This window comes from Crinia signifera, chromosome 6 (genome assembly GCF_055691185.1).
Source record: "Crinia signifera chromosome 6, ASM5569118v1, whole genome shotgun sequence".
In the NCBI taxonomy this organism is placed as follows: domain Eukaryota; kingdom Metazoa; phylum Chordata; class Amphibia; order Anura; family Myobatrachidae; genus Crinia; species Crinia signifera.
In genome coordinates this window covers 104,725,645-104,797,733 of record NC_139222.1, presented here as the reverse complement: position 1 = coordinate 104,797,733, position 72,089 = coordinate 104,725,645, and the positions used below count along the sequence as shown (strand labels likewise).

General features: G+C 43.9%; 1 protein-coding gene and 1 pseudogene across 1 annotated transcript; one reads left to right on the top strand and one right to left on the bottom strand.

The window, feature by feature from the left end:
- The first annotated feature begins 8,773 nt into the window (after positions 1-8,773).
- Positions 8,774-10,850, top strand: LOC146007029 (ammonium transporter Rh type A pseudogene; annotated as a pseudogene).
- A 26,238-nt stretch (positions 10,851-37,088) lies between these two features.
- PRPF6 (pre-mRNA processing factor 6) lies at positions 37,089-54,161 on the bottom strand. The gene is made up of 21 exons (XM_083146717.1): positions 53,912-54,161; positions 51,404-51,569; positions 50,218-50,336; positions 49,431-49,509; positions 48,349-48,525; positions 48,080-48,235; positions 46,732-46,826; positions 46,469-46,625; positions 46,214-46,376; positions 46,012-46,130; positions 44,942-45,160; positions 44,603-44,725; positions 44,397-44,518; positions 43,179-43,317; positions 42,339-42,458; positions 42,055-42,231; positions 40,399-40,532; positions 39,941-40,032; positions 38,767-38,881; positions 38,529-38,655; positions 37,089-37,836 (listed from the first exon to the last, which is right to left on the bottom strand). Exons 1-21 carry the CDS (start codon positions 54,076-54,078, stop codon positions 37,684-37,686), a joined length of 2,919 nt encoding a protein of 972 aa, XP_083002843.1. The 5' UTR covers positions 54,079-54,161; the 3' UTR covers positions 37,089-37,683.
- Between the last annotated feature and the right edge of the window lie 17,928 nt (positions 54,162-72,089).

The window sequence follows — 72,089 nt, the reverse complement described above, 5'->3', positions numbered from 1 at the left end:
CCCCCCACAAGTCACCCCATTTTGCAAACTACACCCCTCAGGGAATTCATCTAGGGGTATAGTGTACATTTCAAACCCCCAGGGGTTTCACCAATTTTGGTACAACTGGGCAGTGAAAATGAAAAATTACATTTTTTTACACAAAAATGCAGTTCTGGCTCAAAATTTTTCATTTTCACAAGGAATGAAGGAGACAAAGCACCCCAAAATCTGTGCCCCAATTTCTCCCGAGTACGGCAATGCCTCACATGTGACCAAAAAAATACCAGTTGGGCGCATGGCAGGACTCAGAAGGGAAGGAGTGATTTTTGGATTTTGCAGCACAGATTTTGGTGGAATAAATGGTGGGTGCTATGTTGCACCAATACAGTGGAACCCCCCCACAAGTCACCCCATTTTGCAAAGTACACCCCTCAGGGAATTCATCTAGGGGTATAGTGTACATTTCAAACCCCCAGGGGTTTCACCAATTTTGATACAACTGGGCAGTGAAAATGAAAAATTACATTTTTTTACACAAAAATGCAGTTCTGGCTCAAAATTTTTCATTTTCACAAGGAATGAAGGAGACAAAGCACCCCAAAATCTGTGCCCCAATTTCTCCCGAGTACGGCAATGCCTCACATGTGACCAAAAAATACCAGTTGGGCGCATGGCAGGACTCAGAAGGGAAGGAGTGATTTTTGGATTTGGCAGCACAGATTTTGGTGGAATGAATGGTGGGTGCCATGTTGCATTAGCAAGACTCCCAAAGCACCAATACAGTGGAACCCCCCCACAAGTCACCCCATTTTGCAAAGTACACCCCTCAGGGAATTCATCTAGGGGTATAGTGTACATTTCAAACCCCCAGGGGTTTCACCAATTTTGATACAACTGGGCAGTGAAAATGAAAAATTACATTTTTTTACACAAAAATGCAGTTCTGGCTCAAAATTTTTCATTTTTACAAGGAATGAAGGAGACAAAGCACCCCAAAATCTGTGCCCCAATTTCTCCCGAGTACGGCAATGCCTCACATGTGACCAAAAAATACCAGTTGGGCGCATGGCAGGACTCAGAAGGGAAGGAGTGATTTTTGGATTTGGCAGCACAGATTTTGGTGGAATGAATGGTGGGTGCCATGTTGCATTAGCAAGACTCCCAAAGCACCAATACAGTGGAACCCCCCCACAAGTCACCCCATTTTGCAAAGTACACCCCTCAGGGAATTCATCTAGGGGTATAGTGTACATTTCAAACCCCCAGGGGTTTCACCAATTTTGATACAACTGGGCAGTGAAAATGAAAAATTACATTTTTTTACACAAAAATGCAGTTCTGGCTCAAAATTTTTCATTTTCACAAGGAATGAAGGAGACAAAGCACCCCAAAATCTGTGCCCCAATTTCTCCCGAGTACGGCAATGCCTCACATGTGACCAAAAAATACCAGTTGGGCGCATGGCAGGACTCAGAAGGGAAGGAGTGATTTTTGGATTTTGCAGCACAGATTTTGGTGGAATAAATGGTGGGTGCTATGTTGCACCAATACAGTGGAACCCCCCCACAAGTCACCCCATTTTGCAAAGTACACCCCTCAGGGAATTCATCTAGGGGTATAGTGTACATTTCAAACCCCCAGGGGTTTCACCAATTTTGGTACAACTGGGCTGTGAAAATGAAAAATTACATTTTTTTACACAAAAATGTACTTCTGGCTCAAAATTTTTCATTTTCACAAGGAATGAAGGAGACAAAGCACCCCAAAATCTGTGCCCCCATTTCTCCAGAGTACGGCAATGCCTCACATGTGACCAAAAAATACCAGTTGGGTGCATGGCAGGACTCAGAAGGGAAGGAGTGATTTTTGGATTTTGGAGCACAGATTTTGGTGGAATGAATGGTGGGTGCTATGTTGCATTACCAATACAGTGGAACCCCCCCACAAGTGACCCCATTTTGCAAACTACACTCCTCAGGGAATTCATCTAGGGGTATAGTGTACATTTCAAACCCCCAGGGGTTTCACCAATTTTGGTACAACTGGGCTGTGAAAATGAAAAAATACATTTTTTTACACAAAAATGTACTTCTGGCTCAAAATTTTTCATTTTCACAAGGAATGAAGGAGACAAAGCACCCCAAAATCTGTGCCCCCATTTCTCCAGAGTACGGCAATGCCTCACATGTGACCAAAAAATACCAGTTGGGTGCATGGCAGGACTCAGAAGGGAAGGAGTGATTTTTGGATTTTGGAGCACAGATTTTGGTGGAATGAATGGTGGGTGCTATGTTGCATTACCAATACAGTGGAACCCCCCCACAAGTGACCCCATTTTGCAAACTACACTCCTCAGGGAATTCATCTAGGGGTATAGTGTACATTTCAAACCCCCAGGGGTTTCACCAATTTTGGTACAACTGGGCTGTGAAAATGAAAAAATACATTTTTTTACACAAAAATGTACTTCTGGCTCAAAATTTTTCATTTTCACAAGGAATGAAGGAGACAAAGCACCCCAAAATCTGTGCCCCCATTTCTCCAGAGTACGGCAATGCCTCACATGTGACCAAAAAATACCAGTTGGGTGCATGGCAGGACTCAGAAGGGAAGGAGTGATTTTTGGATTTTGCAGCTCAGATTCTGGTGGAATGAATGGTGGGTGCTATGTGGCATTAGCAAGACCCCCGAAGCACGGTGAAATGATGAACCTAATAATCCATAGATGTGTGGTATATTTTGAAACACTCCTTTATACATAGGCCGGGTTTGTCGGGGCAAGTTTCACAGTGGAAAATAGTTTCCTTTCTTATTCCCTTTTTATAGCAAACTTTGCACCTTTTTTGTGTCCTGCCCTTTCTTGCAGTGGAGGGGATTTCGTTGGGAAAATGCTGCCCTGGTACAATACGGGGGCCAGTACTAGAAGTACTGGGGCCCTCTGCCTGCTGGTTCCCAAATATTAGGCCCTTTATGACTTCCTCTTGAAAGTGCATAAATGTCCCCCTCTGGCCGGTAGAACGGAATAGCACGTAAGCGTTATACAGTGCCATCTGGATGATATACACGGCCAGCTTCTTGTACCAGATATTTGTTTTCCGCAGGGCACTGTACGGCTTCAGTACCTGATCTGAAAGATCCACTCCGCCCATGTACTTATTGTAATCTAGGATACAATTTGGTTTTGAGGTGTGGGTACTGGTACCTCGTACAGGGATGGAGGTGGTACTGTCTCCATGAATTGTTGTCAGTATAAGGACATCCCTCTTGTCCTTATATTTGACCAACAACATATTTTCGGTGCATATTCCCCTGCTTTCACCCCTTCTCATTACTTGGGCAATGTGCGTTTTTGGGAGGCCTCTTTGGTTCTTACGCACAGTACCGCAAGCTGCTGTACCTCTTGAACCAAGGGCCTTAAACAGGGGGATGCTGGTGTAAAAGTTATCCACATAGAGGTGATAACCCTTATCCAGGAAGGGGTGCATTAAATCCCAGACAATTTTTCCACTAACACCTACGAGGGAGGGGGGGCATTCTGGCGGTTCAATTCTTGAATCCTTCCCTTCATATACCCTAAACTTGTGGGTGTACCCTGTGGTGCTTTCACACAGCTTATACATTTTTATGCCATACCTTGCCCTCTTACTGGGAAGGTACTGGCGGAATTTAACCCTTCCTTTAAAATGTATAAGGGACTCGTCGATGCTAATACATTTATCAGGGATGTATAGCTCTGCAAATTTGGCACTGAAATGATCAATGACCGGCCTGACTTTGAATAGCCTGTCAAAGGTGGGATCATCTCTGGGTGGGCACTGTGCATTATCGGTGTAATGTATAAATTTATGGATTGCCTCAAAACGAGTCCGAGTCATGGCCATACGGTAAAATGGGGTGCTGTACAGAACATCTGTACTCCAATATTGCCTAATTTGTGGCTTTTTTACTATGCCCATATGAAACACCAGACCCCAAAACGTCATCATCTCTACTGCATCTACAGGGGTCCACCTAGCAAATGATGACGTGGGGTTTTGAGCAATAAACTGCTGGGCATATAAATAAGTTTGGTCCACCATTAAATTTATAAAATCATCAGAGAAAAATAATTTGAAAAAGTCAATTTCTCTGAGACCTGTGGAATCAAATTGGATTCCTGGCATGGCCAAAAACTCAGGAACCTGGGGCTCAAAATTGTCTGGTGGTGGGGTCCATATGAGATCAATTATTGGGGGGGGTCTCAGCTGCTCTACGGGGGCGTCTTTGAGGGGGTCCCTCATCACCAGAGGAGGAAGAGGAGCTTAAGACGAATCCTTCAAATTCCCCGCTTGCCTCACTGGCTGTGTCAGAATCAGAAGCAAGCATGGCATATGCCTCCTCCACTGAATACATTCTTCTGGATGACTGGGATGACATTTGGGATGACATTTGGGATGACATTTTTATTTTTGTGTTACTGGTAGTGAAATGTTTCAACACGTGTATAGTGTAGGGGGGGGTACAAACTTTATTTCAACCCGGGGGGTATGTAGTGTGTAGTGTGTATGTAGTGCAGAACAAAAAAAATACTTTATACAAAAAAAAAAAAATTGAAGGGGTTAAAAAAAAAAAAATTGAAGGGGTTAAAAAAAAAAAATTGAAGGGGTTAAAAAAACAAAAAAAAAGGTCCTGCGCCAAAAATTGAGCACAGATGTTGGTCAGTAACGTCCGTCACTGAACAGCGCTCAAAGGCAACAGGAATTTGATCAAAAAAAAAAAAAAAAATAGATCAACCCTGTGCCGAAAAAGCTGATCAGTGATGTACGTCACTGATCAGCGCACAGTGGCCACAGGACACCCACAAAATCACAATGTGTGTAAAAAAAAAATTAAAAAAAGACCACACAGCACCCACAAAAAAAAAAAAAAGGTGATCAGTGATGCGACACTGATTACCAGTGAGGGGCAGCAGGTGCACAACCTTTGTTGCAACTGGCAGCAACTGACAGGTATATATAAAAAAAAAAAACCTCTGCGCCCCCAAAAAGTTGCTGATCACCTCAGATATAGTGATCAGCACAAAAGGCGGGGGTAGCAGACACAAAATATACACTCTCTATCACTCTCTGTCACTATCTCTCTCTATCTCTCACTATCTATCACTATCTATCACTATCTATCACTATCTATCACACTGCAGCAGCAGCACTGACAGTTATATGTATAAAAAAAAACCTGCACCCCCAAAAAGGGGGGGTAGCAGACACAAAATATACACTCTCTATCACTCTCTGTCACTATCTCTCTCTATCTCTCTATCTCTCACTATCTATCACTATCTATCACTATGACACTGCAGCAGCAGCACTGACAGTTATATATATAAAAAAAAAACCTGCACCCCCAAAAAGGGGGGGTAGCAGACACAAATCTCTCTATCTCTCACTATCTATCACTATCTATCACTATCTCTCACTATCTATCACTATGACACTGCAGCAGCAGCGACAGTTATTTATATATAAAAAACCCCTGCACCCCCAAAAAGGGGGGGTAGCAGACACAAAATATAGCTCTCTCTGTCACTATCTCTCTATCTCTCTCTATCTCTCTCTCTCTATCTCTCTATCACACTGCAGCAGCAGCAGGAAGTCTCAGGAAGTCAGATCCAGGAAGCGTCCAGCACGCTACAAGCAGTGATCAGGTAAGATATTTGCAAGGATCAGGTAAGTATTAGCAAGGATCAGGTCAGTATCACGGCAGATAGGCACGGTGACCGCTCTGCACGCTACTCCAGACCGGAATGGCGTCTGCAGCGCAGTCACCGTTAGTTTAAATGTCGCGCCTTGGCTGTGATTGGTCCGTGGGTCCCACGGACCAATCACAGCCTTGGGGGCAGGTGGGGTGAGGGTGGGGTGAGGTGTCATCGTCACCGATGACCCCCTCATGCCCCCTGACGCCCGGCGGTGATTGACACCTGTGTTACCAAGCGTCTGATTCGCTGGTAACACAGGAAAACGCTGTGAATGGCTGTTCACACTGAACAGCCAATCACAGCGATCGCCGACGGGGGGGCGACATCGCAGCCCCCCCTGGGCATGCAGGGACATGTCTGCTGTCAGGGACAGCAGACATCGTCCCTCTGTCACTGCGTCTCGAGACGCAGTGACAGTTTAAAGTCATGACGTATATATACGTCATGTGTCGGGAAGTACTTCCCGGCCATGACGTATATATACGTCAAATGTCGTGAAGGGGTTAAAAATTGATCAAAATAGCATTTTTTTTAAATCGCACTATTGGGCTGATTTTCGCAAATTTAATGAGATGCGAATTCGTGGCAAAATAGCGCTATAAATTGCGGTCAATCAGGAGCCGACTTTCTCGGCTCCTGATTGGCCGCTAGGCGGCCAATAGAATCATTTGGATGAGAGGCGCTGAAGATGAAACATCTCTGAGCCTTTCATTCCAAGCATGTACCGGCGGCGGAGACGGAGAAGAAGAAGAAGATGGAGAAGATGTCGGGATGTTCTCCAGAGGACCTGGGTGAGTAGGATTTCCCTCCACAGGTCCCCCATGGATTTCTTCGGATCCAGGACCCCGGACTCTTCAGCCCTGGAGCCCCGGACCCCGGACCCAAGCCCCCGGACCGGACCCAGGGACCTACCGACGGGCTCAAGATAGGTAAGTATCAGCATGTGTGGGCTTTGTATGTATTAAAGTTTTATTTTTACTGGGTGTCAGTGTGTTTAATTAACAATTTCTTTTACTGTGGAACTACAAGTGCCAGCATGCTGGGACTCGTGGTTCTCCAAGTCCCAGCATGTGGGGGAGGCTTGCTGGGACTCATAGTTCCACGGTATAAGACAATAGTTTTTAATCTATTTTTTACACAAAATATCAGCTCGATGCCCACCGCCCAGGGGCATCGAGGACAGCCCCGTGCTTCAACATGGGCAGGTAAGTTCTAAAGGGGAGGGGACCCCTTCTTTGGGCGGTCCCCACTTCCCCAGGACCCCTGCCCATGCTGACCGGTCAGGGGGATGAATGCTTTGGCCGGGGGGACTTGTATAAAAAGTCTCTCCCGGATGTGGCATTGCCCTGCTGGCTGGTTGGGTCCGGTGTTGGTTCTTAAAATACGGGGGAACCCCTACTCATTTTGTCCCCACGCCGTTTTTTTTTTCACTTTTTTGTTTTATCTCTTTTTTTACACTAGAACCATGCACAGATCTCAATGATCTGTGCATGTTTCTGACAAATTCGCCAGTCAGAACCTGGTCTATTTATTTTGCGAGTTTTAGTAACCTTTACTAAAACTCGCATCCCATTAAATAGACGATTTGTATACTTTTTAAGGGGAAAACATCTGGATGCGATTTTTAGTTTACCTAAAAATCGCACCTTTATAATGTGCGAAATAGCGGGGAAAAAATTTGATTTTTTTTTTTGCGAAAACCGTACCCTATAAAATATGCGATTTTCGGAAAATGTCCGAAAACGGCCGTTTTTGCGAAAAAAAACCGCAAAAAATAAATAAATCGACCCCTATTAAATTTCGCCCTCTATCTTATCTTCTAGAGCAGTGGTTCCCAACCCTGGTCCTCAAGTACCCCCAACAGTGCACGTTTTCCAGGTCACCCGGCAGGTGCACTCATTATTCAGGCACATTTGAAAAGATCACAGGTGGAGCTAATTATCTCACCTGTGATTCTGTGTGGAGACCTGCAAAACGTGCACTGTTGGGGGTACTTGAGGACCAGGGTTGGGAACCACTGTTCTAGAGGATGCTAAATAAATAAAAAGTAAAATCCAATTGTTTGCTATAAGCAACATCCCATCTTCAATAGAATTCCCATCTTAGTAATTGTACCCATTTAAAGGGCAAACATTTGAAGAGGTTAATTTACCATAGCAAAAAATTAGATTCCGTCTATGATTTCTCTGTTGCATATTAGAAAATGATAGACAGAATCTTATCTGGTTGCTATGGGCAAAATCACCTCTGTTCATTTTTACTGATGTCAAGACAAGGAATTTTCAACAGTGACAGGGCAATTATCTTTTCTCTCTTCATTCTACACATGAATGGTGTTGCTATTGGTGATAGCATAAAAGCTTACTCTAACAAACAGATTCCTTAGTCCTTTCCATGGAATTACATAGTTATAAGCAACCTCAATGACACTTTAATTATGTGTCTGTCTTACTATCTATCTATCTATCTATCTATCTATCTATCTATCTATCTATCTATCTATCTATCTATCTATCTATCTATCTATCTACAGGTATCTATCTATCCATCTATCTATCTATCTATCTATCTATCTCTAGCACTGGATGCTTACATGCCACTGTGATAATATATTAGCACAATAAATGTCAAGCTGTGTACACATGGGCAAAAATCGCTGGCAATATGGTAGCTGAGCGACCATATTGCCAGTTATTTGAGTGTGCACCGGCGATAAATCGTTTTAGCCCCCTTATGATCCCAGCTGATTCCATCTGCAGCTCCACGGCAGAGGTTCCCTTTCATCAGCGACTATCTCTGGTCACTAATGAAAACGGGAGCGATATATCGCTCATCGATATATAGCCGAGTGATATATCGCTCAGCGATATATCACCCCGTGTGTACGCACCTTTAGGTTAATAAATAGCCCCCAATCTCTGCACATAAAGAGTTTTGTATATCTCTGTAAACATGAAGAAATATGTGAAGGTTGAAGAAATATGTGAAGGTTGTATCCTTTTGCACAAAAGAGATGTGCCGATTACATATCTTTATAGAAAACAAGCAAACCAGGTCTTGAAAAACCTGTAAAGTAGAACTGTGTTGCAACAAAACAAATAAAATCAAACATCAAGTATTTTCCAAGAACAGAAAATTAAACTTTTGGACCTATAAATTAGGTAATTTTTGACCATGTTGAAAGCAAAATGTTATAACAAAACAGTCCCACCAACCCCTGCCAGGTTCTAAACTGCTCCAGAAATGGTTTCATGTTCAGGCGCTAGTTTCTGTGCCCACACACGGATACAGCCCGGGGCTCTTCTGCTCAGCAGTGCATGAAATGACAAGTTCTGGATGCAAACACAGCCTGTAACATGCTAATAAAAGGTAATATTTAAGCAATGTATATTACTACTGAGCGAAGGTCGTTGCACACAATATAGCAGGCTCTTTATTGGTTGAGGGACCCAGCCAACTGGCAAGACGAGTCTTCTGGCTGTTCTGCACAAGAAATAAATGCTCCAGAAGCCACAGATGACGGAGGTGTCCTTTAGGTTCTGTCGTCTGCATAATGTCAATTATTTTCTCTCCCAGTCTACGATGCCAACTGCCCATTCTCCTGATCATTCTTCAAGGGGCGTTCGTAGCAATCTTCCTCCTGTTTGTGAGCTATGAAGACCACTCAAAAAACTCTGTATTCAATGCAACAAGGCCAAGAGAAGATCCTCAGAGCACTATCTTCCCTTTTTTTAAAGATGTTAACTTCATGCTGTTTGTGGGGCTGGGACTCATGCTGTCATTCCTTAAGTTTTATGGCTTCGGTGGAATTGCCTTGAACTTTTTGATAGCCAATGTCTCAATCCAGTGGTCCATGGTTGTGCAAGGCTTCTTCTACCACTACAGCCATGGGAAGATCCACTTAAGACTAGAACATTTGCTTGATGCAGAGTTTGCAGCAGTCACGGCTCTCATCTCAGCTGGAGCTGTTCTGGGGAGGACCAGTCCTGTTCAGCTTATCCTGCTTTCTGTGGTGGAGATCCCTCTGTTTGTGGTCAACGACTGGCTCATCAAAGAATATTTCCATATTATTGATGTAGGAGGTACCGTTGCCATCCACATCTTTTCATGCTACTTTGGACTAGGTGTATCACAAATTCTGTACAAAGCTGATCTGCAAAGGCGTCACATAAAAGAGGTCACAACACCAAACTCTGATCTACTTTCCCTTCTTGGTACCATCTGTCTGTGGATTTTATGGCCAAGCTTCAATTCCGTACTGGCTAAAACTGCAAATGCTCAAAATCAAGCCATCATCAATACATTCCTTGCCCTGAGCTCTAGCACAATCACAACATTTGCTCTGTCAAGCCTGATGGATAAAAGAGGTCGGATAAGTCTAGTGCATCTTCAGAATGCATCCTTGGCAGGCGGAGTGGCTATTGGAATTTCAGCAGATCTGATCAGCCCAGGTGGGGCATTTGCTGTAGGATGCTTGGCCTCAATAGCCTGCACTCTAGGCTTTCAGTTCCTAAGCCCTTTCTTGGCCAAGAAGGTGAAGGTACAAGACCAATGTGGAATCCATAACCTACATGGTCTGCCAGGGATAATTGGCACTCTAGGAAGCATCGTGGTTATATTGCTTGGACCTCTTGATACATATGGCTCCAGTCTACATGAGATTTTCTACAACAACGATCCAGAGGGACAACCTATTTTGGGTGTTCTAGAAAATGGGGATACCTGGTTGGCAAGGAACCAAGCTCTGCAGCAGGCTGCAGCTTTTGGAGTTACTTTTGGGATATCACTAATTGGGGGTTATCTGACTGGATTCCTGCTAAAACTACCCTGTTTTTTTCATCCTTCTAAAGACTTCTTCTTTGAGGATGCACTATACTTCCAAGTTTCAGAAGACACAGGAAACAAATGGATTTTAAATGACAACTCCAAACTGCAGAAGGACTTGCTGATGCCACTGAAACATATATAACAGCGATCTATAATTTCAGGAATGCACAGCTGCCAATTGTGACCTGGATCATCCCCAGATCATGTAATACCTGATAAATGTCTACACAAATGCAGACTCTTTTTTGCTAACCTGAATTATAATTGTAGCATTAACAATAACAGCAGATTGAAAACAAAACGAAAGCATGAGATACACCTGGAGGGCACTTGTTATGTTTCCAATGGCTGTGATACCTTTAGGAGGCCATTATGGGTAATACAAATGACAAACCAAACTCTGAAAACTGAATGAATGTAAACTGCTTACGGCAAGTTCTCAGATGTTACAATCTCCATTAACCAATAACATTGTCTGTGTGTTAAGCTAAAAGGTAAATGTTATTTTGGAAATATATTACACAACAGTGCTTGTGTTTCTATTTTCTGTGCCAAATAAATGTGACAAGAAAAAAACACACATTTCTTATACAGTATAAAGAAAGCAAATGTCTCATTGGTTGCTATGGTTTTACCTCATATTTGCTTTCTTTAAACTGTACAGGAGATTGAAAAGACAATGGGCCTTATTTTGGTTCATTCTTTCTGACAAAATCCTTCTTAGTTGGGCAAAACCATGTGCACTGCAGGTGGGGCAGATGTAACTTGTGCAGAGAGAATTAGATTTGGGTGGGGTTTTACTTCAAAGTGAGATCTATATTGCAGTGTAAAAATAAAGCAGTCAGTATTTTACCTGCACAGAAACAAAATTACTCACCCAAATCTAATTATCTCTGCACATTTTACATCTGCCCCCCTGCAGTGCACATGGTTTTGTCCATCTAAGAAGGATTTTGTCAGAAAGAATGAACCAAATTAAGGCCCAATATGCTGTAACCCATAGCAACCAATGAGGCATATGCTTTCTTTAAGCTTTACAAGAAATCTGGTTTTCTACAGATTACTAGTAACCCTGTATGTTTTAAAAAACCATAGTTTGACACTAGAGAAAACCCACAAGCGTCTGTTTTTCTTTTAATCTTAAGGGGCCAGATGCACTAAGCTTCAAAAGTGATAAAATGGAGAGTGATAAAAAGCCAACCAATCAGCTCCTACCTGCCATGTCACAGACTGTGTTTGAAAAATGTCAGGCAGGAGCTGATTTTTTGGTTGTTTATCACTCTCAACTTTATCACTTTTTGAAGCTTAGTGCATCTGGCCCAAGATGTGTAAACGCTATGCAATATTTTTAAACGGTATGCACAATAACTACTCCTGCAGGTAGTACATGATGCCCCCCCACCCCCACCCCCCTTGTCATCGGAATATGCAGTGAAATTTTTACTTATGATTAATGACTGCATGTTCAGCGGGAGGCCAGGAGATGTCACTGAATGATATCCTTAACTTGTGGAGCGAATCGTACAGTGTGCACGCACTTTCATTATATTTTAAATTACCAAAAGTGTTAACATATGGGGGGGACTATTTAGCCCAGATAAAACATTCAGTAAAAACTTCCATTTTTCTAAATTTCTTCCTTGTTTTGCCAAAGGTTTTTATTTTGTTATCCAATTAAATCACCCGATAAAAAGCACCTTCTCCCGAAAACACACAGGTTCAGTGAAACCTACATGTATTCAGCAGTCGCAGCCCCATTTTTGCTGAAAAATTGGTCTGATTTCTGAGATTTTTATTCATCTGCCTAAATGGTTAGCACCCAGTGAAACAATCACCTGCGGTCAGAGAACACAAGAATTTGACAACATATAAGAACCATTAGACCCATCTAGTCTGACCCTTTTTTAACCATATGGTCGTATTTGATCCTTATTTCTTTGTAAGGATATCCTTAGTCTATCCCATACATGTTTACTTTGGATATCGCCCATAGTATTTGAACACAGATTTACTTTACATTATTCAGTCACATAATCATAAGTGTATCTATAATGGGTGCAGGGTGTGTGATGCACAGGGGCCCCTGGATCCAGGGGTAACCACACAGCACCCCTGCACCAATGTTTATTACTTACATCTCCAGAGTCTCACATTGGCATAGCAGTAGCAGGACAAATCACAAGAAAAACGATGTGACGGACATTTTCCCTGAGATATGTGTGTGCACAAATACAGGTGTATAGTCATACTGTATATTTCTTAACATATCAAAGCATTTTGTCAAATAACATAGTGTTAAAATGCCAAGGTGCAAATCATACTTGTCTCCAGGAGAAGCCTGGAGAGATGTTTGCTGCCACTGTGGGAGGCGGGACCAGGCTCCACATCTTGGATGGCCATCAGTAATTCATAATCATCAAAGGTTTATGGCCAATGTCGAAATACTTTTACTATTGATGGGGGAGAAAAAGATGGGTTCCCTCAATCAATGGCACAGCACAATTGAATATATATATTTTTTTACAAGTGCCAGGACACGAAGCATTTATTTATGGCAGCCACACCAATAGCCATCCCTCCACATAACTAGACCCTGTCCTCAAAATGCAGTGATTCATAGATCTGGGAGTAGGTGGCGGGGCTAAATGATGCAAATTTGCATCTTTTAGTCCAGGGCCCAAAATCACCTCTTAGATTCCCCTGTTAATCTGCTTATCCTACACACCTCACTCGAAAGTGGGTGGGATGCGAGAGATGTGGGTGCAGGGGAATGCACCAAAAAAATTGTGAATCTCTCAGCACTTGCCGGAGACACCATGAAAGCTAATGAAGACAGAACAGCAATTGGTCCGTTCTTCATTCTCATGGCTGAATGTGTGCCCAGGTTCCAATATTTCAGCCTGTCAGGCCAATATATCGGTTGGGTAAACATCGCTTCACATAAGTCCACATGAGTACGGGGAGAATATACCAACTCTGCACAGTTAGGGCCATGGTGGGAATCAAACCCATGACCTCAGTGCTGTGAGGCAGTAATTCTAACCATTACACCGTCCCTGCTGCCCACAACATGCCTAATATGAAGTAGATTCTTAGGTGTTTATTTACTAGAATAAACGTAATTCATCTAGGGGTCCAGGTTTTAGCCATGCGGCTCCGACTCTATGGAACGCATGGAAGTATTGTTTATGAAAAGTTTTTATGTGCTTCATTGTTCCTGTACTGTATTACATTTAGTCTATCTGTTAAGCACCTTGAGTCCCATTGGAGAAAGAGTGCTGTATAAATAAAATTATTATTACTATTACGAAGATGGGAGTTCTAATTCACATGGGATGTCGCTATGGGTAACTAATCAGAATCTACTTTTAATTTATTTAGTACCTTCCAGAAGATAATAGATAGTATCTGATTGGTTGCTCATAGCAACATCCCATCTGAAACAGAACTCCCATCTTATACCCCTTTCACACCGCAGCTATAACACGGTATATTAATGTTTTATAAATGTTTCAAAACAGTTTTAGCTGCAGTGTGAAAGTGCCAGAGTGAATATACCGGTTACATGAACCCAGTATTTGAAACTGTGTTAAAAGAAGGAGCCTACATGTTTCAAAGCCAATCCATTTGCAGTGTGAAAGCTTCATAATAAATAAACCCCTTAGAGGTGAATTTGTTAAAGCTTCTAAAAATGAGGGGATGTTACCCATAGCAATCAATAAAATTATATCTATAATACTTCTATTGCATCATAGAACATGAAAGACAGAATCTGATTGGTTGCTTTTCATTTTTAAAACCTTTAGTAAATTTACCCCCTAAATACTGCCATGGCACTGTACCCCAGCCAGGGGCGGGCTGGGCCGGGGGGCAGGGTGCCATGTGCCCCCCGGGGCGCTTAGCCAGTCACTGGCTGCGGGCCGTGCTGGATCACCATCCACCTCCTCCAGGCAGCCCTCCTGCGCTGGCCGTGGCTTCCAAAACACGGCCGCGGCTACAGGAAAATGGCAGCCGACCTCCTGCACTATGTCCTCAGTGCAGGAGGCCGGCGGCCATTTTCCTGTAGCTGCAGCCGTGTTCTGGAACCACGGCCAGCGCAGGAGGGCTGCCTGGAGGAGGTGGATGGTGATTCAGTGCGGATCGCAGCCAGTGACTGGCTAAGCAGGAGGACCCTTCCCCCCGCCCAACAGCAGCAGCAGAGGGAGAGACAGCAATGGTGAGTTGCTGGTGGGAAATTCTGGCACTGTGGGGCATATGTGTTTCTGGCACTGTGGGGGCATTTCTGGCACTGTGGGGGCATATGTGTATTTGGCAGTGTGGGGGAATATCTGGCACTGTGGGGGCATATCTGGCACTGTGGGGGCATATGTGTATTTGGCGCTGTGGGGGAATATCTGGCACTGTGGGGGCATATGTGTATTTAGCACTGTGGGGGCATATCTGGCACTGTGGGGGCATATGTGTATCTGTCACTGTGGGGGCATATCTGGCACTGTGGGGGCATATGTGTATCTGGCACTGTGGGGGAATATCTGGCACTGTGGGGGCATATGTGTCTCTGGCACTGTGGGGGCATATGTGTCTCTGGCACTGTGGGGGGCATATTTTGCACTGTGGGGGCATATGTGTATTTGGCACTGTGGGGGCATATCTGGCACTGTGGGGGCATATGTGTATCTGTCACTGTGGGGGCATATCTGGCACTGTGGGGGCATATGTGTATCTGGCACTGTGGGGGAATATCTGGCACTGTGGGGGCATATGTGTCTCTGGCACTGTGGGGGCATATGTGTCTCTGGCACTGTGGGGGGCATATTTTGCACTGTGGGGGCATATGTGTATTTGGCACTGTGGGGGAAAATCTGGCACTTTGGACATCACATTGTGCGCTGTAATGGGCATCATGGTATGGGGTGTAATGGGCATTACGGTGTGGGGAGCATTGGGTAATTGCCATCACAGTATGGGGTGCAATGGGCATCAAGGTGTGCGGCATAATGTGTAATTAGCATCACAATGTGCAATCTGCAGGTACACAATACAATCAAGGTACAGGCCACGCCCCCTTATGCTAGGCCACACCCCTAATTTTTCAGCACGCCTCCGGCGCGCACAATCATTCATTCTACCAGAGAGATGGGGATATGGGCCAGTGCTCTGGACTTGCCCCCTAAGCTAGAAGTTGCCAGCCAGCCTCTGACCCCAGCCAAGGAAACGAATCCTGCACCAGTGGTGGGATGTAATAGGTTATGATAGAAGACATACTGGCTCATGATAGACAGTCATATGGTCGACCACTAATGGTTGACAGTCATAAGGTCGAAAGGGTCAAAATGTCACCAGGGTCTAAAGGTCACCAGGGTCTAAAGGTCGACATGGTTAAAAGGTCAACATGAAAAAGGTCGACATGGTCGAAAGGTCGAGAGACAAAAGGTCGACATGGAAAAATGTCGACAGAGTTTTAAATGTTTTCATGGTGTCTATGTCGACATAGGTCGACATGGACTAAGTGTACCGCATCCCCTCGCATAGCTCGCTACGCTCGGCACACTATTTTATTCTCCCTCCACGCCCTAGTGGATGGTAGGGCATAAAATACTGCCTGTCGGCACATGTCAGCTGGAAATTTTGTAAAAAAATGCATGTCTACCTTTTCATGACGACCTTTTCCATGTCGACCTTTAGAGCCTATCAACCTATTGTGTGTAGACCTTTAAAACCTGTCGACCTTTTGACTGTCTACCTTATGACCCTGTCAACCTTTTGACTGTCGACCATTAGTGGTCGACCATATGACTGTCTATCATGAGTCAGTCTATGATCAGTCCGGACACCGATGTAATACAGTCCGAGTTCGCTGGAGGTGTGGAATGCTGGATGAACTTGAACATTTAAGAGTCATGGAAGCAAATGTAAATGAAAACAAAGTCATCTGAATGTGCAGCTTGGATACATGGTTACATGTGCAGGCTAGGCTCATGTAAATAATCTTACCATTATTGTAAACTGTTCATAATACCCTATTTGTGTTTTTCCATTATTGTTTGCAGTCAAACATTAACTTTAAGTACAGCTGGCAATCTAAACATATATCTTTCACTTTTGCAACTTTATGATACTACAGATAACTTGGAATTACATTTACATAAACACAAGATAGAGAAAGTGCCCAGAGAGCATTACCTCGGTGTAAAGTTGAATGAGCACTGCTTACGAAGCAGAGATTCTCCTTGATATGGCACTGGGCCTGTTGCCTACACTTGTAAACAAAAGTGTTAAGATTGATGCAAGTCTAATCATCTGAATGATTGAAATTCATATTGATTTCATGTTATGTTAAACAAACACCACACACATTAACAATTTATATATTTTCCACTAGCAACCTGGGTTGGACCCGGTAATTTGTACCCGGATCGATACCGGGTTGGACCTGGGTTTAAGACACATTTCCACCACAGTGCTACCCGGTAAATTGCTGGATCAGCCCCGTTTACACTTAACCCAGGTAAAGCCTGTTTTTTCCTACAGATTACATAAGAAAAGGCCTTTTTAAAGGACATTACCAAAGGGGAGGTCATAAAACAGGGCCACCATTACCCAAAAGGGCCACCATTAAACACAACATTTTCTGATTAAAGAATAAACCAGAAATATTTATTTGAAAAAGTTTTGCCTTTATTTTAGTCCCAAATATTCAATATGAAACCTTTTCAAAAGTGTCTTCACACACGACACGTAAAACCAAAGGCGTAACTACCATTGGTGCAGGAGGTGCAGCTGCTATGGGGCCCTGAACTAAGAGGGGCCCACTTTGCCTGTAAAAGTTACATGTGCTGTATAAATTTTTCAGCATTAGGTGATAAATAGGGGCCCTTACAAACTTTTGCTATGGGGCCCACATATATCTAGTTACGCCACTGCGTAAAACTATTGTGAAAACTGTTGTTTGCAGTATACCTGAGCCATTTGTGTACCTAGACATGTAAAAAGTGCACATAAACATATACAAAATGCACATAACAATGCCCCAGAAGCTCCAATCAGCTCTGTTTTTTCAAATATACCGGGTTGGGAGCATTTCCACTAACCCTGAACCCAGGTGCAAACCGGGTGCTACCCTAATCATTACCTGGGTAGGATTGCAGGGGAATCCAAACCGGGTTATTTGACAGGGAGCATTTCCACTAGCAGAAAAACCCGGGTAGATGCGCGTCCCCGTGGAGATTACCGGGTTATTTCTGCTAGTGGAAAAGGGGTATTATTGTACAGCTCCTAAGCAAACAATGCTGAAGCGGAACTAAATCAAATTTTTATATATATTTATAATGATAGGCTGTCTTGTACTGCCACTCCCTGAAAGGTGGAACACCAAGGGGACCATTTACTAATGCATATTTGTGGCTAATTCCCCTGAAAAATCCGTTTTTCAGATGTATGTAGGAGGGACCGCAGCAGGAATCTCCAATCCCTGCTGCGATCCCTCCTGCTCCGCTCGCGGCTGCATCCCCCATAGGTTTCTATGGGGAATGTGATGCTGCCCGATGTATCAACATCATGCAGCATCGCATCGGGTCCCGGGGCATCGGCCATTCTAGGATGGTGATAGCCCATTGTAGCCAATGGGCTACAGACCGCAGTGGGGTGAGTCAGCACTAACTGTGCATGCTCAGACAACCGGCAAAGCAGATCTCAGGGACGGGCTCCTTTCTGACATCATGCCGATATAGGATTGCGTATTGCAAATGCCATCCTATGGTAAAAGGGCCCCCAAGTATATATCTCTTACCAAGTCATTGGCAAGAGAAGAAGAGTCAAGACATTCAACTAGGGATGTAGTTTGCTGGACAGTCCACACTGTATTTTATATTGCTTGCACATTATTGTGATAGCTGTGCTACAAGGAATCACATCCTGCTTTAGCAGTAATGGTGGAGCCACACACTACAGTGTGCCTACAAGTGACATGAGAACTGGGAATGGGATGTGGTTAGCACACCTGCACCCAGATTAATGATGCCAGCATGCAGCATACTAACTAGCAGCCAGAAGGCAGAATGCCGACATTAATGAGGATGTCAATGTCGGAATCCTGACTGCTGGCATCCAAAATGTACGCATGTGGGGCAGGGGGAGTAGGCTGCAGGTCATGAGGACTAGGCAGGGGCGTAGCGAGGGTGGAGCCGGCGGAGTGCGAGCTCAGGTGCCGAAGATTAGCAGGGCGCACGGCACCACACTCCCTGCCAGACGGTCCACCCTCCAGATGCCGCCTGTGGATGGCAGAGGGGAAGAGTGGGCGGGGGTGGCTCAAGCTACAGGTGCTGCTGTGCTGTCATACAGATACACTGACAGGTGCAGCACAGCACAGCCAGCAGCAACCACGGACATTTAGAGTCTGCTGCATGTGCATGGTTGCTGCTGGCTGCACTGCGCCTGTCAGTGTATCTGTATGACAGTACAGCAGCACTGGCAGCTTAAAAAGCATCTCCTTCTCTCTCTTCCACTGCCGCGCCACCCCCGCCCACTCTTCCCCTCTGCCATCCACTCACTGTCCAGCAGCCCATCTCCTTTCCACTCCCTACACCTCCTGCCACTGCCTGCCTTTAGTCTGTGTGGACACAGGTAGGCAGCCTTGTCCCTTTTTAATCTGTATATATACATATTTAGTCACACAGGCACAGTAACAGCACAGCAGTCACCCAGGCACTGGGTGTAATTAATGAGCCAATGAGCCGTTCAAAAGAACCCCTGGCAACGAGCATGTAATTCCCCTTAGCAACAAGCATATAATCCCCCTGGAAATGAGCAAGGAACACCTAGCAACGAGCATGGAACCCCTAGCAACCATCATGTAGGTAAGTAGAACTATAGGGGCCATTATGTGTTTGGTCATTAGGGTGTGTGGCATAAAATTATTAAAGCATTACAGTGTTGTGCATAATGTCCACTAGGCATTATGGTGTGGGGCATAATGTGTAATGGGTATTACACAGTTTGTGGGGCATAATGTGTAAGGAGCATTCCGATAAGAAGGAAAAATGATGGGGGGGGGGGGGGGGGGAAACACACCAGGACGATTTGGCACAAAATGAGCATACCGTTGCTCCCGGCGCCATGTCACCTAGCTACTTCTCTGGGATTAGGATTGGGCTAGGTGGAATATGGTAAGACATATTGTCTGGGAGGGTTAGAGTAATGTGGGGTACACACCAGGACGATTTGGCACAAAATGAGCCAATTTACAATCTCGACCGATTGTATGTAAATTGGCCATGTTTTGGACCATTTCACTGCTGTTCTGATGCGATCCCGATCCGATGCGCGGCCCTGCGGGGTAGCAGGTAGGATCTGAGAAATGACCATTGAAGTGGGTGCGGGTCGTGATCATGATCACATCAGATGCAGTTCCTGAGCGGGTCGTAGGTGGGTCGTAGGCTCCGCCAGATCGTGAGCGGGTCGTACGATCCTCTAACGAGCTGCATTGTGCTGGTGTGTACCCAGACTAAGGCTGCTTTGAGGGGAGGGTTAGGCTTTGGGAAGGGAGGGTAAGTATACTTACATGACTACCAGTCATCCATATGTATTCCCTGGTTGTCCGATACATCTCAGTATAGGTGGACTGCGCTGGCCACAGGGCAGCAGTGTATGTGCCTTGCAACTCCACTTGCGCACAGCAGAGGGCAGCAAAATGTCTGCTAGCAGAGAGTGAAACTACATCTCTTTCTCACACATGCACAAACAGCCAGAGCCGAATTTCCCATTAGGCACGTGAGGCACGTGCCTAGGGGCGGCACATGTTTGGGGGCGGCACTTGGATGCCTGTGATAGTACTGTCTGCCCAAAATGTACCAATAACTGCAAAATATCCACTGTACTGTACTATATTCCATCTTAAATAGAGTGTAAATAGATAGGACATGCAGATACTGCCCCTATAATCTGTCCTACTTAGTAAACATTATTGTTGTGCCTAGGGGCGCCCTCATCCCTAAATCCGCCCCTGCAAACAGCTAGGTAGCAGACTAGCTTTTAAAGCTTTTGCTTCGAGCGGGCTTACTAGTATTCAATACTGCTTTACAGTAGCAGACACCTAACTTAGGGGGTTATTCTAGTCCATTCTTTCTGACAAAATCCTTCTTAGATGGACAAAACCATGTGCACTGCAGGGGGGGGCAGATGTAACTTGTGCACAGAGAATTAAATTTGGGTGGGGTTTTTCTTCAAAGTGAGATCTATATTGAAGTGTAAAATCATGCAGTCAGTATTTTCCCTGCACAGAAACAAAATAACTCACCCAAATCTAATTCTCTCTGCACATGTTACATCTGCCCCCCTGCAGTGCACATGGTTTTGTCCATCTAAGAAGGATTTTGTCAGAAAGAATGAACTAGAATAAACCCCTTAGTCCTAACTCACAGGTAGATGAGAGAAGCGCATTGGACTGCAAAGTGACTGGGACACACAGTTACTTGTTAGTTATAGTCGTGTGTGGGTTTTTAAGAATGATGAACCCCCAGGTATTTGTTAGCAGGCTTGCTACATAGTAAAAGGGGGTGTTACTGACCCATTTCCTTAGCTGATGTAAGTACCGTGAATCAATAAGACTGACTTACGGGCAGAACAATGGGGTGGTAGGCAAACAAAGCTGGTATATGCATAGTCACATAGACCAGTAACTTTGATGCTAATAAACATCCTTATACTCTGAGATGAGTTCTAAGGCTTCTACTTCAACAGGTACCGCAAGGGATGATAAACTTAGTGAAAAAAAGTCACAAATTCTGTCACCATGTGGTGATACAAATCGATGCAGAAGATCTCTGCAATTTGTTGGTGTCCTCCATTGTACAGCAGTTAACAGATTCCGTTAAAAAACAGCATTATCCATAGTAGAATGTAACCTGTCAGGGGGAATAGCCAGCGCATGAAGTCTAAAGCAGTCCTTCAGATCTGGCAGGGTACAACATCCCAATACATTTGGTTCTTCCATCCCAATCAAAAGTTGCATGGGTGAGGTCTGGCATTCGGGGTGGCCAAGATGTTTGACAGTAGTGGCTGATGATGCTATTTTTGAGTAAAATTTTGCCCTAGCAATCTTTGCATATAGAATAACTGTGGTGGAACGCGCGGCAAGTGTGATCTTTGATAAAGCCGCCTACAGACGCAGGCGGGGAAACGAGTCAGTTCTGCACTTGTTCCATCCAATCAATGCCGGCTGGCACGCGGGAGCCGGACTTGTGAACCAGGACCAAAGGCTATTAACACCAAGGTACTCTGGCTTATATCAGCTGTTCACAGCCATTACTTCAGTAATACCCCCCTAATGGATTCACTGCCTCACTATGGGCCTTATTCTGGTCTGTGCAGCCGGAGCCGAATATGCGGCCAGGACCGTGCGTCCTAAACCCCTCCTACTCTACGGATCGCTCACTCCGTCCGAATGAGGTAAGCCGCTGACCGCACGGAGCACGAGTGGATTTCTCATGTATACACCTCCTCCATCTCTGGGAACCTCCCCCATCATTCGATGGTTGCAGACCATCGAATGCAGGACCGAGCGGTCAGGCAGCTCCCGCGAGCTCAGACCACTCTGGCATTTCTTCGTGCAAAAGCAGGGATCTGGGCGGGCAGCTGACATCCGGCAATGTCATATGTCCGCCCCCTACACGTGCGTCATGGCCGCATTACCATATGTACGCCCAGCGTTTTCATGGGAACGCCCATGAAACACGGGGCATATGCATATGTTAATGAGGCCAAACAGCCTTTCACGCCCCTCTCCTCCCCCTGTTCGTAGTTTAAACAATTCATGCGGAATTTGGACGTATGTCCCTTTCGCACATGCGCAGATATGCCTCTGCACATGCGCAGACACAAAACATCGGCGGAACGAACGCACGCGGACATATCCGCACCAACCAGAATAAGGGCCTATGTATTGAGTGACTGAACTACAGTGGACTGTCAGTTGGTTTGTAACCAGGAGAGGACAAAATACCCCCACGATCTTTATACACATTTTTTAAGCTTTTTTATATATATTTTTCCAAATCTTTTTTCATTTTTATTCTTTACATTTTTTCTCCTTCATCTCTGTATCGGCCGGTACATTTTTGTAGAATCATTAAATGTGATGTTCTATATTTTATATGTATTTTTGGTACTTGTTTCCTAGCACGGCCACACCGATCATGATCGTGGGCATCGTTAGTAAAAATCGGGGGCATCGCGGCCATCGCATGCACTAAAAAATCGGGTGCGATGGTACCGATGCGATGCCCGCGATTTCCCATAGGAAACAATGTTAAATGCCTCAATTTACCCGCGATGCCCCACGATTTCCCATAGGAAACAATGTTAAATGCCTCAATTTACCCAAATCATCATAGGGAACAATGGTAAATGGGCCAGAAACCCCCCAAAACACCCCTGAACAGTGAAATGTCCCCCCAAAAGTAGTTAACGCCACCCCACGATCAACGTGAACCCGAAGCGTGGCGAGCGGCGGCGGTACGCGTCCTCCGACCTTTTCATACCCTGCACTCGCCACGCTTCGGGCTCGGTGGCTCGCTGCACTCGCCACACTATTCTATTCTCAACTCCACGCGTACCGCCGCCGCTCGCCACGCTTCGGGTTCACGTTGATCATGGGATGGCATAAACTACTTTTGGGGGGACATTTCACTGTTCAGGGGTGTTTTTGGGGGTTTCTGGCCCATTTACCATTGTTCCCTATGATGATTTGGGTAAATTGAGCCATTTAACATTGTTTCCTATGGGAAATCGGGGGCATCGCGGGTAAATTGAGGCATTTAACATTGTTTCCTATGGGAAATCGGGGGCATCGCGTCTGGACCATTTAAGCCTTTTTTAGCTGCCTGTGACGCGACTGACGCGATTTTGACTTTTTTCAATGGGAAATCGGGGGCATCGCGTCGGTCGCGTCGCAGACCACTAAAAATTACACCCGATGCCCGCGATTGTGGCCGTGCTAGGAAACAAGTACCGTATTTTTTATGTATATTTTATTGATGAATTAACATAAATGTTGTATTAATTATAATTCATTTGACTGGCTTATATTATTATTATTAATCTAATTACAATAAGATTATTATTATTATTATTTTTATCATTAATTTACCTCAATTCATTGGTTCCTAGCGCTACTGTTAGCTGTCTTTTTTTCCCCTCATCCCAATTTACAGCCACAACAGGCATCTTAAATAGAAAGACATCCACTGCTAATGTTTAAAAAGCAGAATATCATGGGACCTAGAAACAGTAGAGTAGGACCCCAATTTCTTAGAGTGTGGGGTCCACAGGACCCTCAAATTTTTTCACTGAGCGCGATCACTGTGAATATTGGTTCATGTTTACGAATGCCAGGGAACAGATAGGCTTCTGTTAGTTGAGCACAAAGCTGTGCAGGTGTCTGCATGTCATGAGCTGAAGTACAGACAGCAGGCCATGACAGTGTCAGAAATTAGGCACGGGAAAGTGAATTGCACAAGAAGCAGACACCGCCTTGTTCTTCACTTTTGTTTTTCTTTACAAATCTTTATTATTCCAAACCTATTCCAGAGACTGCTCACTGGCATATTTCTGTAAGCACTATTGCACCGTGTCTGAATGGATTCCTCCTCCTACTATCAGCCCAGATCTTCCTTCTCCCTCAGCACAGGTGGGGCTGCACATGTACATAGGCTGCGGCTTCAGCACATTGAACTCTGTTTGTTTATTGGTTAGTTTGCAATCTACATAGGGACAAAATATAATATGCAGTGTCTAAAAAAGTGTGAGTGGAATGAGGTCTATTTATTAAATATTATTCTTATGCATATTCCTCCATTGGTTGCCTGTATTTTATCGTATTCAATATAAATACTTCTCGCATATAAATCTATTAACTATACTTCACCAGCAAAAAGATATACTTTACTTATCTCAAAATATCTCCCAACTCAACCACTCCGCTCTGCACAAGATCTGCGTCTCTCTTCTGCACCAATCACTAGCTCCCATTCACTATTACAGGACTTTCATTGAGCGGCTCCCACCTTATGGAATGCCCTTCCAAGCACAATAAAATTCTCCACTAGGCTCCAACTTTCAAGCGTTCCCTGAAAACTCACCTCTGTCCCCTTTTGAATTATGAGAGGTCGCAAATGTATAGTTTGCAGGAGGGTGCCAAACACCCTAGCATTGGCCCTGCTCAGGGACCCCTGGTCCACTGCACCTGCTGCATCAATGGTAGTTCTGCCTCTTAAATGAGAAGTGAACTAAAGGTATACTCATGCATAACACGTCACATCTTCATATAGTTTCATAACTGACTTTGGTAAATCCCAATTATTTAGGTTTTAACAGCTGAGGGAGAAACCCAGAGAGTTGGCTGGGACAGCAGTTTACTGCAGGGGCAAACGCAGGATTTTCAGAAGGGGGTTTCCAGAGGGGCGGAGCAAAGCATAGAGATGGACACTTAGGTGACCCAGTATAGACCAAATGTATATAAATAATAATAAATATATATATATACACACACATATATATATATATATCTCAGTAATTTCCACTAATTACCCCTTTACTGCACAGATAGTGGGAGATAGGGTGGGAGAAGGGAGCATTGGGCTGAATGAAGGGGCCCTGATACATAACTTTCAGGGGGTAGAGGATGTTTAATACGCAGATGAGGGGTGTATAGTGGAGTGGGCTTATTATTCATAATTTTCTGGTGGGAGGACAGCTTGCTGGACTGCAGATATCTACAGTTCCCAGAAATAGATTTCTTAGATTTTAATGGAATTAAAAACTAGAGAATCCCACCTACCAAATGGTATTGGGGACTAGGGGGTCAGAGTTCAGGAGGCAGAGCAATCTGCCAATGAGTATATAAAACTACATACCAGGTGTGTGCAGCTGGAGCAGTAACCAGCTGCTGGAAGGCTGATATATCTGGTTCTGGGAACAGTAGAGACAAGCTACTAGTGTCCATCAAAGGGGAAAAGTCCCAGCTTTTGGAATTTATCCTCAGAAAAACTCTAAATCAGACAGAACCTGAAATATCTGACTGGGAACAGCAATTAACAGGCTTGGATGGGGACCACTGCTTTATAGTCAGATATCTCCGGTTCCCAATGGCTGATTTTTAAAATTCTTGTACCCATGGAATGAGGGGACCTTCAGCTTTCAGCCTAGGGCCCTTAGACTACTGTGGAGTTTCTGGGTACTCAGAACCCCCCCCCCCCCCCCCCTGCGTGCATCACTGTACCAATAGAGCTGTCCTAGCGATATTTATTTATTTATTTATTTATTAGCAGTTTCTTATATAGCGCACACAGATTCCGCAGCGCTTTACAGAGAATATTTGACCATTCACATCAGTCCCTGCCCCAGTGGAGCTTACAATCTATATTCCCTACCACATGTACACGCACACACAGACATTCTAGGGTTAATTTTGTTGGGAGCCAAATTAGCCTAGCAGTATATTTTTGGATTGTGGGAGGAAACCGGAGTACCCGGAGGAAACCCACGCAAGTACGGGGAGAATATACAAACTCCGCACAGTTAGAGCCATGGTGGTAATCGAACCCATGACCTCAGTGCTGTGAGGCAGTAATGCTAACCATTACACCATCCGTACTGCCGATATTATATTTGTTTAAGTTATTTATATAGTGCAATCAAAGGATGTATTCAGTAAAGCAAAATCTTTCTCGAAGGGGCAAAACCATGGGCACTGCAGGTGAAGCTGATGTATCAAGTGCAGAGGGAGTTAGATTTGGGTGGAGGGTGTTCAAAATTAAATCTATATTGCAGTGTAAAAAATAAAGCAGCCAGTATTTACTCTGCACAGAATCAATATACCCAAACACCCAAACCTAAAGGTGCCCATACACGGTGCAATGAACTCTGTGCTTTTAGTACAAAATTGCATAAAATCTAGTATAAAAAGCACTGTGCTTTTTGTACTAGATACGATGCAATCTAATACTAAAAGCACAGGCTGCACAGACTTTATGTGCTGTGCGATGGGATGTGCACAGGAGTGTGCATCTTATCGCACTGCCCTGTCGCACTGTGTATGGGCAGTGGGCACCTTAACTCTCTCTGCACTTGTTAGTTGTTACATCCATAGTTGCTTGCCTTTCAGATTTTCTCTCCAGGAGGAGCCTGGAGAGGAGACTCCATGAAGAATGCGGGAGACTTGCTCACTGTCCCAGGGGGCCAGGAAGGGGATTACAATTTTTGGAGCCTCCCGGCTATTCTGGGAGGGTGGGCAAGCAATGGTTACATCTGCAGTGCAGAATGGTTTTGCCCAAACTTGCGCTGCGAACAGGTCTGAATTAGGCTCTTTTTCTATTAGAGAAAGATTTTGCTTTTGAGATCCTTACCGAATAACCCCCATATTACTCAGTGCTTTACAGAGGATATTTATTCATACATTGCAGTGTATTATATAATAGCAAAATGATTTTGTGGCCATAATCATAAGCGATGTCAGGCTACGGGACAGCATGAGAACCAGCGAACCCTCTGTGGTTTCCCACTGTACAAACAGCAGGAAGCAGGGACCACCCCAATTATGGCATAAAACAGCAGAACCAGGCATTATAACTGCTTACAAGACCCAACACAGCTTTGCGTAATATATTGCAGTAACAATCACTTATATGGCGTGCAGTATAATTATATAGTGTACCCTTGCAGGCGTCCTTTCAATTATTTTTACTTCAAATAACTAATCGGACGCCTTGCATACAACTCTTTCAATTGTCTCTGCCGTGTTGTGGATAAATAAAACCTGTAAATACAGAATAAAGTCAGATAGAAAGTGGCATCATTTATTACGGCTTGACAAATAATATTGTAGTGAATAATCACTTGTTACATCTGCAATCTCACATCAGTACATAGATTTAGAGGGGTATTTAATCCCCAATGGTATTTTCGTTAGGGGAAATAGCGGCAAGCGCCTATTCAATGCTGTTGTTCCTGACAGCATTGAAGCAGCAGCTCATCAGAACGGACCCATCTTTAAAAGCACTCGGGACCATTTTGGCAAAAAACGGCTGTGGATTGTCAAGATCACCGCCATATCTCGACAATCCATGGCCATTTTCGCAGACACGCCCCCTTTTTGCTGACCAGACGGTGGGACATTGGATACCGCCTGTCGATAAACTGGAGAGCAGGCCGAAAACAGGCCAGGGTCCCGACTGTCGATTTATTAGTGAATAGGCATTATTTACATTTTTTTTATTTTTTTAGGAGACCATATTGGACAGCCCGAAAAATAATATTAGGGAAACATTGAGGAAAATGTCAATCTTTCGTTCCTGATGTTTCTTCAGGACTAATTGAATGCCCCCCTAAGTAGCAAATGTTAATTTCATGACTAATTTCCAGTGCTTGTACCATAGGGAATTCAAGTAATTTAGTTTTCATTTAACATTTTATATATATATATATATATATATATATATATATATATATTTTTTTTTTTAAACATGTTTTATTGAAACACCGCAAGTCACAATAATACAAAATGAAAGTGTATATAACAATTTTGATACAGGTAACATGGGCCTACGAAGATGAAGTCATTGTTCAATGTTATCTATTTGACCAGGCACTGTCCGCTACAAATAAAAGTCTTGACAAAGCAGAATATGTATCTATGTCATTTCTTCACGTAAGATGTATAACCTATCTATGAACCCTCATTGGCCCAGGGCTGTCACTTGATTTAGCAAAAGCACCACACTTTTAGGCATCTAAAACTATGGGGGGGTCCCCTGAGATAAGTCTCATCAGATACCACTGGGTGTCCTTAAATGAGTTATGGAGTTTGGTTCTGATTTCCAGTGAGAGCACGGTTATATAGCTTTCCCATGTGTCCAATAGTTTCTTAGTGTGGCGTTCTTTGTTTAAAAGGCCTTCTTATATATTTTTTTTAATGATGTGAATGTACTAATTAATGTGTCATCTTAATTTAAGAATATGATTGTGCAGCCAGTTCATCACTATATTAGAAATAGATTTGATACAATATAACATAGTCTCACTTTAACCCCTGGAAGGCAGCATGGTGCCATCAATAGAGTGATCTACTAATGCGTCAATGTCACTTCTGACTGTCCCATTATCAGTATTCACTTGAGGAATTGTCCAATGAGTTGATAATACCCCGTGCCTCACTTGGACTGAGAGGAGGCTCAGTCCCCAGAAATGGCTTTGCTATGTCACAGGCTGACAGGTTGTTCAGAAGGTCCTGTTGTGGGATTTCCAGGTGATGACCTTCAGGGAGATGGAAAGCGAATACTAGGTGGTTCCACACACTGTACGTCCCAGTGTCAAGGTGAACACAATGGCCCTGGTTTTCAAAATAAGCGCAGGGCTTGTAGCATTCTTTTATGACAGAACCATATTTAGAAACCTTCACCATCAAGGACTGAGAGGTGGATTCAGGCCTCCAGTACAATGTTCCATCCATCCAGTAGACAAAGGGCAGAGGCATGGAGCCTTTGGTGACATGGCGCACTATTGGGAGGTCACTGTACTGGTCAGCATCAGGAGCATGCACTACAATTTTATGAGCGATCTCCTGTCTGTAGAGGTCAGTGCACAGTATCCTGAGTTGTGGTTCTTCACCTCTACAGAACTGACTCTTATACCTAGCAAGCAGGTCAGACAGAGGGATGGAGAACCTGAAGTTCCCATAGCGAGAAGTCTTCATAAAAGCCGGAGAGTTGGCAAATTGCTCCCTAAAATATGTGCGATATCTTTCAGCTTTGACTGGTGTCACCACCCTTCCGACAGTCTCATACAACTCTGTCCAAGCAGTCTTTATCTCATCTGAAGAGACATGAGCACTCCAAAATGACAGATCATTAAATTCAGACCTAAAAAAATGTTGTTCTGCTATGAACCCTCCTAGGGAATAAATCCCATCCATAGATCTCCTGCCGGTGACATGCTGCAGGTGAGTGATAGGGAACGATACCTGCATGTGCTGGAAGTGATGGGGTCTCACCTGTTCAAGCAACTCAGTCATTCTTGTCCCACTGTCATTCAGTGTTGTCTGGTTATTTTCCAAGATCGCTGATGTTTCACCAATGGACAAGAGCTCCCCAGGTACATAATATACCATCTTTCCTTTCACACTTATCCTTTCCTGAAGCCTTACTTCCCAAGTGTTGCTGGTTCTCGTTGGCTCTGCCATCATTACTTTCTCTGCTGCAGACCCTGATCCTCCTGCTCTGTGAGTGACTGAGCTTCCAGCGGGTCACTGATTATATAACACACACCCAACTCTACGTCACACCAAGGAAACATCAGTGACAGTGTTATCTTATATATTACATCACTCAGCAGGTACGGGCAAGGCTCCAGATGGACTTGGAACCAATGAGTTGGCTTTACTTTTTTCTATTTATAGATCCCAATATAATGTACAGCATGCTATAATAGTACCGTAGTCCAGGATTTCAGGTGTTTTTAAAAAAGAATATTTTTTCTGTTAAACAATTTTATACATTTACTCAAAATAATAGTGGTTCACCACTTTTAATACATAGAGGTGATAATATACTTGTCCATTTTTGAAAATTATCAAAATGACCCTATCTGCTGCTACCTCCAATATCTGTCTTCGCAGCTCCCTCTGTCCATATCCAGGAAGTTTGAAACAGATCATGTGGCATTCTATTGGTCCCTGGCAGTACTTTACCTTGAAGAGGTGAGGAGAATTTAGATGATATATATATCTCAAGTGTGGAGCAAAGGGGTGTGTCTAACTCCACATATGGGCTTGAATGCTTGTTGCGAGATGTTCTATATAACATCAGTATGATGTATTTTGGGACATTTTGCAATTATTGGTTCTAACATTGCTGCCTAAAATACTGGATTTCTTAATTGCATCTATTTGCCGAGAGATTTATTATCTTCTCAATCAGCATTATAAATGTGACATCTATGCAATAAATTCCAAATCCAATTTTACCTTGTGTGAATGATTGAATAACGATCATCTCTTGGTTAAAAAAAAAAAAAAAAAAAAGATATGAATTGCTTTTGTTGTATTTTCCTTTTTGTGTGTTTAATTAAAGATTACAAAAAAAAAAAAACATTCCACAGCTCAAACACCCAGTAGCTGCTGAGGTAGAAGACACAGATCACAGGAGTCAAGCAACCTGTATTCCCTCCTGCAATTGGTCTCACAAGGATTGGCTGTGAGGTGACAGCAGAGGTTGTTGACCCTGGACAGAAGTTATTCTAGAGCTGGCTGCAGGGAAGAACGTAAAGAATCTGAAGATTTGATTTATAATGCAGGGCAGCAGAGACTTCTATAAAATACTATTGCCGAATATAGGCCCAGTTTTGGTTGAGGTTTATATCTCTATTTTTGACACTAATGCCCCTCCGACGAAAATTTTACGGCATACAAATTTTTTATGGCTCTCCTGATGCCCTTGTGTATAAAGGCATTAATATTTGGACTGTCAACCTTAAGGTATCAATAATTGCAGACAACATATTATTTGTGTCTGATCCCTCCTCTTCTATACAGGAAATATTATGGCTAATAAAGGAGTTTGGCGCAGTGGCCGGGTTTAAAATCAGTATTACCAATTTTGAACTTTTACCCTTACATTTTTTCCCTTTCCTCTTGTCCTCAGTCATCGCCTCCTATAATTTTAAAATCACTACCTCTCACTACAAATATCTTGGGATTCAGGTGCCAGGACACATGGACATGCTCTATGACAGGGATGGGGAAACTTCAGCTGTTGTGGAACTACACCTCCCAAAATACCCTGCAACAGTTGTAGCATGGCCACATAGAAAAACTGCAACAAGGCATGCTGGGATGTGAAGTTCCACAACAGCTGGAGGGTCAAAGGTTCCCCATCCCTGCTCTATGATTTAAACTTTAAGTTGACCATTACAAAAATGATTACTAAATTAGAAGGTTGGTTCGATCTCCCCTTGTCCTTATTAGGCAGAATTGCGGTCGTTAAGTCAGTAATTTTTCCTAAGCTCCTTTATGTGATGCAACTCTTCCCATACAGTATTGCACCTTATGATGAGAAACGCCTACGGTGTGAGGTTTCTCTCTTCCTATGGCATGGTAAAAAGCTGAAAATTGCATATTCCAAACTAGTCATAGACAAATCCAGTGATAGTACAGTACTTCATACCCTCCAACATGACCTGTTGCAATCGGTACACAATGCTCTGCTCCTGGACTTCCCTGGTAAAGTATGATTGCCAGAACCTTTGTGGAACTAGGTAATTGATGAGAAGGTTGTTTCAACACAGGTGATGACAATCATACATTACCAGGGACGTCCAGGAACAGAGCATTGTGTACCGTATGCGATGGGATCATGTTGGAGGGTATGGTCCTGGTAACCCTGATTTCTCCTCCTACACCAGTGTTTTTCAACCAGTGCGCCGTGGCACACTAGTGTGCCTTGAGCTGTTCTCAAGTGTGCCCCCAGATCTAGAGATGCCCAAACCAGCTTACAGCCACCACCAGTTCAACTGTTATTTACTGGTCTCTTCTTTTCATCTAAAGGGCCAATGTATTTTATTTTTGTTACCTGTGGGGATCAGTGTGATTGTTTTTTATGTGGGGGCCAATAGGTTTGTTTTTTCCTGTGGTGGCCAATGTGTTTTGGCCTGTGGGGATCTTAGGGTGTGCCTTGGCAATTTTAAAGTCCTATTTAGTGTGCCGCAAGGTAAAAAGGTTGAAAATCACTGTCCTACACCATATATATTCTTTTGCATTGTGTGGCTAATTGGATTCTAGGAAACAGCACATACACTGATTTTACTCTGGACTCAAACTTTTTCCACCCTTTTTCTTTAAACGCTTTATAAAGGCACTAAAAGATTTCTCATTCCTCCACCTCACCGTCTCTTCCATGATCCTTCATTATCACCTTCCATATCTAAGTTTCTTCCTACAGTGAAAGGAGAGGGGACTATGTGCGGCAAGCCAGATATTTGACCCAGATGGCCTACTTACCTGCAATGGTTCCCACTTGAATCTCATATCCCATCCCGGTAACACCCATAATGGAACTCTTACACTAATGGAATACATTTCCGTATAAACCAAAGCACGTCTATTACCTTATTGCACGTCTATTACCTTATTGCTGATCTCCCCTCAAAACCTTATCTCCTTAAACTTACTAACACTTGGAAAGCATAACTCTGTCCATCCATGCTCACTTCAACTCCTCTGTTGAGGCTTCATGCTCCAGGTGTGGGAGATCCCTGCCAACTTCTAGCACTGCTTTTGGGATTGCCACAAAATTAGACACATCTGGAATAAGGTATATTTGTTCATTAATACTCATTTATACATTGTGTTTAAGTTCCTTCCCCCCTGGCCTGCTTATGTCTTAACTATGATGGTTGGCCACATGATACTACTGTTAAACCCTTACTCCCTATGTTTTATATGCTATTTACTAGTGCCAAAAAAATTATTTTAAAACCTTGGACTGTCAAGACAGCCCCATCTCTTATGGAACTCCAAAATATGATTCTGCTACATTTATATTTCAACAGGAAAACTTTGCTGGAACACTCAAACAGCACCACATGTAAATTCTTTAAGAAACTAGGTCCAATTATTTCCATGCTAGACCAGTCTTTGGAAATAACTCCTTGGTCTTTGCAGAGATCGCCTTCAAAAATTATACTCCTTATACACCTCGGTTGGTAACACTTATCTCCCACTTCCAATAAACAATACTTCCCAATCCCTACGTTAGCACATCCTCATGACAACATTTGATGTACCGTACTACCTCCTTGCCCCTTGACCTGATATTAGACACTGCTATCTCTCAAGGACCCATTTACTACACTGATTAGACTTAGAATAATGTTGAGGTGCATCATATGTGTGCTGTGACCCCGACCCCTGGTGCAGTAAAGTGCTGCTGCAAAGCGCCAGCTCACTATACAGCACCAGTGGTCACATGAGAAGAAAGCCCTAAAGACCTAAGAACTGCAGGAGCCAATCCCTTAGTGTTGGTGAGTATACCAGCGGTGTGGGGGCATTGCGGTAGCAGTTCATGCTTAGTACAGTATCAGGCTACTTCGCATCAACTCCACCAAAAACTCAGTTGGAGGACCCACTCTAGCGGAATCACTTAGTATAAATGCTGGTTTGGATTTATACTAAGAGTATAGAGCAGTGGTGTCAAACTAATGGCCCACCAGCTGTTGTGGAACTACTCGTACCAGCATGCCCTGCCACAGATTTTATATAATGGATTGCTAAAACTGTGGCAGGGCATGTAGGGACGTGTAATTCCACAACAGCTGGAGGGCCATGAGTTTGACACCACTGATATAGAGCAAAGACTCATCTACTCATCTTTAGAATACTATATATTTTTGAGACTGTTAAAATAGCGTCAGTGTCCGCTACTGCAACTGTTTTTTTATTTACTGCTGGCTATACACTAGTGTCATTTGGCCACATTTCACCCAATTGTGACAGATCAGGCCAAGAAATCGGATGAAAGGTAGCCAAAACACATTTGGCATCCGATCCAATTTGCGGTCCCGAGCGCATCAGATTGGAGATTGGACCTGCTGCACCTCCGACTCAGACAGCCTCCCACTAGCAGGGAATGGGATCGCATCTATATATCGTGTGTAGAGGATATATCGGATCGACTTAACAGAAGAACTATCGGAAGGTCAAAGAGATTACAGAGACTATAAGACTACAGCAGCAGTGTTAAAGCACTACCGCACCAACTCTATAAATGTTCATCTGAAATATTTACATGGCATGAACACGAGAATATATATATATATATATATATATATATATATATATATATATATATATATATATATATATATATATATATATATATATATATATATATATATATATATATATATATATATATATATATATATATATATATATATATATATATATATACCGTCTTTCCCCGATAATAAGACACTGTCTTATTTTTTTTTTTCCTTTAAAAAAAAACCATAGGTCTTATTTTCGGGGGAGGGCTTATTTTATTCCCCACTGCGCCTTTAAAACATTCCACACTGCGCCTTTATAAATGCCCCCCAAATGATCCATAATTTATGGTAATGTGCCGGTATTTTACATGCCCCCACCTGTTTAACTTGATGTCCGTTGATGGCGCTGTGTGGTGAGCAGCAGCCAGCCAGTTCAGCCGCGTGATGTGCGCGGCGCGATGTGCGCGGCGTGACGTCACGCCTACCGCAATGCATCCCTGGGAACGGGAGCTGCGGTGCTGCTGGTGAGTAAGAGGAGGTGAGCGGAGGGCAGCGGGGGTCAGCGGGGGCTGAGCGGAGACTGCACATATGGTGCACATACAATAACATTGGGAAAATGGTAGGGCTTAATTTCGGGGGAGGGCTTATTTTGGACCAGCGTCCAAAATCTGGGGTAGGGCTTATTATCGGGGTAGGTCTAATTATCGGGGAAAGACGGTAGTTGCAGCTCCTTCATAAGCCCAGAAGAGGATGGCTGCTCACTGAGTCAGTTACTGCAGTTGTGATTTTATTAACCAGAACATATACCATGTAGACAAAATACAGAACAGGTGTCCAGCCGGCAGTATTCACAAGTTCCATCCAATTTATCATAACGAGATTAGATCTCCCTGTCCTCACCAGCCCAGCCCACTAATATCCCCACTGACCTCTACTGTCTCTGACTGTGCATACTACCCAGCATCCCTCCTCTTGTCCAGTACTCCTATTTGATGTACACCACCATTGACCCCCACACTATTTTTAGCAATTTTTTTTTCCACTTGTTTTTCTCAAATTTCAATCAGGTTTATGACCTCACCACCTCCTCTCCTGCTCTCTACATTTCCTCCTTCCTTCCCTCCCAATCCAGCATCATTTCTTCCACATATGGTCACCGACAACCAATAGGTTTATCTCTCATCAAATTCCCACAGGAGGAGACTGAAAACACGTGTGGTGGTGATATGTCTGAAAGACCACAGCAACACTGGCACAACATACAGCATTCATAGGAAGAATCAGTGCCAGACAATGTTTATCATATAAATGTTGAAAAAAAAAAAAAAGTTATCACTTAAAACCAATTAATCTTAATATCTAAACAGCAAGTCTGAGGTTGTAGCTCAAAAGGCTGAAAGAAATACTAGGTCACAATACCAAAAGGGTTTTAGGGAATACATGACCCTGTACCTTGAATGCTTGTCACCGTCTGCACAGAAGGGGTTAAAACTATGCATGACACCAACAATTGCACAAGCCTGATAATCCAGCTAAATCATTCCTTATATAGAAGTGAGGTTCTGACAGGAATGAAAAGAAAGGGGTGACATGGAGACAGAATATAAATTTATAGACATTCCAAAGCCCATGTCCTCCCCCTCCTCTATTCGGCAAACATACAGCTGTCCCTAGTCTCACAAATAAAGCCACATTTATGGCACGCGTGCTGAATCGTTCCTATGTGCCTGACAGATAACTAACATGGTACGCAGACTGCTGAAACGCAGCTCCACCTGGTGGTACATTTCATGTATTACACTAAGACCACAAAAAAAACTTTAACCCTTTCAGGTCCAACATCTAGTAAGGCTCAACAGCCCTAGCACTAGTAGCAGATCCAATGGTGAGCCACTCCAAAATAAGAACATTAACATCGTTCGACATTCAATGTAGACAATTTTTGAATAAAATAAATAATTACAATTTAACACTTAAACCAGACTGTGAAATAATTTGGACTGCAATGGTTAAAATCAATCGGATACATTTTTAACTGTTTTCTCCTATAACAACAAGTGAAACTGCAATTTTGTCACAATCTTTTAAAAGGAATATGACTGATTTCTAGTGAACAAATCATGCAGCAGTGAGGTTGGAGAATGTCTGAATTGAGAAACTGCATTCGGGACAGAAAATAGCTAAAATGATTGTTTTCCTCATGTGTCTGATGTATTCCAATCAGATACATGCACACTGCAGCTGAGAGAGATGCAACACTACTGCAAATTGATTTGCAAGTAGGTTTATTACTTTCAAGCCTACTTAATCGGTTTTCCCACACAACAAGCAAACTGAGCATCTGCTGCGGAGAACAGAAGTCTCCCACATGCCCTTTCCTCTTGGAACCCATCACTTCCTGTTCAACGTCATAGAAAAATGAGCATGTAACTTCCTATGGTTACTGGACAACGCCATAAAAACCACCTTCATTTGAACCATGGAGAGCCACTTTGTCCTCTTCATTTGAACCATGGAGATCCACTTAGAACAGCATGATCCAGTAATGTCTGTACACATTTCTGAACCAAATGACTCCAGTTTATTCAGAACACAAAAAAAAAAAAAAGTAATTGGAGTGCAATTTAAATTATTTACAAGCATTTCCGAAAGCAATTTCCATATACTGTTTTCAGAGATGTATCATCCACTGATCCTAGAGATACATGCAGAAACATGTTACACAAAAGCGATGTATTGATACACAACAACTTTACTCAAAACACACACTGCAAGGTACGGGGGAAAGGAAGCCTTTAAAAGCTTCTTAAAACTTTAATATATTTATGGTGATGATGTTCAGGTTCTGGGAAGTGTAACAATTTCATATTCCAGAAAGCAAGAGTGTAATGTCAGCCAAGCAAGAACAATGCAGCTACTTTACATGACAAGACCAATCCGAACTAATCTAGAATGTGTTTATACCTAGTCGGAATGATCTGACATCACCTCCCCCCTGTGGCCATAAGCTGTATAACATTAAGAACATTGGTCTCCCATACAGCTCCTGCTGCTACAGCTTTATTGTCCATCTGTGTACACAGCAGATTCCCTTTTGCAGAATTTTCACAGAAAATCCAAAATTCACCTAGGCATCGAGACACAAGCCACAAGGAATAACTCACAATTCTTGACAATGGGTAATCCTATGAAACGCCAGTGATGCAGATGAAGCTTTAAAACTCCCAAGACTATAACAAAATAAAATACATTGGGGAGAAGTGGGATTTATCCGGGGTGCTCCCTGCACACTGGAGAGAATGGTGTACAGCATATGTGTGACAGTAGGCTCAGAATGTATTCTTGATTTTTGAAGCCACTAAACTGAGAATTTCCCCTATTTTGTTTTGCCAATTCTTGATGTCTTTCGATACAGCGCACCACAGCTCTCCATGACGTGGCTCCACATTTTCACATCGCTTCCGGATATCCTCCTGCTGCTCCTATAAGCAAGAGAGGATTTTAAAATATGAGAGAATAGACTTGGAAGAGCCCTCGCTGTTCAGGTTGAGTATCCCTTATCCAAAATGCTCGGGATCACGAGCATTCCGGATAAGGGATTTTTAAGGTTTATGGAATTTTTTTTTTTACATACTTACCTGTCCCCGATAGTCCCTCGGCGCCCTTCAGCTTCGTCTCCGGTGTCTCCAGCGGACCCAGGAGTGCATTGTGCGAGTTCCCAGGCGCGCTGGTGACGTCACCGGCATGCCTGGGAACTCGCGCAATGCACTCCTGGGACCGCTGGAGATGAAGCTGAAGGCCTGCCATGGACGCCGAGGGACCATTGGGGACAGGTAAGTATGTAAAAAAAAATATTCCAAAAAACCTAAAAATCCCTAATCCAGAATGCTCGTGGTCCCGCGCATTTCGGATAAGGGATACTCAACCTGTATAAAGTTCCTAGCTCTAAATCAGGCATGGCCAAACTGTGGCCCTCCAGCTGTTGAAAAACTACACATCCCAGCATGCCTTGCCATAGATTTTAGCATTCCCTAATAGCAAAACTGTTGCAAGGCATGATGGGACTTGTAGTTTCACAACAGCTGGAGGGCCATAGTTTGGCAATGCCTGCTCTAAATGAAGTGGAAAACGGGAAAACTTATTGAAACTGAAAATAGCCTATGAAATGCCTCACCTCTGTGCCATGCTGTAGCTCAAATTTGTAGAACGTTGCCCAGGCATCGCCAAGATCAGAATCAATCTTCACAGTGCGGTGAAACCAATCTCGTGCCTTGGAAATCTTTCGCTCGCTCCAGAAGAGTCTGCAAGTGAGGAGATTAATGCAAAAGATTGCATTACATAGCCAATATTTATTTAGGAGCTGCTTTAATTATTATGACACATGTTCCTATAGAGTAAGGTCAGTCACTTACTTTGCAACCGCTAATAGCACGTGTGGGTCATGTTCACATTTCTTGAGGGCATCAACACTTTTGGTCTTACGCTGAGGTCTGGCTTCTAGGAAAATTGCTTCTGCCCAGAGGATACCTATACCGACATCAAGGAAAAGACATAAGGAGTGATGTGGAGATGTATACTGCTGCACGTATTGTGCTGCTTTAGAGCTTCTTGCTTCGCCTATTTACTGATGCGAAGGAGGAAGCAACACTCACCAGATGTATGTACATCTCATTTACTATAATAGGGGGAGGAAAAGCCTGTGAGCTCTCACTAATATCAGGAGATCCCACTTGTGCCCCTGCTGTGGTAATGGGACAATGACAACTACAGCTGTCGGAAAGATCAGTGCCACTGACTGTTCATATATTGCCCTGCACACCGGTGTGTTCTCTCTTCTCAGACAGCAGCAATATAGCACCCCTGTCATGTAGCACACATTCCCACAATTATACATGACGCGCACGATTACCACCTCTCCCCTATAATACCAGTAAATACATCTACCCCATAAAGTGACTATGCCACAGTAACCATACATATCATGTAACTTATTACAGAATGGAACTAGTTTGTGCTTTTCCCACCTATACACAGTGGGCGGTATTCAATGCCCGCGGCGAGGGTGTTTTGTATGAGGGCTTTTTTATTAGCGAGGAAAAGCCATCCTTACCATCGGGCGGTGAGGATTCCCTGGAACGGCGAGCCTCGCCATTTTGACGGCCGCACTCGATGATGAGTGAGCGTTGAATACTGACGGTGGCCTAATGGCGCTGCTCACCGTATTGCTCACAGTCAGCCGCTCGCCTCCCCTGCATTGAACATACCCCAGTGTGTACAGATCTGTCTGAACTAGTCTTCATAAGAATGCACCTTATGAGTTCCGTAAGGAATATAATACAAATGTGTCCTGCTAGCGTAATCCTGCGTATGCATCGCTAGCCAGCTCCCATTCACTTTAAAAGTGAATGCACACAAGCTCTTTGACATGTTGCACAACAACAACATAACAGTAAAATGTACAACACAGCTGCCTCCATTATATGCAGCTGACAGAGAAAAACCCAAATATACACATATTAAGAGGGTCTTTCCCTTTACATTACTTCCTGGTAAAATGGCAATTGCATAGAAATATCTGTCACTCACCTGAATTGGGACATTCCTGTAAAGCCTTTGCCATCAAAGTATTTGCAATATTCTTTAATCCAGCTCTGAACTCCAGACGTACAGATTCCAACCTGTGCAAAAAGAAGCTATTACAATCACACAAAATATTCTGAATGGGAGATGCACCAAAGGCTTGGTGAGAGATACAGTACCCCAAATCAGCTTTCGTTTGTGGCCATTACAGGTGGTGTAACTCAGCCCCCCCCACCACACACACACACACTTTAACCCCTGCTCTGACACTTGCTACATAAAACTTATTTTCAAGGTCACTACACGACAACACATGAACCATTTGGTCTATCCCCCCACATAAGGTATTTCTCTTTACAAACAGCTGAATAATCTGCATTCACGAGGTGTTATGGAAGATAATAATGAAAGCATTTGAGGAAGAATAAGGGCAGGAGGAAAGAAGGAAAGGAAGGATAACTCACCAAAGCTCAGGAGTCTTTGGGTTTTTCAGACGAGACTTCTCCAAGATAGCGCGTGCCCTGGTCAGCTGCCCCACTTTCTCCTCTAACCGTGAGAGCAGCAACCACAAGGGAGTGGAATGTGGGCACTTCTTCAGCTGTAACAGGAAAAAGAAAAAGTTTTACAGAAGAAAAAAAAAATATTGTTCACTGAATAAATGAGTAAGATCCCTCTGACATCATAGCCTGGTATCTAACCAATGCCCAAATGGCACCGCCATGATTTAAGTAAAACATAACTGCCCCCTTGGTTGGGATAGCCAGAAATAAAAGGCTAAATAGAAAGTAGCAAGTAACTTGCTCTTCTCTTTTAGGATCTTCGCATTAAGTCATCTTCCCATATAATGTTTGTGGCCATTTAAGGTCTAGTAGTGTGGAGATTACTCCTGAACTAAACGATCCCTTGGTCAAAGAAGAGACCGACTCCACTCCAGGTGAATTACTATTCAGGATCAGCTGGTCTATAGGAGAATACACCTTTGGTGGACTTCCCCAATGATCTACATCTCCTCTGCAAGGGATAAAAGGGTCTCATGATCTGCGCATAACATGGAAGTTTCCTTAAGGATTAGTGCACATCTCAAAATAAAGCAATTGTGTTTTCATATTTTATTATCAAAGCTCTGATGGTTCCTCGCTATCGTATATGTGCCATGCCCTGCGCATTGCCCACACTAAATCCTCTGCCCAATCCTCAAACCACAGGGAATCCTCAGTGTCTGTTTCCTCTGCTATCTTGCCCTCTTCATAAGTGCAGCACCACAGGAAAAGCATCTTGTCTTGTGGGCATTCTTTAACACGCTGCTGGGTGCAGATTTTAATGAGGGTGGACTACGAATCATAATGACTACTAGGTCATAACAGAGGCTCTATACATCCAGTGTCCCAATTAGACAAGAGGTACTGAAGTCATTGTTGTAATCATGGGAAACAAGTAAGTTTGTATGTGCAGGTGGTAATAAGTATAGCGCTGAAGAAAACGCAAAATGAGAATCTTCCCCTAAAATAAATAAAAATGAAACACACACAATTGGGTTGTCTTAGTGCTACCTCAGTGATATACAATTTTGAAATACATGAGTGTGTGCCTCTGGTTCTTAATGAGTCAAATTGAGTTCTTAATCAGTACAAAAATGGCTGATCTGCTAGGCTAGTGGTTCCTAACTTGGGGGTACCCTACAGACCGGTTGGGGGTACTTCCGGTGCCATCTGCAGCATCATCAGTCGCTTTTGCACTACCATTAATGCAATGGGAGTTGCCCGCTCGGCCGTCAAACATCAGCGTTCAACTGCCGAAGTCTGACATGGGTGCAGGAAACAGTGGTATTACAGCTACGGGTGTTAGCGGTAACACAGCCAGCCACCAGACACAGAGGGACCTGATTTTTAACTGCACACTACTCCTCCGCTACCTCTAAATATAAGGAGGACTTGTAAGTACTATGGATATTTCAAATTGTGAAGAGGGAGTACTCCTAAATGAAAAAGCCTAATCAAGGGTTACAGGAGAGAAAAAAGGTTGGGAACCACTGTTCTACGTGTAAGGTCCACATGAAACAGACAGAAAAGTAATGAGAAGACCACATGCATCAATAAAACACAATATACATTAGCCCTTACTCCTTGGTTATATGCTTCTCTGGCCAATTCCACAAGCTCACATTGTTCTTCTATCTGTCCCTTCATCATCCAGAGCTTGGGAAAATCTTCATAATGGCGCAGTGCCTCTTCGCATAGCTCCTGAGCGGCCTCAATGTTCCCCAAAACCCACTCCAGCTTCACAGACTTCATGAATACCTGCAGAGACACACAATATATCATGCTGAAACTTTCAGGAAAAGAGCACAGATGTAGGACAGCCACGGGTAAAAACAGTCCTGGAAAGTAATTTGGGAGACACATACCCTAGCAGTTGGGGCACTGCTCCTCGCCTTGGCCAACAGTCTACGAGCTCTTTCATACTCATTGTTTTCAGACTCCAATTTCACGGCCGCCAGCCAGATCTCCTCACTGTTTGGGTTTGCCTGAGACAAGAATAATCTATAAACATTCACATATCCTGCCAAATGTCACTTTCAAAATTTTGCCGAAAATGTTATGCTGGGTATACACTGAAATGATTCCCGAGGTTGCCAATATAAGTTAACTATATCGGCGGTGCCGCAGGAAAACTATATGGAGCATACACACTGACATACCATTCATGAAATCATCAGTGACGTCACCCGCCACAGTGTGTACTCAGCTTTGGGTAAGGTTACAAAAAAGTTATACAAAAATGTATCAAGATCAATATGTAATTTAGTAAAAACAGACAAAAGCAGTAAAAACTATCTCTATAGATTTCAGATCCTCCACAGAACGGAACCGCAGGCATGAAAGAAGAACTGCAAACGTTTTGAAAGGTGCTAGGAGGATACAATACAATCAAGAATTTGGATAAGTCATAACAGGTCGAGCAATATTTAGAATTACCTTGGCTAAAATAGGAAGTACACAGATTTAATAAAAACAATTCTGAATGGTCACTCTTCCTACCAGAGTAACAAAATATAATTATGAATGATAACTCTTCTTTCTAGACTGAGTAATAACATTTTAATAATCACGCAGTGCCAAACAAAATTAGTTTTAAAACCCAATATATTTATGTGAATATGCTTTTACTGCCAACACTGTTTTCTCCAACTGCGTAGGACTGAATCTTCCATTAGATGAATGGTCAGAAATAAACAAACACTCACCTGGAAGGCCAAGGCAAGAATACTCCTGGCAGCTGGCACATCACCCGCTAACCATTTGGACTTTGCACCCATCAACCATAAAACTTCAGCTTTAGGACAGTGGGCGACGGCTCTCTGCAAAAGGGTTTCCAGGGACTCCCTAAGATGTTAAAAACATTTAAAACAAAATCATTTCACACAAAGAGACTGTGGTATTAATTTTCCCAGGATTCCATCATACAAGCATTGAATAGATCTGAGGCGAGACCTACAATATATGTAAACTGAACACATTAACCCTTTGAGTGCCAAGTAAATTTGACAAAATTGGTGTGAAAACTGCCAAGCAAACATTTTTACTCATCATCATTACTTTGTAATGTTTTTTTTTTTTTTAGAACACAACATTTTTTATTTGAATTTATATAATAAATTAAAGTGATGGTGGCATATTCAGCGGATATTTTGCACACTGCTCAGAGAGAGGTTGGCACTCAAAGGGTTCAAGAAAGCAGGAAAGTCCAGATTAACCACCTCCTGGCAAGCTATGTGCCAACACACCCTTCAATTTTTTTCATCTTATTTTTAACCTGGAAATTCCATTTTCGTATAGAAAAATGGTCTCTTAAGTTGGCAGTACTCCTACAGATTTATCTTCAGATCTGGCTGGTTGGAACAAAACTCTGGTAATTCCTGAAAGACAGTTTGTCAGTTTTCCAGCATTTCCAAGCAAATGGTCAACGTTTATTTGCTCTCATCCATAACCATGTTTTTGTTCCAACCAGCCAGATCTGAAGATAAATCTGACTAGTGTATGGGCACCTTAACAGTCTACATCTTCTATGAGATCCAGTTAATATAAAAGCAATAGTGCTAGCTGGTAGGAGAGAACGAATATGCTAGATACAACTGCATTGCCCGGAACCCGCCATGGGTGCTATCCTGTATTTGTCAGGTAACAAGACAGCCTGTGAACGATTATTATTTGCCGCTGAGTTGCTAAGGAAGAAATTGTTCCTGGCATCTTTTCTTGATTGCCATAACTAAACCACCACAATTTCTGCATGATTTTTAAGGCAGTACAGGGCTTACCTGCAAACGCTCTGATAGCTTAAGTCAGTTACCGACCACTAATTAATCTACACCTTCTGTAGTCAGAATGGAGTATTGCAGAAAAGCATGACAGGGCATCAAAACAAATAAGGAATTTTCAAAAGCATCAGCCACCATCATACATACCTTGTGCCATGATTCTTCTCAAAGTAGGCTGCTCTAAGCCATACACTTTTCTTGCTAGGAAAAACCTGTAGGGCATGGGCATAGATGGCACGTGCACACTCAAGAGCGCTGTGAGATACACACTGCAAGACAACAAGCAGTGGATAGACCCAGTTATTATACAGAAAAAAATACTGGGGAAATAAACATAAGGAAATCGGACTTACGCTGTCCGCATCCTCCATCCATGTATGCTTTCGGTCCTCCTCTTCTATACCAATGCCGATGACAGCCCTGATCACAGCTTGACATGTCACTACGCTCCCAGCTTTATCACACTCTTCTGCATCCTAGAATAATTATGCAAAATGATCAGTTTGAAGCATGGTCATAAACCAGATGGACCATTTAATACACAATACATACAATTAAACAATCTAAATCACTCAATATAAAAAGAATTCCGCTGACTCTATAGGAAGTACTCCAATAAAAAATCATGTAATTTAAAAATCAATAAAAACTTCAACTTTTTTTTACAAAGACCATTAACCTAACCCTCATACCTGTATCCACTGCTCCCGATTGATTTCTACCCCATTGGCTCTCAGAGATGTAATGGCTCGATCTACAATCTTTTCCACCATCTGTGTATTGCCATTTGCCTCTTCCAATTTGGCAGCTGTGATCCAAATGTGCCGGTCAGTGGGAATGTTCTCACGAGCCTTATTCAAGACCTTGCGCGCGTTCTCATACGTTTCAAGCCTGGCCAGGGCCAGCCACAGCTAAACAATGGATAAACAGTGGTTAAACCAAAGCACTGACCGACTGACAAAAGTAAAAAGTCATTCATTGTGCAGCATTTCTTCTAGCCGTTTCAGGGACCACATTCTGGAAGCTGATTACCCAAAACAAAGGTTACATATTCCTGCAACAACTACATATATACAGTTTAATGCACTGGGAGACTGTTCATAACCACCATTTACTCTCTGGATCTGCTAACAATATTTTGCAGATAAGGTCTTCCTTTTCTTTCTCCTCAAATTTAGAAATAGAAACCAGTACAGTACTGGTTGGAGCATATACAGCAGGAGAAGCAGAGACTTCTGGGACAGTTTTATTCTTAACAGTTACCAAACTCCTGCCTGTACCTCCAACATTCTGTGCTTACAGTGTCCCCAATGGATTTTGGGAAAAGGAATAAATGGCAGTACAAAAAAAATAATTTTTTTTTTTTTTTTTTAGAAAACTACATTTAAAATGGAAAAACTGTTTATTTTTACACTAAAAATGAAAAAAAAAAATTATACCTTCATCCAATATGGAGCACTGGTAAACTGTGGTATAGATTGTGGTGTGAGGAGCCTGGCACTTTAAGAACTTCAATGATTTGAAGCTGGGCTAACACCACCCCACTATACCTGGTATGACTGAGGACCCTGCCCATGAGACCTGGATGCAGTTTACATATTATTGCCTGCAACCTGACATTTCCACATCAGATATATGGAACCTCTGTACATTTCATGTTTTTGGCAAATCTAAGTTGTAAGAAGATATTAGCCTTTATTTATACAACCCATTATAGAAACAATGATGTAGTCATTGTTCTTACGACCTGTCAGAAACATACCTCCACACTGGTGGGGCAGCACTCCACCGCACGACTCAACATGATCCGAGCGTCCTCTGGTTCCTCTAGCTCTACAGCAGCCTTCCACAAACGTACAGAATTTGGAACATGCTCCAGGGCTGAATAGCAAAAGAAGACCTTTATGTATTGGGCATCACATTTCAAACTGAACCTATGAGTAAATCAGCCGCAGGGCACCTACCTTTCCGCAAAACACGTTTTTTGGCTCTGAGATCAGTCTCCAACTCTGCAGCTCGGATATAAATACGGACAGACTGTGGGAGGTGGCAGATGGCTTGAGCCACTACAGCCTTTGCTGTGTCTCCTGGCTGGAGACGAGCTGCTTCTAGCCACACATCTTCACTCTGATGGAAGAAAAAAACCCATAAGAAAGCATTTTCATAATGAAACCGAATGGATAAGAAGATCTTCAAAGGAGTAAATAATGTGAACTCACCTTGGGACACATCTCTGTCCCCTTCATGATAAGATTTCGAGCTACTTGCAGCTTGCCTGTTACCTCTTCCAGACGAGCTGAGGCAATCCAGGCCGGTGGGTGGTGGGGGTTAGTTTCTCGCACAGACTTCAGCAGCAGGCGAGCTTTCTTAATGTCACTGTTAAAAAAGTTGAAGGCAAAATAAACAAGCTTTCATAGTCTAAAGTAAGGAATTATCCACACAAGAGAGCACATATCGGACAAATCCTGTTCATGACACTTACTTGATGTCTCCTCCATGTGTTGGGATCATGGAGTTCAGATCAGTCAGATAACCTTTTGGATCAACCACTGTCTGGCCACTCACAGAGTCAGAAACCTGAGTGACAAAAGGAGCAGAAGTTTTCCACACTTTTCAACTTTTGTGAAGTACAGAGAAAAAAAACCCAGCAGTGAATACATGAAAACTAAAGGCCCATACACACTAGATTATCTTTATAATCTGGCGAATTGGAATGAAAGTCTGGAAATGTTTGAGAGCAAATGACAATTGACCATTTGCTCCTAAACATTGAAAACAGACAAAAATGGTCAGACAAATTAGTGCAGCGAGCCACCGAACCCAAATACATGTAAAGTAATCCGCGTCCCATCGCGGGGCTCGTCACGCATCGGGCTCGGAGGCTCGCCACACTATATAAAATCAACTCCATGCGTAGTTGGATAGTGGGGGTATGAAATCACCCATGGTCGACTATACAATTAAAAATCGGGTCTTTACAATGAAAAATCGCATCGCATGCCTTAGTGGCATGCAATGAAAAAAAATCGGGCGCCCAGATAATACATAAGTGCCAATTAGTTAAATCAATTTATGCAGATGACAGCTTTTGTCCATTTTCCAGCTTTTGGGAGCAAATGGTTGATTGTAATTTGTTCCCTAAATTTGCAGACTTTCATTCCAACCAGCCAAATTGGAAAGATACTTGTCTAGTGTGTATGGGCCTTATCAGAATGTAAGTCTTGCTTTAGATCATCTATGAGGAAAGAGCTTCTTTTTAGACCAGGAGTAGGAAATAAGCAGCTCTCCCATTGGTAACTGCACATCCCAGCATGCCCTATACGCTTTTTCACATAGCCAAATAGCAAAACTGTGGTAGGGTATGTTTGGATGTAGTTCAAGAATCAACAGAGCTGCTTATTGTTTAAGACAATATTCTTAAGAAAACTTAACTTGTGCAAGTGCCATCACGAAACACCTGAACCATGTTGTCTGACAACTACCAAGTGAAAAGTACAATATGTTTCAGAGTTTTTCCCTTTCCTCAACACAAGTGTCCAAATTATCCAATACACACCATACATTTCCACAGAGCACGTATGTTATCATGTAACTTAATGCCAGCTTAGCTAAAGCACCTACCTCCCTGGAAGCCACTTCTGCATTCAGATCCCCAATTGATAATATATGCATCTACTAGTAAATTAGGAATATACTTGTTGGCACCTGAATGCACTTGTTTTAAAATGATCAGGTCCATTATCGACGTAAAACTGAAAGGGAAACAAAACCCTAAAAATATTAATTATGAAATGTTTTACTATTGCCTACCCCCATCTCTTGAAACCCACCTGGCTCAACCTCATATCCATCAGTGTGTTTCTGGCCTGTCCAATCTTCCTCATGTCCAGATCTCCGGAGCCAGGTGTCATCAGTCCCGGAGTCATTCCTCCAGGATATGGGGAGTTCAGTCCTCCAGGGAAAGGAGTGTTCAAGCCCCCAAATTGCTAAATAAAAAAATAAAAACAGAAGAAATTAATGTGTATTCTAATATTTAATACAGTTAAGATGACCATGTAACTACATCAGGACAAAAATGCATCATTCTCCTCATGCTTACCGTCTGCCGGGGATCAACAGATGTGTGGTTCTCTCCAGTTGTCAAATGTTTTGCAAAGAAGCTATCGGGGACTGGGGTCAACTTTTCGTGGCGAGGATTTCGTTGGCGTTTATTGCGAGCATCGCCAACCTCTGGGATGCTCAGCCACTCTTCCTCAGTCACTTCTGCCAGTTTCCTCTAAAGTGGAAGGAAGACCAGAGAGAAGATGGTAGCCCAGGTACCAGGATATGTATGGCATCCTATATACAGGTAACAAATTGGGAAGGTGTGGTACAAGTCTTACAGTTTGTTTTGTTGCTTTTTATTATTATTGCTGTTTTTCGTTAATACACTTTTTAATCAGTTAACACACTTGGGGGGGCGGGGGGGCAAAACAACATATTAAGGGCCTAATTCAGGTTTACTAGGTCCCCTCCGAATTCACAGTGGGGACAGATGTTTCGGGTCTGTGCATGTGTATCGGTGAATATGCACATGTGCAGGCGAAATGTGCAAATTACTTTCGTGAGTATGGGCCAGATGTACTAAACTACAAAAGTGATAAAATGGAGAGTGATAAACAACCAGCCAATCGGCTCCTGTCTGACATTGTTCAAACACAGCCTGTGACATGGCAGGTAGGAGCTGATTGGCTGGCTGTTTATCACGCTCTATTTTATCACTTTAGAAGCTTAGTGCATGGGGATGCTTAATGTTTTCTGGGCGTCCCCACACCAGAAAAAAAAGCTGGGTATCCCCATGCGAATGCAGGCGTGGCGAAGCATGCACGGGGCGGGGGGGGCTGATGTCACATGACGGCAGCACATGCCCGTTCTCAGCCATTTCAGAGGCAAATAAAAGTCAGCCTAGACTAACTTTTATTGGCGAACAGGAAAAAAAGCATTAGATTTTACGCAAAACATCCATTCCTGCCCAGCATTTAACCAAGTGCTTAGCAGCGGAAGAATGCTGCTTAGTGAGTGGTCTGAATCAGGTCTAAAGCACATGCATAATGTTTTCTTCAGTCACAATTGTAAATACTCAAATGTTTCAAACCAATAAACATTGATTTCATCAATTTAAACTTAAAATGAAAGTCCTACCTTTAAATCGGAGAATTGCTGCTGGATTTTGGGTCGCTCCATACGGTATTTCTCAATTTCTTCCTTCTCTCGCTGCTCTCTGTTAACCAATAATGAGACAGATATAATTAGACCATGGAGTAATCTAGGGAAGCATTTGTATACAAGCAACATCGTGGGGCCTATTGTTTTTGTGTGCCATGATCACGGCTCTGCCGGCTAGTGATTCATATTTCTTTAAATTTGCACAAAAATCTAAAGTCAGTTTAAATGGGTGTGATAGTAAGTCCATGTGTAAAACACCTAGAAACCCAGACCCCTTAATTACCAATTTTGATTAATAATGAATGACAATCCAGAATATTGCTTAAAAGACCATCGATAGCGGAGACACATGTACTGGACCCAAGTGAATACACATCAGTGTGTCCTAAATGACCATATTCCATTCTTTGTACAAGTCTTTTACCCGGCATTTTAATGTCGGGGACTGCAGCGCCGGACCCCGTTCTCACTGCTAGAGGCAAATTCCCAGGTGAAGCAGTTATAAATGGTAATTTGCCTTTTAACATGGTTTTTTTGCAGTGTGAATGGTCAACCTGTGTCTCTAACCCAGGTAAAAAGCAGGGTTGGAGACCCGGGAATTCAACACAAGTCGAACCATTCACACTGGAAAAAAAACTGCGTTAAAAAGCAAATTACCGGGTTGACATGCTAGACCCGGGAATCTGCCTAGCAGTGAGAACGGGGTATTATTGGGCTATGAAAAGCAATTATACCTCACACACAATCAACCCTTATTGATCACCTTCTCTCTTTTCTCCGCTCATCCATTCTCTTGTCAAGGGCAGCATAAATAGCATCAGCTTCTTCATCATCCTTCTCATATGGACCACTGGAGAACAAGCTTCCAGCATAACCATTAAACTGAGGATAGGAACAAAACATAGAAATGTCACCGAATGTGGATTTCTCTGTGAAAGGCTCCTATTTCACATAGAAGGGAACGGTAATTCTCTTTAGAGGGAAAATGCGATGGATTTGGAGACCAGCATTTGTCATTACATACACAATCCAGCCCATGACTGCTTTAATGATCAGCCAGTAAAATGAACACCGTTATATATCTTATACATGTTATTTGCAGATTAGGCTACACCTCCTATAACTTCTGTGAATAATTCTAGCTTTAATATTTTTTTAAAGTGCGCCAGTTGCCTACACACAATGGGGTCAGCCATTAAGCTTATGAAATAAGTATTATCCATTAAACATAACCCATTGCTGGTCATACTGGGCACAAATTTCTAGCCAATTCACCAGATATCGGATCGTCCACATAATTACATCATGTCCATCCAATTCAATATTTGTAAGGTTTCATGATGGAAACATTGGGCAGTGTAGGCCCTAATGTGTCCAACATTTCTCCTGTTCCGTCACATGGGAAGGTATGAGGAAATGTCTCCTTCCTGGGGGCAGAGCACCTATATCACCACCAATACACTATTGGGGTTATTCTGATTCACTCTCAAAGGAAAATTCCCTCTCTAATGGACAAAACCATATGCAGTAAAGGTTGGGCTGATGTAACATGTGCAGAGAGTTAGATTTAGGTGGGGTTTGTACTTCAAACTTATATCTATATTGCAGTGTAAAAATAAAGCAGCCAGCATTTACCCTGCACAGAAACAATATAACAGCCATATCTAACTCTCTCTGCACGTCTTACATCTGCAAAGTGCACATGTTTTGGCCATTAGAGAGTGAATTTGCCTTTGCGAGTGAATCAGAATAAACCCCAATATAAGAGTTCTCACAGTGAATGCCTGTGATATCTGCAGTGCTAGACAGTCAGACAGGCATTTTATCTACCTTTGTATGTTTAAAATTAGTATATCCCCCCCCCCCCCAAAAGAAACAGCACTACCTGGAATACATAGGAAAAATGATCTGCTCTTCTGGAATTTAGTATCACTTCATAAATAATGTACCTCATCATAATTAGTGTCATTCAAATCTTCATCATCGTCATCTGCTTGATTTTTCTTCATTTGGTCCCCCACTGTTCTCTTCCCTGGTGGGGCATGGCGGTCATCCACTGGGTCATTGGCATCACGGGCTGGACCAATATCAGAACGGGTGGTGAAACCTGTTGCACTGAGGAGAGAATGCACAATGTAAATGGGCTTACAATTGAGGGATACAGTAGCATCAAAAACAAAAACCTACAGCTGCTACATTTATTAATATGAAGTCATGAGGATATTTCTTTCACTATAACAGATATATGAGGGGTATACAATTACCCACGGTAGTGCAGTGACCACAAAAAAATGGGACCATTGAAAAAAAAAAAAAACAGGGTAGGCAGTAGTCGAGCTACAGCCTTTGTTATTTTCATGAACAAGATAAACTGATACTCATGCGGCAAGCACTGAATAGTTATTATCACAGCTATATTTGACATGATGTCACAGGAAGTGCAAGAGGTGGGAGAAGTTTTGTCTTAATGGACATCATGCAGGCACTTGTCGTCTATACAACGGTACCCCAAACTCTCCATTCAGTAACACGGTTCTCAAGATACAGCAATTTTTAGGAACACTATTTTGTTACACAACTTTTCTCGACGGTACAACCGCCTAGCAAGTATAAAGAGGTTCATCGTATTCATGTCACCAAAAAAATATATATATTTTTTTGGGGGCGGAAATGCATAGGTCCCGCAAAAAAGCACCATACCTATTCATATTCACTGCACTTTTCAAGAATAAAATGGCCACTTATCGTGGATTTGGTTTTGCATGCCCGATGCATGCAAAACCAATCCCTAATAAGTGCTGGCCTGGGGGGGATAAGCGTCAGATATAAGGGTTGACAGCCCCCGGCGAATTCATTAGCAGTAAAATACCTCAGTTAATTGCCTATCATAGGAATAGTATTACAGTTAAAAAAAAAAAAGGTAACAATGTCACCAGTGGCAACAAGCAGTTTATTGGATCTAACATGATCACATACACCTGGAAGTGGAACATTACTGGTTCTGGCTATTACACGCATATCTGCACTGTGAAAGCTGAGGTCTTCTGTACCTAGTTTATGATTTCACAATGAAGTAAAAAAAAAAAAAGGCCTCAGTATAATTATTTGCTATGATCCGTTCTGTCAGCCACCTGCCTCCCTGTGCAGCCTCTATCTGTCACTGCCTCCCAGAGCAACAACACACTGTTTGTTCCCCCCCGAACTCTAAGCGCAGCATTATGCTATACTAGCCAAACAGTGCAGCATTCTGCTTTGTTCTCCAATGCAGTATTGAACTATGGTCATGACACCTCCCTATTCACCAGAGTTCTTGCCCATGTTGCCTTGTGCCGTACCATTCTGTGAATTAACTACAAACACTACCTAAATTAAACAAATAGCACATGGGGGTACATAGTGTTCATTCTAGCACCCGCTATCTTTGATAACCCATGCAGTTCCTATTCCCTGCCTGGGGTGTCGCTGTCTGCTGTGGTGTTTCTAGCACAGGTCTGGATTGTATATCAGTGCTGATATACAGACCACACTAAGCTAGAAGCACTACAGCAGACAGCGACACCCCAGGCAGGGAAGAGGAACTGCATGGGTTTTTAAATATGGCGGGTGCTAGAATGAACACTAGGGGTACAGACGATACAGGTGGTACCCGCAAACATGGAGGATTTATGGATGCAATATGGGGAGCACGGTCTGCCAGATATCTCTAGTATCTGCTGAAATCCCTTTATTTGCAACATCAGAAACAGCTACTGCATGGGATGCAATCTTAAGACTGTGCTATCCAATTATAGCATATCAGCTACATTAGCAACATTTATTGAAAATTGCCTGATCACATACATCACCACACTTTGGCACAAGTGCAACTGGCTGATGAAAAATGTAAAGTAATAGCGGATACAATCACTTTACTTTTACTGGTCACTGGGACAGGCTCCCTACCCCCAGCAACTTCATATAGATACATTCTGGCAAATTAAGATACCAGATTTTTGGGAACATACAAGTTAATAAATATGCCCCTTAGCCTGACACTGCAACTCCACTGTAGCCATCACCAGAACAGTGTTCCACTTGGCCCTCCACCCTATCACCAGTATTCCACAGGACCACCTCCCTGTCACCCCATGCAGCGTTGCCCTCCTTGGGCAGCACTATTCAGAAAACCCCTAACTACAATCATCCCCCGAACGCAGCCCCTCACAACCTGCAGACCCCACACTACAGCCCGTAACTATTGAGGGCCAGATGTACTAAGATTTAAAAGTGATAAAAAGGAGTCTGATAAACAACCAGCCAATCAGCTCCTACCTGCCATATCACAGGCTGTGTTTGAAAAATGACAGGTAGGAGCTGATTGGCTGGTAGCTTAACACCCTCTATTTTATCACTATACAGGGCTTAGTACATCTTGCCCTAACTCTACGAACCCTAAGGCGGACCGGGCAGTCTCTTACCCTCTGCCGAGACCCGGAACGTAACCCAGCGGTGCAGGCATCCCCAGGAACGGCTTCTTCTTCTTGTTCATGGTGCCAGTGATGGTAGCTGTTAATCCCGAAGCTCCTCCAGGGTTCCCAGGTCCTGAGGACCCGGGGCCGCTTCCCGAAGACGAGGAGGCCGCCATTTTCCCTCCAGCAGAGAGAGAGATCGGCGACTACACGAAGTTCCCGCAGTGTGATTAGCAACTTCCGGCGCTCGATTCTCTGTCACACAGTGTAAACACCAAGCAGCGGACACTAGGGGCAAAGTATCGTTGTTAACGCCATTTTGGTGGAGTCAATGGTCCGTGAAATACGACGTTGATGGCCTCTGCTGGTGAGAATGGCATGGTTATAAGGTTAGGTCTAGAGTTTAGCAACTACCATGGTAATAAGGACAAATTCCCCAGCTATTAACAAGTTCTGTTCTTTTAAAATTAAGAGAATACGGGGACTGGGTATACCTGATTTGATGACATTTGTAAAAATAGTTTTCTTTAGATATATAAAATAAACATATATATATAATAGAACCATATCCAAATCTACCTTTAAAACAGGAATTATTGTACCCATACTCCCAGAGTGCCTTCCTACATGTTAGTACATGTTACATGCTTCTGCTATTAAATTCTGCTTAAAAGAGGATGGAGTGCTGTGTTTTCGACTGTATATACTGTATATATGAGAGGGGCTGCCGCAATGTGGCCGATCCACGTCACCCCCTTGTCGGTATATCGGCAGTCGGGATTTCGTAGCAAATCCCGCATGCGCCCTTGAGGCTTAATCAGGTTCCCGTGTCCGGCGCATGCAAAGTATTGTCCGCGGTACTGCGCATGCGCAGAACCCATTTTGGGGGCTGCCCCACATTTGCGCACAGAGAGGCATCCCTGAGGGAGGGAACACCTCCCAATGGGAATGCCTTGAGTGACTGGCAGGTCGGACTTCCAATAGGAAGTCACTGCCAGTCACATTGAAGCTAGAACAGTCTTACAGACTGCATCTGGCTTAATTTAGGCAGAGACAGTGGCGGATTTGATTTGGGGGGGGGGGGGGGTCGGCTGCAGCCCTGCAGCCCTTAGGTAAAAACCGCCACTGATGGACAGCGATGATGGGGAAAATCGCTGGGCTGAAAATCGCTCAGTGCAGGATGCTGTGGAAAGCTGTCCACCCCATTGTCATCTGCTGGTAATAGCAGATGAGCAGTGGCTGCCGGCGATGATGCAGGAGGGCACATCACCGCTCATCGCTGGCCCTTACACACTGGGCAGCTTTGAGCTGAAAGCAGCTCAAATTACAAAACTGAGTGGCTTTCAGCTCAGAATCACCAGTGTGTATGGGCCTTAATGCATGTTAGAATAAAGGGGCCCATACATGGTCTGTTAAACGGATCCGTTTGGGTCTTAATTAGCACGCTTCGCATCGGATCGCATGCCTAGTGCATGCGGTGTGCATGCAATGCGATCCGATGCGAAGTTTAGCTAGTACAAAAAGTATGTGCAGCACATACTTTTTGTACCGTACTATGTGATGCGCGGGAGCGCGCATCGCATAGTACAAAACGGACGGTCCGGGAACGGACTGTCTATGGGCATCTTTAGTCTCACTCATACCTCCCAACTGTCATGTTTACTGAGGGATCGCCGCCCGGTTTTAGGGGACGTTCCCGCGGCCCGCCCAGGGCCAGCAGTGTCCCGCGGCGGGGGGCACAGTTAGAAGTCCCCGCATGCGCACAGCGTCTATTCCCCTCAGACAGACAGACAGCAGCGGCAAAACAGGGGCGTGGATTTGCACGTGTGACGTGATTTGAAGGTCAGACCCCCGAAATTTTGCGCACGAAGGTCCCGCTGGACCACTAATGAAAGAGGTATGCTCACTTGCAGTTCAATATGTTTTTCTCTTTTTTTTTAGAAAGATTTTGGTTTTGCGATCAACTCAAATTAGGCCCTAAATCCTGCCCCACATCTTTATGGGTAAAGGGCCTACCCTCCCGGAATGGCCGGGATGCTCCTTCAGCCCCTATCGGCAGGGGGTCTGTGGGGACCAGATGAGGCAAATTGCCAGCATTACAGAGTGGGGGATGTCCCCACTCTGTACTGCTGGCAATTTACATCACTTGTACACAATTTGCATCACTTTTACACTTATTTCAGTAGCCCCACCCCCTTTCAGGGCCCGTCCACATGCCCCGCCCCCTACCTCCTGTAGCTGGCAGCCCTCTCCCGGAAGGTTGGTAAAGGGACTAGAAGAATGGAAAATTATTATTCCTAAATTTAATTGCTATGACAATCCACTTGAAGTCGTCTGTTATCTGTATGTCTTAAAAACGTCTGTGTGAAAGTTTTGCATCCTGCATATATTGCACAAGGCCAAAGGCACCATATGGTGGTTTACGAAACAGAAAGATGCCCCAAATGCCATATCACTACTGCTACCTTAAACCACAACTTTTGGGAATGTGGAACAATAAGCGGGTTTTGAGGGAAGAGTAAGCACTTCATCAATTCCCTGTTTTCTATAAAGTTTTTAATGTACTCTAGCTCTATTCTCTGTTAACTTTGATAAATTAATTTGGGTCCACAGAAATGTAATATTGTACCTTTATTATCCATAATAGTTACAATAGCCAAAAATACTATTTTGATGCAGTGGCCTCGAGTGTTTGTACTTTTTTCTGTTTTCCACAGTTTAAGGTCCATACACACTGGGTGATTTTCCCAGCGTGTATGCTGACCAATGATGAGGAAAATCTCTGGGCTGAAAAACGCTCAATGTATACACACTGAGCGTTTTTCACCCCGTTTTAGCGATTTTCCCAGGGGTGGACGACTTTTCATAGCAGGACGCTATGGAAAGCCATCCAATCCATCACTCATTTGCTTGTACAGGTAGAGTATCCCGTATCCGAATATCCTTTATTCGAATTATTCCGAAAACCATACATTCCAGAAAGTGAACAAATTTTCTTTTTTTTTTGCTAAAAACTTACTGGGGACATCTGTAACAGCACTATTGAGGGAATGATATGTAACTGGCAATATATATGTACAAGACAATGATTGCTTGGCATTTAAATTCAGTGCCTGAGATTGTACACAAACTTTGTTTCATGTTTTGAAACCTTGTTTTATGCACAAAGAAAATAAATTTGTGTTTATTTTATGTGTTTGATGTATATGTACAACATAAATGCCAGATACCTCAAGATACATCATTGAAAAATTTAAATATTCAGAAATACGGAATAATCAGTTATCTAAAATTCTCCTGGTCCCGAGCATTTTGGATAAGGGATACTCAACCTGTAATACCATTGTTGTGAATGGTGAAATGAAGGGGACGCACGTGCGTGTGAGACGCTTGCGCGTCCATGTCAGATAGAGCGCCTCTCCAACAGCTCTTGCCATTGGAGGGCATCTGGCGGAAGCTGGGGATAAATGAGAGGCGCTCCATCTTTAAAGATGACTAGTGTGGATTTTTTTCCTGTTTATAGATTGGGGAGAACCCAGCAATTTAGGTACTGTATTAAATACTCTTATTAACCAAGATGTCTAACTGTATGTAATATAAGAGTTGTTGAGGGTGATTACGCATTGTATCAGCAATCCTCATATCCTATTTTTGGTTATGTTTTTGTTTCGACTTTTGTTTTTGTTTTGGCTTTGTCTTGATCTATGTATGCATCTATCTTCATTGAATTTAAACGATATAGTTGTATGTTGATAATGATGGCTTTTGTATGACATTCAAGATAGGTATTGATATCTTTGATACCTGTTATTACCCCATTGGTAATGTATATACTTAATCTTTAATAAACAGTTGTTTAAAAGGAAAAAAAAAAAACAATCTCTGTTCTTATCATTCTTATTTCTGAAACAAGTACTTGTGCTGAAGGTAGTAAACTGAACACAGAAGTGATGACATAACTACTCACCTTTTGTACACATAAAATATTTACAGTTGAAACGTTTGCAATTACCGCAGCTACTTGACTCGCTGGGTGCTATTGGCCTCAATACCATCAATTTTCAGGGATTATACTTTGGATGCCTCAGACGCTCTTAGCATAGTCCCTAGACTTCAAGCCATGATAGCACATGGGGTCCAGATACTCAACCTGGATCCATACATCCCAACTTTCATGCAGGTGGAGGATGGACACTTACAAGCGCGCATAAAATTTCAGGGGCATGGCCTAATGAAAGGGTTGTGGCCTATACTAGCATCTCCTGTAAGGTCATACCCCCATTTTTGATGCTGTGGGGGCATGCCCAGCAGGAATAGATGGGGAGAATTATTGGGCCAACGTGTACTGGTCTTACGTCACTAGCACACACTAGCTTTTTCAATATGTAAGGCAGCAACTAGAAGCAGTTTCAGTTCAGGCCACATTAAGGGCATCAGTTAGCTCCCTTGTGTTTTAGGCTTCTTCTTTGAGATCTTATACCCAACCGTGTTGCAAATTTTGGTACTCTTTACCTAGCACGGCGCCCACGATGTCCATCGCGGTCATCGGGGGTAAAAAATCGCGGCCATCGCATGCACTAAAAAAACGGGTGCGACGCGATGCCCGTGATTTCCCATAGGGATCAATGTTAAAAGTGTGATTGGACGCGATTTTGCTGTTCAATGCCTCAATGCCCGCGATTTTTCCATAGGAAACAATGTTAAATGGGCCACAGAGCCCTAATAGTCCCCCTGAAGTCTTAAATGGCCCCCACAATTGTTAACGCCACCCCACGATCAACGTGAACCCGAAGCGTGGCGAGTGCAGCGAGCCCGCGAGGGGCGGCGGTACGCGTCCTCCGACCTTTTCATACCCCCACTATCCACGTCGGCGTGGAGTTGAGAATAGAATAGTGTGGCGAGCGCAGCGAGCCACCGAGCCCGAAGCGTGGCGAGCGCAGCGAGCCCCGCAAGGGGACGCGGATACCTGTGAAGCCCGCGAAGGGACGCGTTTACCTGTGAAGGTATCCGCGTCCCCTCGCGGAGCTCGCTACGCTCGCCACGCTTCGGGCTCGGTGGCTCGCTGCGCTCGCCACACTATTCTATTCTCAGCTCCACGCCGACGTGGATAGTGGGGGTATGAAAAGGTCGGAGGACGCGCACCTTTTTTCTGCAGAGGAAAGCAGTCTTGTGGTGATATATTTTGCCATATTCATTGTTATCTCCACAAACATTGTAGACCCCCTAACAGCAGACCGTATTTGAGGATGCTAGAGGAGGCCGACGCCTCCGCTAGCATCCTCAAAAAGTGTCTGCTGTAAGGGGGAGGCCATTTTTTGAGGGTCATTTTCATTAACAAGCCTGCCAGGAGGAGAGCCAACCGGGACTGCAGACAAGAGATAAGTAGATCTGCGGGTCCCGGTGGGGGCAACGAACAGAGTGGCCCCAGCAGCAGGTTAGCGCATGATGGCCCCGCAGACCCCCGGTGCCCACGCTTAATCAGCGCCTCCCCGTGACCGCGGGGTCTGCAGGGCTATTGTTACGCCACTGTATTCACCAATAGATCTGTTCTCCATAGGTATGGCAAGTATCCTGGCAGTAGTAGACTGGTTACAGTCTATCCTTTCAACAATCTGTCTTTCAGAATACCCCTGATCACCAGAACATGGTTTTATTTGCTGGCACAGGTCAGTAGCTACATTGCTTACGATACATGGAGAAAATGCACTTCAAATATGTCATCAAAAGCATGGATGGCATATATAGATAGATAAATAGATATAGATCTCTCTCTCTCTCTATCTATCTCTCTCTCCGTCTCTCTCTCTCTCTATATATATATATATATATATATTACAGATATAGATAGATCTATCTATATATACTAGTGAGCCCACTCAAAGCAAAAGCTTTCAAAGCTAGTCTGCTACCTTCTGTGTTTGTGCATGTGTGAGAAAGAGATGTAGTTTCACTCTCAGCCAGCAGATGGCAGTGTTTTGGAGACTCACTGACACGATATCATTTATTTACATGGGTGACCAAAACACTGCCATCTGTTGGCAACAAGTGAAACTAGCTTTCAAAGCATTTGCTTCGACCGGGCTTACTAGTATATATATATATAGATAGATATCACGGTGGATGCTGGGATTAGTAGGTATTCCTGGCCGGGAGGACTGGGCATCAAGGAGAACAACTTCTTTTATCTGTTTGTATATAATTATTATATGTACAGTATATGTAGTTGTATGTGAGGCGGCACTCTCGGTCTTTGTACAGATAATACTCTTACACAGTTATATACAGTTTCAACATTTCAGTTTATTACAATCTTTGTCACGCCTTTATTGCGTGAAATATGGTTTGTGCGGGAGGGGAGGGTGGGGAAGTAGTGCAAGTGCGGGAGGGGCAGGTGTGGTGTTTCCACAGGTGGATGTGGTGCTGCTTTGGTTGGTGGAGTGGCGGGTGCGGTGGTCACGTGGGTGAGGGTCGGGTTCCAACGGTGACGTGGGTGGAGGAGGTTGATTGGGGGTGGTGTGGGATGGGGGAATGGCGGCTGCAGGGATACAGCAGGTGGTGGAGTTGCAGGTGCGGGGGTGCCTCGTGTGGGTTGGTGGGGTGCACCAGTTGAATGAGGGGCAGTTGCGGGGGTGCTGTGGGTGCAATAACAATAGTGATGTGGTGGGGTAGGTATAGGTGCGTGTGTACTGCGAATGGTTGATGGGCGGGTGCGTTGTTGATTTGGCTGGGTGGGGGGGTACTGCGGGTTGAGAAGATGCGAGGGTGCCGTGGGGGATTCTGTATGAAATCCCGATGGTCAAAATCCCAACGGTCAAAATACCGACAGCTATTGACCGACGGTGAAAATCCTGACATGGTCAAAATACGACATGTAAAATCCGGACAAGGTCAAAATACCAACAAATAGAATGTAGACAGGTGAAAAAGTCAACATGACTTTCGGTCGACAGGTCGCGAGGTTGACATGGGTTTTTTCACTGTTTTTTTACCTGAATGTCGACACAGTCGACATGGACACAGTTGGAAGTCACCCGCAGCCCCTTGCTTGCTTCGCTCGCAATGCTTCGGGCACACTATTTTATTCTCCCACCACGCCGTAGTGCATGGGTCTTCAAACTGCGGCCCTCCAGATGTTGTGAAACTACAAATCCCAGCATACCGTGCCACAGTTTTAGCACTCCTTTATAGCAAAACTGTGGCAAGGCATCCTGGGATTTGTAGTTTCACAACATCTGGAGGGCCGCAGTTTGAAGACCCATGCCGTAGTGGATGGTAGGGCATGAAATACCGACTGTCGGCACATGTCAGTTCAAAAAATCTGTGAAAAAAGCGACCTCGCGACCTGTCGACAAAGTCATTTTGCCTTTTTCGCCTGTCTACATTCGGCACTTGTGTAGACCCAGCCGCAGCGAGACCCTTTACGTGAAAAGAAAGTATAATGTTGGGCGTGTATTGCCCCAACAATGGGTCTTCTGTTTCCTTGTGCAAGTACCAACCCGGGATGCCACAACGTTGATGTCTGTCATTAGAGACAATATAGAGCCGGGCACAACAATTTTCTCGGACTGTTTGCGAGGGTACAGTTCTGCCCAATGGGAGCAGGCAGGGTATACGCACACCCGCGTCAATCATCACTACAACTTCGTAGACCCTGATACAGGTGCCCACACACAGACAATTGAATGCCTTTGCAAATGGCGAAACAAGCGCCAATGGGGGACTGCACGGCACCATCTGCAGTCCTACTTGGAGGAATTTCTGTGGAGGAAGTGTTTGGCAGGAGAGAAGCCATTCGTAGTGCCAATATTCAAAAAAGGAAAAAAGGAAGATCCCGCTAATTACAGACCCGTTAGTTTAACATCAATTGTGGGTAAACTATTTGAAGGATTTTTAAGGGATGGTATCCCATCACCGTCTACTCAGTACTAACCAACATGGCTTCGTGAAAAATCGTTCATGCCAAACTAATCTACTAGGGTTCTATGAAGAGGTTAGCAAAAACCTCGATAATGGAAATGCTGTAGATGTGATTTTCCTAGATTTCGCTAAAGCATTTGATACTGTCCCACACAAGAGATTGATTAATAAAATGGAGAACCTAGGATTGGGTGAAAATATCTGCAAATGGGTAGGGAATTGGCTATGTAGAACAAAGAGTGGTTGTGAATGGTGCCGTATCAGATACGATACCGGTACTAAGTGGAGTGCCCCAGGGTTCGGTTTTGGGGCCCATTCTGTTTAACATTTTTATTAACGATATTGGGATAGGGTTACTCAGCAATGTATCCATCTTTGCGGACGATACAAAACTTAGCAAAGTCCTCAAATCATCAGAAGATGTCACGATGCTTCAAAATGATCTTGCAATTCTAGATGAGTGGGCAAAAAATGGAAGATGAGGTTCAATGTAGATAAATGTAAGGTTATTCACCTTGGGGGACACAACCAGTGTGCAAGTTACAACCTTAGCGGAGAGGAACTGGGTAATTCCATACTTGAAAGGGATCTAGGAGTCCAAATAGACAGCACACTGGGATATAGTGCCCATTGTAATGTAGCTACAAAAAAGGCCAACAAAATTCTGGCATGTATTAAGAGGGGAATGGAAACTAGGGACTCAAGGGTAATTATGCCACTGTATAAAGCATTGGTGAGACCTCACCTCGAGTACGGAGTGCAGTTCTGGGCCCCACACTATAAAAAGGACATCATAGAATTAGAAAAAATCCAAAGGCGAGCAACAAAGCTTATTAGGGGAATGGAGAATTTAAGCTACGGGGAGAGATTAAGCAATTTGGGACTATTTACATTGGAAAAGAGACGTTTAAGGGGGGACATGCTCAACATGTACAAGTATATCAAGGGTCAATATAAGGAACTGTCACACACCCTCTTTTCTACTAGAAAGGAATCTAGGACACGAGGGCATGAGTATAGATTAGAAGAAAAAAGATTTCATTCAGCTAGTAGAAAGAATTTCTTTACGGTCAGAACAGTCAAACTCTGGAACTCTCTTCCCAGAGAGGTGGTAACGGCTGGCTCATTAAATGCGTTCAAGGCAAAGTTGGACAAACATTTACTGGATAAAAACATCCATGGGTACAAATAAGAAATATAATCTGTCTGTAAAATATCAGAACCCACCAAATCAGCAATGGATATCTATACCAGGTTGAACTAGATGGACGCAAGTCTTTTTTCAGCCTTACCTACTATGTAACTGTATGTAACTATGAACGAATGCTTCATGCACTAACACTGCTTTAATTTGCATTTTGACAGTTGTTTTTCTCAGTTTTACTGTTTTTTATCATACATTTGTTCTTGTTACAAGTTCATAATTGTTATTCTTGTTAATTAATTTGTAATCATTGTAATCATTATGCTCATTCTTAATTTTTGAATTACTAAATTTCACCAGTTAATCGTTAAAATGTGTTGTCGTTACTGTGTCAGATGAATGATATTGAAGGTGTGAATGTGTCCCAAAAACAGCACCACTATCCACGTCAGCCCGAAGCGTGGCAAGCGCAGTGAGCCGCATGAGGGGCAGCGGAATGTGTCCTCCGACCTTTTCATACCCCCACTATCCACGTCGGCGTGGAGTTGATATTATATAGTGTGGCGAGCGCAGCGAGCCACCGAGCCCAAAGCATGGCGAGGGGGCGCGGATTACTTAACATGTAATCCGTGTCCCCTCGGCAGGCTTCGGGCTCGGTGGCTCGCTGCACTCGCCACACTATATAAAATCAACTCCACGCCGACGTGGATAGTGGGGGTATGAAAAGGTCGGAGGACGCATTCCGCCGCCGCCGCTCGCCACGCTTCGGGCTGATGTGGATACTGGGGGTGACACAAAACAACGGCAGAGGTGCTTGCATCACATGTCATACTAAGCACCCATCACATCTCATGCCATGGGTGCTCCATGGGTGCTTATACAATGAAAAATCGCATCGCATTTTATTTGGTGCCATGCGATCCTATGAGATATTTCATTGTATAAGCACTCCTGTGAAGTTAACATGGATATCGCATCGCACAGCACTATAGACGGTACGCGATGCGATTTTCCTACGCAGAATAGCCCACTAAGCTATTTGCTTAGTGGGCGCCGTGATAATACACAAGTACCCTACATTCTATATGACAGCATTTTGACCATGTCGGGATTTTGACCATGTCAGGATTTTAAATGTCGGTATTTTGATCTTGTCGGGATTTTGACCATCGGTCAATGGTTGTCGGCATTTTGACCGTCGGGATTTTGACCCTCAGGATTTTGACTGCATCCCGGGTGGGTGCATTAGTAGGGCGGGTGGGGTGCGGGTTGCCGCAGATTAAACATTTCTGTGATCATCACGCTGCCATGATGATGGGCCCATATTTATGCGGAGGGCTGAAGCTGCATTAGTAATTTCGTCCTGAGTGGGAGAACAAACAGAGGGGCCAATTAAGACCTGGACGTTACGGACTGTATTCGTCCCCATATCCGATGTTCGCGCATATGTCGAAATGTCTAGTTCTAGGTCGAAATGTCATTAGTTCAACAGGTCATTATTTCGACCCTGTCTAGGTCGACATTCAAAAGGTCAACATGGGGTATTTCACGTTTTTTTGACCCGAATGTCAACACAGTCGATGCGCTTGGCACATTATTTTATTCTGCCTCCACGCCATAGTGGATGGTAGGGCATGAAATACCGCCTGTCGCCACATGTCAGCTCAAAAACAGTGAAAACCCCATGTCGACCTTTTGACTGTTGAACTAATGACCTTTCGACCTAGAACCATGTCGACCTAATGGTGTAGACCTAATGACTGTCGACCATTTTTTCTGTAGACCTAATGACTGTTGACCATTTTTTTCATCATGCTGTAGACCAAATCACCATATCCCACACACAAGTAGTACTGATGTGTTCTATGCTAGACTGACCACTAGAGGCACTATTGCCTACAATCAGTTCATAATGATCTATTTTAGCTCATACTGAGATCTATGCAATTGTGTCTTATGTTTTATGTCTTATGTTATTCTCTATTATTTAATAGAGTTAACATGCACTTGATAATAAATACAGCGATGTCAGGTGATGACTGACAGGACCCATTTTTATCCACAGTTGTCATATCACTCAAATAAAATCTGCTGGTACACTCATTTATTACTTTCTAATTAAGATACCTTTGAAATTCGCAAAGCATTACATGTTTTTATATATATATATATATATATATATATATATATAAATTAATGTGTACTTAGATTAAGTTCTTGCTTACTGTACTTTGTTAAAGAAATAGTCCAAGGAATTAAATGCTGCAATGTGAACCTTGTCACACTATTTGACTAATCGTTACCATTGTCTATCAGTAACAAATGTATTACACTGCTATCCTCACGAATAAAAACTCTTTTCAAACACTTTTACTTTTGTTTATGTGATTGCTATGGAGATGTATATAACTGGTTTTCAAATACTTTAATAAAAATTATATTTTAATTGACATATATGCAAGTTGTGCCCCAGAAAAAAAAAGGTGTCGTCTTCTCTCTTCTCCAAACTGCATCCTGGTAGATGGCAGCACATTTTTATCAAGAATGTATCGATACACTTTTCCATCCATCCATTAATCATATGAAGTATTCAAGGGATTCAGTATTGAATCCCGGCGGTCGGGATCCCGGCGTTCAGAATCCCGATGCCGGAATCCCGACAGCCGAAATGCAGACAAGGGGGGGACGTGGATCCCCCCCCCCCTTGCGGGCTCGCTGCGCTCGCCACGCAGCGGGCCCGGTGCCTCGCTACGCTCGGCACACTAATTTATTCTCCCTCCAGGGGTGTCGTGGACACCCCAGGAGGGAGAAAGTGTTGGCATTTCGGCGGTCGGGATTTCGGCGGTCGGGATTCCGGCGTCGGGGTTCTGAACGCCGGGATCCCGACCGCCAGGATTGTAACTGCATCCCGTATTCAAGTACCATATGTTAAAAAACATAGCAACACCATGATGATCCCACCTAAAAACTTCCCTGTTGGTATGGTGTTTTTGGTATGAAATGCAGTGCCAATTCTCCTCCAGATATGGGGGGTTATTCTGGTTGATTCGCTCGGATACGTATTCGCGTCCTTGCGAGTCAACCTAACCCCGCCTTGCGAATGGTGATATGCTGGGCCACCATTCGCAAGGCGCATTCCTTCACACTGGCTGCAAATGGATGTTTTACATGAATATCCATTTGCAGCATGCAGGGGAACACCCACATCATTCGATGGTCGGCAACCATCGAATGATGTGGAACGTCCACACATATGTAAGGGTGCTCTGAGGCTCCCTTACATAATTGTGCACTCATTAGCATGAGAACGCCCAGCATTCTCATGGGAACGCCCATGAAATGCTGGGCATTCACATATGCTAATGGTGCCACCCCACGCCCTTCTCCGTCCCCCAGCGATCCGACTATTTGCAGTGGGTGTGTGCACATGTGCAGAAATGCACATGCGCAGTGACACAATTAGACAACATTAGTCCACGCGTGAATGAACAGCCGTAGCAAACGGACCCGAATAAGGTCCACGGTGTGTATTATGGCATCCAAAGAGTTGACTTTTGGTCTCATCTGACCAGATTATATTCTCCCAGTATTTCACAGGCTTGTCAAAATGTCGTGCAGCGAACTTTAAATGAGCTTCAATATGTTTTTTATTTAGCAATGGAGTCTTGCGCGATGAAGGTGCATACAGGTCATGGCCGTTAAGTGCGTTACTTATTGTTTCTTTGACACAATTGCACCTGCTAATTCCAGGTCTTTCTGAAGCTCTACATAAGTGGTCCTTGGCTCTTAGACGACTCTTCTGATAATTATTTTCACTCCTCTTTTAGAAATCTAGCGAGGAACACCTGGTCACTGCCGGTTTATGGTGAAATGATGTTCTTTCCACTTCCGTATTATGGCCCCAACAGTGCTCACTGAAACAAGTTTAGAAATCCTTTTTTTTACCAATGCCATCAGTATGTTTTGCAACAATAAGGGAGTGAAGATCTTGAGAGAACTCAACTTTTACCCCTCATGTTTCTTGTGTGACACCTTGATAATAAAACACCTTTTTATAGGCCATCAGTTGGGATTGAACTATTTTATACTAGTTTGCACTGACAAGGGTCAGGATAGCTTTCTAATTACTGATAGCATGTGTGGGTTCCACCCCTAGAGAGAGTGGTCAGTGCTCCTGATGCCAGCACGTGGACCATCGATAGTACCGTTAGGGAGTCCGTGCTGGACAAGGTGAATGGGAACTGAGCAGCGGTGTAACCGACAGGTTGTACACTGTGACAGAATGAAGACCACTCTAACCTTGCAAAACAGCCTGTGCTCCTTTTCTATAAAGTGTTTCACTATATATGTATACATACCTCCCAACTGTCCCGCTAAATGCGGGAACGTCCCAATTTTTGGGGATGTTCCCAGGTCCCTCCCGCAGCCGGCAGTGTCCCACTGCGGGGGGGGGGCAGTTGGGAGTCCCCCCAATCTGCCAGAATAGATGCTGTGCGCATGCGCACAGCGTCTATTTGCGGGTGAAAATGGGGCACGGCCTAATTTGCATAAACAGCACCTCATTTGCATACATCACGCCACCTTTTCGGTGTCCCTATTCTACTATCGATAAAGTTGGGAGGTATGTGGGTACTCTTTACCTAGAAGGGCGCCAGCGATTGAAATCGCGGTCGTCGGGGGTAAAAATCGCGGTCATCACGGGCATCGCGGGTAAATCGGGATGGCCGCGATGCCCGCGATGCCCGCGATTACCGCGATTTTCCCATAGGGAACAATGTTAAAAAGGCTGATTGACCGCGATTTGACTGTTAAATGCCTCAATGGACCCGATTTGGCCCTAGGAATCAATGTTAAATGGGCCACAGAGCCCAAATAAGCACAATTAACCCTTAAATGTCCCCCCCCCAATTTTTAACGCCACCCCACGATCCACGCGAACCCGAAGCGTGGCGAGCGCAGCGAGCCCGCGAGGGGCGGCGGTACGCGTCCTCCGACCTTTTCATGCCCTACTATCCACTAGGGCGTGGAGTGAGAATATAATAGTGTGGCGAGCGCAACGAGCCACCGAGCCCGAAGCGTGGCGAGGGGACGCGGATACCTTCACAGGTAGACGCGTCCCCTCGCGGGCTTCACAGGTGTCGGCGTCGCCACGGACACCTGTGAAGCCCGCGAGGGGACGCGTATAACTGTGAAGGTATCCGCGTCCCCTCGCGGGGCTCGCTGCGCTCGCCACGCTTCGGGCTCGGTGGCGAGCGCAGCGAGCCACCGAGCCCGAAGCGTGGCGAGGGGACGCGGATACCTTCACAGGTAGACGCGTCCCCTCGCGGGCTTCACAGGTGTCGGCGTCGCCACGGACACCTGTGAAGCCCGCGAGGGGACGCGTATAACTGTGAAGGTATCCGCGTCCCCTCGCGGGGCTCGCTGCGCTCGCCACGCTTCGGGCTCGGTGGCTCGCTGCGCTCGCCACACTATTATATTCTCACTCCACGCCCTAGTGGATAGTAGGGCATGAAAAGGTCGGAGGACGCGTACCGCCGCCCCTCGCGGGCTCGCTGCGCTCGCCACGCTTCGGGTTCGCGTGGATCGTGGGGTGGCGTTAAAAATTGGGGGGGACATTTAAGGGTTAATGGGCTCTGTGGCCCATTTAACATTGATTTCTATGGCCAAATCGGGTCCATTGAGCCATTTAACAGTAAAATCGGGTCCATCGCGCCTTTTAACATTGATTCCTATGGGAAATCGGGAGCATCGCGTCGCGGGCATCGCGGGTACATTTATGGCCGGCCGCGACGCGACCGACACGATTTCCATGTTTAACATGGGTTTCAATGGGAAATCGCGGGCATCGCGTCGGTCGCGTCGCGGCCAGACATAAATGTACCCGCGATGCCCGCGACGGGCGCCCTTCTAGGTAAAGAGTACCGGTATGTGTATATAATCATATATGCTGTAAGAAAGCACTCCAAACCCACAAACATCTGTGATGCAAGGTCCATAAACAAGTAGTATGTCACACTCACCCCCTTCTTAGTGAAGAATGCAGGATAATCAGCAAAGAGAGTAGATTTATTACGTTTATATAAGTTCCATCATGAACAAAGTGTACAAGGTGCGTCATAGCACTTCTTATTCTTGATTATTTTACTTTTGAATAAAAGATACACAACGCAGCCCCTAGATGAAGGGCCTACAGTAATTCAGACTTGACCTCTTATGTAACAATTTGCTGTGAACTGCAAGGAATAAGCCGCCGCCCAGGCACAGAATAACTGCACTTTACAAAATTGTGAGAGAATTGCGAGAGGATTACTCTTACGATCCATACGCCTTTTTTGTTGTTAATTCCTCTTGCACAGGCACTATACCAAGGGTATGAATGTGAAGTCATTCCATAATTTCTCGAATTGTGAATTCTCTAATTAGCGGTCAAGTCTGAATTAGGCCCCTAGGCGTCAACTTCTGTAGTAATAAATATAACTAATATAGGCACCATGAACCATGCAAAGTTACATAGGCCATATATCCCAACTGTCCCACTTTTCACACAACTGTCCCTTTTGTTGGGAAGGTCCTGCATCCTGCCTGTCCTGCGGTGGGGGGCAGTTGGGAGTCCCCCCTGCCAGGGCCGGATTTGTGCCTAGGCCCGTGAGGCACGGGCCTCAGGGCGGCACCATTTATGGGCGGCATGGCAGGCTGACATTCTGCTAAATTAATAGCGGCATGGCAGAGCAGGTGGGCAGCGTGAGTGACGAGCGGCGGCGCCGTCGACATGATTCATCATATGTCGGCGGCAGCGCCGCTTGTCACCCGCCGCTACCCACCCACTCTGCCATGCATCGCTTCGTTCCGGGACAGCTCCGCTTGCTGGGTGAGTTGAATGGCTGCGCGCCGCTGAGGGCTTAGGCTCACTGCCGCTGGCTCCCATTGGCTACTTTATACACATAGCCTATTGGCTGCTATGTGTATCCAGTGGGCGGGTACAGCAGCTGAGCCGACTCAGCCGAGTGGCGCGCCCGTCCCTAGCCTGCACTACTCAGTCGGTCACGGTCAGTCAGTCAGTGTGAGAGACCTGTCACTGAGACACTGCTGATAAAGTTAATCCTTCAACTCCCGGCCTCCCTCCCTCTGGGTCCTCCGTACAGTGTGCAGACTGCTTGAAAAAATATTGAGGAGGGCTACAGGTAAATTTGAATGATTTTATATATATATATATATATATATATATATATATATGTGTGTATATATATATATATGTATGTATGTATGTATATATATATATATATGTATGTATGTATATATATATATATATATATATGTATGTATAAATATATATATATATATATACATATATACATACATACAGGATCGGCACCTACTATGGGGTGGCAGCTGCAGGACTCACACACCCCAATGGGGGGGGGGGGGGGCGGCCAAAAATGTTGTGCCTAGGGGTGACCTGACCCCTAAATCCGCCCCTGCCCCCTGCCCGGCGCTAAGAGCAGCAATGAATCTTCACGGAGACAGAGGGGCTGGGGGCATGGCCAATAGGGGACAGAGCCACTGGCCATGCCCCCACAGCAGTGAACATGGGCCATGGCCTCACGGGAGAGCCATGAACATAGGGGGGGGGGGGGTTTGCACAGTATTGCATAAGAATGGAGGTTTGCATAGGCTGATCCATGAGCAGAAATGTATAACAACTTCCACAGGTATTAGATGTCTTTAATCATATGTACCTTTTACAGCTATTCCTGAAATAAGGCAATTATACAGTTTGTTGGCAGATTGGTAGAAACCCATTAGCTGCCTCCCTTTTGTAGTCATCATCATTTAATTGGACATTGCCTGCACTCAATCTGAAACAATTTCAACCATGTCTGCACATTGTTGGTTATGCACGAGGAGTGGTAACTTCATACTTGCCTACCCTCCCGAAAAGGTTGTGAGGCTACTAATAATTGTGTCCCCCTCCCGGCCTCCCGGAAGGGTAGGCAAGCCTCCTGCATGCCCCTGGACCCCCTCATCATCCCCCTACCGGTTAAATACCATCATTCACAGGGGGGGGGGGGGGCTAAATATAATAGAATAGAATCTTTATTTATCATAAACGTCCACATACAATGAACATTAAACGAAAATAAATTGTAAACAGTACAAATACAGAAACATTAAAAAAAGAGGTACACTTGACTACAGGATTGTGCGTAGATCATAAATAACCCTAAGCATTTAAAATATTTAAAGTGTTTAAAGTGTGGATTGCTACTGGAAAAAAAATCTCCCTATATCGTTTGGTTTTACATAAGACTGAACGGTATCGTTTATTTGATGGAAGTAAGGAGAAGAGATCACTATTTGGGTGGGTGGGATCCCTCAGGATACTATTAGTCTTAGAGAGAAGTCGCTTTTTAAAAATATCTTGTAAACTTGGTAAGACTACCCCAATCGTTTTACCTGCAGCTGACACTACCCTACCCTTAAATAAGCAAATTGTGCCATTGTAGCCCCGCCCCCTGCATGTGCACCTGCAAATCGCATCATTTCTAAGGGTGGGGGTGGGGCATGAGGACATCAGGCACTGGTCCCACCCCCAGAAACACTGCTGAAAGTCTATTCTAAGGGCTTCTCGCGGAGAGGAGAACCCAAAATTTGGAAAAGTATGATTAACTTCCTATTTTACAGTACTCAGAGCAAGTCACAGTCATAGTCCATCCATTAAAAAATAATAAAAACACAATCTATACAGTTAGTGTTCATTCCTGCTTGTAGCCATAGTGCTTCTTCTGAAGAGCGAGATGCCATGATCTGTAAATGCAGTTGCTAGCCTCCTGTTCTTCTGTTGCTCCTGGCTTACCTATATACATTAAACAAAGCGTGAATAAGCATACAATTTTAAGAAGCCACAAACAACTGGCATTATTTAAGTACTCAGTGTCAAATGCAGGATTTTTACGGGGGGTGGGATCAGTATATATATATATATATATATATATATATATAGCAGTTGTAAGTTGGCGCCCTTGTTTGAACCTTCAATAATTGGTTCTATAATCGCCTTTAGTTATATTTAAAGTAAATCAAAGTAAAGTCCAATAATTAATAAACATTTATTAAAAAGTCTCTTTT

What these genes read in the sequence shown, in the direction of transcription:
- PRPF6 (XM_083146717.1), bottom strand. Translation starts at nt 54,078, where the DNA reads ATGGCGGCCTCCTCGTCTTCGGGAAGCGGCCCCGGGTCCTCAGGACCT. An exon ending in GTTCCGGGTCTCGGCAGAGG is followed by an intron (nt 51,570 to 53,911) that starts GTAAGAGACTGC and finishes TTCTCTCCTCAG; the next exon opens with TGCAACAGGTTTCACCACCC. An exon ending in GAGAAGCATATAACCAAGGA is followed by an intron (nt 40,533 to 42,054) that starts GTAAGGGCTAAT and finishes TTCCTGTTACAG; the next exon opens with CTGAAGAAGTGCCCACATTC.